The following is a 72,089-nucleotide window of genomic DNA, read 5'->3' as shown; positions in this document are numbered from 1 at the left end:
ACATGGTTTGTCTGTAAATTAGTATATTTCCACAAAATGTTTGGAAATATCGTGTTCCGATGTTCACCCATGGGGTAAAACTGGCTACTATAGCTGCAAGAAAACCTGGTATGGATAAAAATAGGACTGTTTGAAAACAAGAAATGGCGGATGTTTTAAGCAAGTTACGACATGCGCTTGGAAAGATGACAAGAGCTGACGTTGAGATCTGATACTAGATGAAATTGGATTAGTGTACACGTAAATAAACATTGTTAATCTGTAGTTTATATTTCATTTAATTTGAAAAAAAGTCATATTATTTCAGTTTCTAATTATATTTATTTACAGATATCAATGAATGCAAATTTATGTGCAAGAGTCCTCTACAGAGATGCACAAATACGGATGGATCATATAGCTGTGATTGTAAAAAGGGAAATTTTGGAGATGGGAGCATTTGTTCAGGTGCAAATATCTGTCTTGTATTGATTTTTTTTTGGGGGGGGGGGGGCTACTCTGTTTGAATATCAAGTGATAATTACTGGTATTTGTAGGTATTTCATGGAAAGTTCATTAAAAACTTGAGGGCATAAAAATGTAATATTGATAAAATCCTAATCTGTATGACGGTTATGGTGGTCCAAATTCCCTGGAGTGTTAGATTTAAAGACCATAGGAAGGAGATATATATGTATTGAAGGGGTTTTATTAGAACACTGCTAAGAATTATGTTACTCATCTAACATTCCACGACCACCATTAAGTTATCAACGCATTTTTTAAAAATAACATTTGACACCAGAGGTTGGGTCAGGTGCTTCAGATGTGTAAGCATCCCCTGTTACCCACCACACCCACCGTAAGCCATATATCAGGTATTTGGAACAATCCTTAGTCAAGATTAGTAGGTTTAATTGGCCTAGAATTTCATTCCATGTATGTCGCACAGAGTTTAAAACAACGATTGAAATAAATACTTTAACTTTAAAGCAAGCACTTTGGGTATTTGTTATTACAATGGAAACATAATTTGTCCGTCTGAATCCTCGAACAATTTTCGAATGAGGACATTCTTGAAGTACGGAATATGTGTAGGGTGTTGAAAATGTGCATGTAACAAAGACTTTGATTTTCTTCAATTCTTGAGAAAATTAAAGGTTTGTTAAACTTAGTATGTTTTTAGGAAATGTTATAAAGTGAGTAGTGGTTTGTCCTTTTAACACCTCTCACAGATTTAAAGCTAGGGCCTTTTGTAAACAACTTGAAGATGTGCATAGTGCAATGATTTTGATTTGCAACAATTTTTAATCTTTGATTTTTAAAATATTTACAGGTTGCTGAAATTGGTCTTTGGGGATATTTTATATATTTAACTCTTGGTTTGTCTATCTACCTCCTCTCACAGTTTTTAAGCCAAGAAATTATATTCATTCGATACAAAAATAATTAAACCACAGCCTGATGATGCCTGATACTACCTTAAACAAAGTTCTAAATTATGGTGTAAGACAAAAGCCCAGCATAAGCTTTCCATGGGCATACTCTGTATCGTTTCTGGTACTCTTGTTGCATTCTTACTTACGAAGCAGATTTTATTGAAAAGCTTTTTCATGGGAAGAAACATTTTGTTGTGGCCATTTAGATATATCGACTACGTTTTATCTATTAACAATATTCATCAATATATCGCAGTGAACTCGAATTCAAAGACATCATAACGTTTTCCACATCCGTTTCATGTTTGGATGTTTTACTGAACATAAACTTAAATGGCAAATTAACAATTCAACTTTATGACAAAGTGATGACTTCAGATCCTCCATTATTCATGTAGCAATATTTTATTAACACCGGAAAATATTCATTTGATTCGATATAAGACAGCATGTACTACAAATGATAAATTTATAAACCAAAACAATAGCTACTAACAAATAAGTTGTTCTTACAGGGTTTCAACAATCTTGTTTAATGACAATATTCTATTCTCGTTATAATGTTATTATTTTCATTATATTAAATGCTTTTGTACGTGTTATATACCAATTATTTTACACACTTATTTTAACTAGTCTGCGGATTCTTCCATTTAGTATGTTAAGATAAAAGTCTCACTGCGGGTAAGACAAGTCAATAGGGGAAGCTACTCCTCCTACACATCTGATCCCACCTCTGGTGTTTTCAGAAGTTCATGTTTACCCTACTCTCAATTTCGTATCGTTTATAGGATAAATATGAGATTAATCTTCAATTTCTCATCAATGAAAAGTAAATTTATATTCAAGACTCCATCCTTGCCGTTACAAATGGACTTCGTCCAATGGAAGGCACGATGATGATGTGGCGAGACAATGCATGGGGAGCGGTCTGTCAGTCATTTGATTTGTTTACAGCCATGACAGCGTGTAATACAATTTTCCCTGATATGTAAGTATGATAAGATTATGGTTAGTGCTTTCCGATGTTCACTGGTTGTAATTTTAATCCGGGTTGTTTGATCACAATGAATTAAATTTATTGTGAGGATAATCACTGCTAACCTTCAATCATGCTCATCGTGATAGATCCCAGTGCAAACAGTTCAAATGTTGATATTTCTAGCACATCGGTAAACACAAGGCCCCTTTAATTTCTTGTTGAGATTGATGAGTCGTCTGAATGTGAGATATAAAAATGTATTTTTCACAAATTCTTGAAAGGATCAACTTACGAAGAGGCTTCCCTCAACATCGAAATTTAAATGGATATAAATAGTCAATATCATTAATTTATCATTTGCATATCAGGGTAAACCTGTCATATCATATTTGAGAGATTTTCTTTTACAAAATTATGATCAGTAGAAGATCGATTCTGTTAGCTAATTTAAAGGGTATTTCAAATTTTACTTGTTTATTCGTTTGCAATGAGTACAAATTTTTCAAAACTCATTCTAAGCTTCATTACTTCCTGTGTATGTGATGTAAATGGAATAATTTATTCACTCATAACTATCATGTGATGAGATATATAATCTTGAAAAGTTTTCAAATGTAAAGTTTACCATGAAGCTTTTATTGTTGTTGTGTATATAGTAAAATAATTTTATCATTGGACCTCACACCTCAGATATGGCGTTCATCTTGCTCAGAAAGGAGGCTATAAATCGCCTGATGGTATTGCGTTCAGCTCTATATCATGTCCTCGTAAAAGAAAGGATTTTGACCTCACCAAATGCAGCGTTTCAGTTGAGCCCTGTGATACAGAGAACGATGCGATGTATCTATCATGTGGTGGTGAGTACACTGCTTAAACGTCCTGTAAATACTCCTTCAAATCAATCACCTGTACAATGTACCTATCAAATTGTATATTAAAATAACATTTATTGCATTTAAAAGCCTATATGAGTTATGAAAATTACCGAGGAATAATTGTTTGAATGATGATTGTCTGTCAACCGAGGGAGAAAGATGTCAAATGTGATACTCTATGCTATAAGACCAACTTTAAACGTTATGAAACAGAAAGTCACAGACGGTATGTGAAACTTGCAATAGATTCAAATAGATAATGGGTTATACAGAGGAAGGTAGCTGGTACAGTGTATGTTCTTTTATAGTATGCACATTGTCTCGCGATAGCTCAGTGGTAGAGCGTTCGCTTTGTAACTGGGATGTCGTGAGTTCGAGTTCCACTCGTTCCATGGCCGCGTCAAACCTAAGACGTTAACATAGACCATAGGGATTGCTCCTTCAAAAATTGCTTGGCATTTTAAAAGTGAGAATAATGGGTCTTTCCGATATGATATTAAACTCTGAGGTCCCGTGTCGTGGCAAGCGTCAGCACGTTAAAGAACACTAACTGCTACGACTCTGAGCGCTAAGCATAGGTCTAAATTTGTGGTACTTCACCCACGGTAACGTCTCAATATGAATGGAAATTTCACAACGGGACGTAAAATAAACAATCAATCAATTGAAACTCTGCAGGGAAGGATAAATAGAGTCTCCATTCCTCAATGGTAGAGCGTTCACTTTGTAACCGGGAGGTCGTGAGTTCGAACCCCGAACATGGCTTGCACCATGACCGCATCAAAACTGAGACGTAAGCATGGGTAGTGGTTGCTCCTTCGAAAAACGCTCGGCCATTTAGAGGTAAGAATCGCGGATCTTTCCGATATGACCTTAAAAATAGAAAATAGAGGTTCCGTGTCGCTGTAGGCGTTGTCACATTAAAGAACCCTCGCTGCTGTGGTTGTAAGCGCTAAGAGTAGATCTAAATTTGTGGTACTTCATCTACAACTTGTGACGTCTAAATGTGAGTGAAAAGTTTTCGATGGGACGTAATACAAATAACCAAAAACCGGTAATTTACTACTCATGAAGTTAGAAATATGTGCGAATATAGATCAAAGTATTTTATTAAATCAGAAACATTATCTGCAGATAATATATTACTTCGATTTCAAAATGAATTGATAGATATTATCAAATTGTAGAGTTACCTTTGTAATCTAGCTTAATGAGGTTCAGAATTAACAAATTCTAAATTCTATTTTCTTAGTATGTGGAGGGATATACAAATCGCAGTTTGGACTAGTGGAGCCCCCTGTAGAAGTACCAGCGAACACACTTTGTTACTTTTTATTGACACCATTCAATGCGAAATCAATAAATGCAACATTCATCTCCTTCTCAATGTATTCAAGTAACAAAACTCGAACAAAACGATATGATCAGTCATGCGATGAAACATATATTGAGGTATGGGACCTACTGTATTAGAATTTAAATGAGAATTACATTTGTCTGAAATTTCTTGGTGGCTTAAAATTTCCTGTAAACTGAAAGTTGTTCTGACATAACTGAATGCACACTCTTCCCGTGTCATTTCTTTCACTTTTTCCCCAGATATTTGATGGTCCAGATACTGAATCCCCTTTCCTAGGTCGACATTGTACTAGCCGTCCAAGATTCACCATCAACTCGAAGGGAAATTCGTTATTTCTTATTTACAGAACATCAAGAAATACTGCCAAGCACGATTTTCAGATGGTCTATCGAACAGAGAAGAGTGTTGAAGATCGTATGTATATATACACTATAGCCGTGTTTGATTTCAACAATATTGGATTCAAATTCAAATTTGTTATCCAATTATTAACATTTTTGAGTTGGATACGATGCTTTAGCTACATGAGAGGTGTAATATTCACCCAGCACCTCAGAAATAGCAATAATTAATTATTTAAATTATGATTGATTAGTTAAAACATTGAATCAGCTATCACAATTCCTGATCGACCAGTCTTTGTTTACAGTTAGAGTAAAACACGTAGTGAAAGGTAATAAAGGACACAGGTTTGTACTGGACAACCAATAATGATACCCAATTGTATGAATTTAGGAATTCCCAAACCAATTTTTGTTGTTGGAAAAATCAAATGTTACATGCACCTAGAAAGCACTTGCATGTGTTCTATTTTCTAGTTTGTTCAATTTCAGCCAATCTTGGAATTATTCAATGAATATATTCAACGATATTATGTTAAACCTCTATCTTATTTTCGATATGTAATACATGTAGTATTTCATAGATAAACAACTTCTAATTTGCCCTTAGAATGCATGTATGCATCCTACTCGTTTAACGATATTTTATGCCCCGCCACGAATACGTCTTCTGTCTGTCGGACCATCCGTCACACTTTGCATTTCGCTCAGTTTCAAAGAAACTATTCAAAATATTGTTATCAAATGTCATATGGGGGACATATATTCAACTTCATCAATATGTTTGACCTTGATATTTCCTTTGACCTTGACCTCACTTTTCAATATTTGGTGTTTCGCTCAGTTTCAAGCATTTATTAAAAATATTTTTATGAAAACTCTTACTCTGATATATATTAGTAGTAGCTATTCAACTGTAGGATTATTGTTTGACCTTGGCATCCCCTGTGACATTGACCTCACTACTCCCTATTTGGTGGTGAGCTCAGTTTCAAAGCAATTAATGACCTTTCTTGTCCCTATCTGAATATGACCGGGGCATATAGTGTTTGTATAAGTTTACTAAATGTTTAAACCCGGGTACTAACACAACAAAGTGAATTTCCTATTGAGAAAGAACAGCATTTCTCTTCTAATTCATTGATAAGGTACAAAGTAGATGTCTCCATTGAAAAGCTATATACGTTTTTCACATGAATGAGATATCCCCCATCACCCTCTATGATCACTTTTCATCTGCACAATTTGTTTTTAAATAAAAGGGAGGTTCAATTTTGTAACTTTTCCCGCAAAATGGAAAAATTCAATCCATTTTGCATTGTGAATGAGGAAGAAGATCGGGCCATGAGAAAGCACCTATAAATACCTGGCTTTTTGAATATTGCATTACTAATGTCACATTGGACAAGGCATTCATGTTCTATGGACATAGTTCTAGTTATTTCATCTCTCTGCTAGAGTTCCGGATTCTGGAATCTAGATACAATTGCAAAAATCCATCTATAATCCAACATCTCCGATTCTTAATCCGAAATCGTGGCACTGTAATGAAACATGTCTTAAATTACAATCTGCGCTTAAAGGAATAGGTTCTTTTGCGTTACTTACACAATGTACAGTAATATACTTAAGTTCGAGAAAAGAATATCTGCGTCTGATTATTTCAAATAATACATGAGTATTTGATCCTTTTTTGTGCCAAGGTAAAGTCTAGAGTCAACATCATTTAGTACAGAACTTTGAAATCTGGTACAGCGGTAATAAATAGTTTCTACTAGAACTTGATTACAAATTATGTAGTGATGTGAAATCTAAATACACATGTAGGTATTTCGAAAAGTGGTCGCGGTGCTTAATGGTTAGAGTGTTTGCTTTGTGACCAAGAGGTTATGGGTTAAAGTCTCGCTCAAACCTCCGCCACGTCAAAGTTCCTTCACGAAATCCTCGGTGTTTTGAAGTAGCGTCACGAGTCTTGTAGATGACATCAGGTGATAGCATGGTAACGAACACTAATTACCACGGCCATAAGTGCATATGTCTAGATTTGCAATACTTCCATTACAGTAGGTTAAGTCTCGATTATTAGTCCCCTACCGACGAAGTCGAAGGGGACTTTAGGTTTGCACTATGTCCGGTTGTCCGTCAGATCAGCTTTCCGCACTTTTTTTCTGTTATCGCAGATCATTATTTGATATTTGGTATATTGCTTTGTCATAACGAGTTACATATCAACTTTGAAATTCGTCTCAGTCCGTTGATTTTTCACTAAGTTATGGCCCTTGGACTTAGAAAAATAGCATGAATTATCAGCTTTCCGGAATTTTTGTTGTTGTTGTTGTTGTGCTTGCAGATATTTATTTTGTATTTGGCACATTGCTTTGTCATAACAAGTTACAGATCAGATTTGAATTTGATCTTGGTCCGTTGAGTTTTCACTAAGTTATGGCCCTTGGACTTAGAAAAATAGCATGAATTATTAGTTTACATCCAAGTTTCTTATTTCTGTAGATAAGAGTACTACACTTCTTCTAGCATAGTAATACAACAATGTAGCTAAATTATTCATGATCACCTACATTTCACAGTTCATTGACTTGGTTAAAGACTTGAGCCTAATAATGAATTGGTGTTGCTAAAACGCGGAACGGAAAACGGAACGGAAAGCAATTTAAGAATTAGAATGATTAATGTAGATAAAATTACGCCAAAAATCCGGGGGTTGGGGGGTTCAATGATTGATATGCGTAAAACAACGAGATAATTCATGATCTTCTTAAGTCAACAAGTTAAACATCTTGTGTTTGATTTATTATTTGTTAACTAACAGAGAATTAGTGACCGCAGCACTTCAATCCTAAATAGGGAGGACTTCTGGCAGTTCATTTATAAACTAAATTCTTGAATAGCTTAACATTTAGATTAATAATGAGATGAGTTTTATTTCCACCCAAGCATAGATTCTGCGTTAGCCTTTTAGCTATTTCATATATTATGCAATAAATCTGTTAATTCCTCTTACTATGGGTCGTAAACTTCACCCTAGTTTACATTGGTTCTGTTTAAAATCTGTCTTTTTCGCTGTATCTCTTCAGTTTCAACACTAATCCGCAGGATATCGGTAAATGTACGAACTTTCACATAGGTTCACCCCAAATGAGGCAAACCTTTTTTCCACACCGGACTCGTTCGCTTTAAAATTTGATGCGATACAAAAATGTATATTGTAACAGGTGCAAAACTAAATTCAAGTTCAGTTATCTTAAACATATCTAGTTCGATTAAAAGCACGTTTAATTTTAAAAGGCGTGGTTTGGGGAAAATTGTTCAAACAAATTATTTTACACGTATCTTTTACAATGTTGTTTTCGGGGGTGGGGGTAACTTTTATTCATTGCATAGGCTCATGAAATATTTTCTTAAGGTATCAGCCAAAATAAAGTAATAAAATTTAAAAGGGGTTCAATTATAATTCAAGTCTTTTTCAGTGTGTTTATCTTATTTTTCTTCATTTCTGAAACAACATACTGTCACAATCGGAGGGTGGGGGTGGGGGGTCAAAGCCCGGAGAAAAGATGGTACCAACAAGCGATTGGTAAATATTTTTATTAAACTTACTATGCAAAATATTAAGAAAATGCACATTGGTACATTCATCCAGAAAATACACCGTTTTAAAATACATGTACATAATAATGCATTAGTATGGGGTATTAATATGAAATAGTGGATTCTGAGGATGACTTCCTGTTCTCTCTGTAATTTCTGCTTCCCTTGTTCATAATAAGCCTTTTGATTTTACAAAATGCTGACCTCCTCATAATATTATTGCATAAAATATGTTGCGTTCCGTTCCGTTTTCCGTTCCGCGTTTCAGCAACATCCATAATTAATTTGGGGTTTTTTCCCTGGTCTAGTCTTTGCTCCTGAATAGTAGCTGATTTCCAACCATTCCTAAACTGGTTCCCCAATTTTCCCTTTTACCATAACCTACATAATGAACTTCGAATAGTGGTGCGGTCTAGCAATTTTTGCGACTGAGTAGGGGACTATGCAATACTCTCAGAACGCTTGTTTAAAATAAACTCTCTAAAAGATTTTTTTAAAAACAAAAACCAACCTAAAAGATATTTTTAAAACTGCAAGAAAATCTAAAAAGCACTAGCGCTTTTATGTCATAAACTTTTGATGCTTTACAGTACAATGGATAGAGGTCTGTTTTGATTATGTATGGTGATACCAACGATCGTTTGAATTCTTTTGTTTTATACTTACTGTTATTTTGACAGCTCATGCACTTGGAGAACGCTGTAGCCACTCTATGCAGTGTGTAGCAAACAACGCCTCTTGTATTAGCAACAGATGTTCATGTCACAGAGAATACTACATGTTTGATACAGTCACATGCTCGGAAAGTTAGTACCATCAGCAAAATTTTAACTCCTTTATACGGGGACATTTTCGCCCCGTTTTATTTTTGTCTTCATCGTAAATCGGAGTATTCCAAACTGGGGAACATTTAATGGACTCATTACACTATTACAATACAACTTGTTTGGAGCGAATTCAAATTAGGATGAATTCGGTTTTACACAATATACAGTATTGTTTTTCAGTAACTACCAAAAAACGCTACTAAATTTTTTATTTACTTCTATCAATTTTTAATTTATAATAGAAAAATCCTGGAATTCTTCCTGCTCAAGAAGTGACGAATGCAAAACTGGATTTTGTGATACTGAAAAATCTCTGTGTAATTGTCCAACCTATTCAGAAATTGACGTCCAGACTGACGAATGCGTGGGCAGAACAGGTAACGATGAAAGGTTTTCATCTTACTGAATACTGTCTTTGAAATTTCTTGCCAAGACTTTTATTTACTAGAAAAGGTAATCTGTGTAGTTACCTGTCAGTTTTCTATTGAAGGATCACAGCAACAGGACGATAATTCAGCAAAGTTGCTGGTACCCCTCCTTTTGATTTTCTTCTTACTTATCATAACTGTGATTGCAACTGTCATCGTCGCTAAAAAGAAGGGATATTCATGTATCATGTAAGATGCTTCTATAGTAACTTAAAAGCTAATTACATCATTTGACAAACTAATTTACTAGATATGAAAGGTAGATTTTTTTTCTAAAATCGTTATACTTTTGAGTAATCAAAGTTTTTGCACACTGGAAGAATTGCTGATAAACGAAAATAGATATTTAATGCAGAAGTTTAGTTTCTCACTTTTTTTTTTACAGCTGGCGTCCCGGAAATGATGGTATTTTCTCTTACTCCTATTCGGAACTCATGTCGGCAACAAATCCTTTATATGGGTAAGCTGTAGAACGCCACACAGCGCACGGCTACGTTGGTTCATAACAACTGATAACTGTCTTTTAAGATTACCTAGACCAATACAATTTGTTAAATGCGTTAAAGTGCACTTGTAACATATGTCTTTGTAGAAAATAAGAATATTTCTTTTCACTCTCAAGTGTAAGGGCAAAATGCAAATGATAATGTATGTCATAAAACGTCCACTGGTGTGTTTAGTGTGATATATCTATGTAGAGGAATGTACTTAAAAAAGTCAGGGGCATGGAAATGATTTTATTACAAAATATTAATTAGTTATTTAATTGACAACATGGTGGTATTTAGTCCATGTAAAAGACAGCAACGACCCCCAAAAACTGGTTGAAAGATGTATTTGAGATTTCTAAACTTTTCATTTTCAAAACAAGGTAGATTCCTGCTTATGCTACATGTCACGTAACCTAACTATCAGCGTGTCGCTAAAGTTGACGGCTTCGGTGAAAAAAACAACAACCCACTTTTATGACTAAAATTTATGTTCTTTCTTCTCTGTACTTGTTTCCTAAATCGGTGTATCATTAATGAATGTCGGCGTGCAGAATGCTTTGATATACTTTTTAGAAATCTTGGTATTCTCACCTCCCCCAAATGGCTATGACAAGTGTATTAACAAAAACAAATGTGGTAGTCTGATTTTATATAAATACAAAGTAAAGATATCTCTAATCCACTTACCGGTATGTTTTTTAGAAGATCTTTATTTCTATAAAAAAAACATCTATCAATTTCAATCGATCAAAAATTTATTCCATGCACCCTAAAGCTTACATTTTCCACTATACGGTATACGTAGGCCTATATTTTTATTTTCTCTCTTTTTCATACGCCCGGTTTTGGTTTTTTTTTTTTTTAGAAGGGACGTATTATAGTACAGTGATGTCTGTACATCCGTCCATAAACTTTAACATTTTTATCTTCTCAAGAACCACATGGCTAATTTCAGCAAAACTTGCCCGCAAAGCATGCTTGGAGAAAGGGGATTGAAGTTGTTCAAATGATGTGTCACGCCCCTTTTGAAGTGGAAATAATTTTGAATTTGTAAAAATGTTGTGACACGTTTTAAAATCTTTTCAAGAACCACTGGATCCACAAACTTGGCACAAATCGTCCTTGGGTAAATGGGATTCAGCTATATCATATCCCTAGTAGTGTATCAGCCCTGATACACCTATTTTGGCTAGGGTGAGACAGCTGCAAGTAGGTACATATTATGTAGGGCTGTCTCGCCCTAAGGGCCGAGATATCTCTGTCTCGGCCCGTTGTCAAGGGGCTGTCTCGCCCTCAAATTTCAAATGGCTATTTCTTCTTTAATCTTTTGAAATCTAACATAACTACATGAAATAATGATGTTAGACACAATTTTTTTTCAAATATAATACTTTCTTCCACGACAACATTTAATCTAAGCAGAAAAATTAAATAACGTTTTCAAAAACAGCGCTAAATTGTAGCGAGTGTCTAAGCAAAGGGGGGTAACCCAAGTAATAAGTGTTTATTTAGAACAATAACACGTTTAACTTCATTTAAAAACAATTAACGTACTAGGTGACGCGACAGAAAACAGTAGGAGGATTATGGAGGGTGATACTGAAGCATTTTGACATTTTCATAGTGACCGAATATAGAATGAAAATTTCAGAAAAATTCGGTTTCCGGATGATAACTCAGAAAGTTTAAATCCGAATAAAATGATACTTAAAGATATTGTTATGTACCAGGTAAGGAAGATCCCTACTGATTTTGGAGGAAATAGGTCCAAGGTCAAGGTCACAGTGACCGAAAATAGATTGAAAACTTCAGACAAATATGGTTTCTGGAGAGTAACTCGAAAAGTTTAAGCTGAAATTAGTTCTTCACAATTATAAATATGCCACATCGTTCCTGACTTTACAATGCATCCCATGCAACTCGGCTCATGCACCCCTGGGTGCATATATTGATTTTTTATTATTATTTAAGGAAAAAGGGTTAAAACACCAAACAACTGATGGTTAAATCTGTACCAACTTCTGTAAATAGAAATTACATATGTATATTAATGATATTAAAAGGTGAAATTGAAAAAAAAGTTTCTTTACAACTATATATAAAAAATGTTGTTTTTGAAATTCCGGATGGAAGATTTATCTTTCCTAAAAGAGCAAGATCCAAACAACCTGGTGCTTTTCGTAAGTAAATTATACAGTTGGCATATATTTTCGTCCAAAAGCCATAAAACTTTTCTCAGATAACTGAGAAACGATACAGGAAGAAAATATAAAATGTTATTGTAAGAATAAACTTTTTTGTACAGAGTTTTAGTGCACACCTGGATTAATTCATGTATACATTTGAATATGAGCAAAGCAGTAAAATAAAATGCATGTGCTGTTAATGCGTATAATATTGTCAACATAACACGCTACAACAGTAAGATAAAATAAAAATTTTAAAAATTTGAGGAAATAGAAAAATATATGCAGGCAACAAATATTTAAAACACAACTAAGACTACTTAATGGAAACTTTTAGTGACTGCAATATTCCATTTTACAGCATTTTGTATTCTATGTAACTATTTACTTTATTTAGATGTTATGCCAATAAAAATGGTTAGTCACGGTTCTTTAAGATATGACCTTAAAATCCCGTGTCACGACAGACGTTGGCATGATAAATAAAACTTAGCACTAGGCCTATGGCACTTCACGTTCTCCCTGCGCTTCTAACGGCATCGCTTTGTTTATGAACAAGTTAAGGTAGATCTATACTTGGCCTTAAATGGACTAGATCATGAAAAATTGCCTTTATAAGATAGATATATATTCCAGTAATAGATAAACATTGAAAAATATATATGTTAACTTGCTATTTTCATCGTTATTGCTTCTCAAAAGTAAGCACCCCATCTACATATAATCAGCATTAATGAAAATGTACACCTCCTTCTAATTTTCTTTATAATAATTATTTTTTCCAAACAAATGGGCTGTAATAAGCAACATCATCGTCGGAAACCCACGGTTGATTACGCTTCGTTCCTCTCTCCATCACCCGACGGCCTTTGAGTAGGGCTCTTTATCGCGCCACACCTGTTGTGACACGGGGTATCGGGTTTTTGCGGTCTCATCCGAAGGACCGCCCCATTTAGTCGCCTCTTACGACAAGCAAGGGGTACTGAGGACCTATTTTAACCCGGATCCTCTCAAAAGAAATATAATATTATTATTATGATGCTGGTGGAAATATGAATTGGTCACCCCTATCCCATCCGTCTCCCCAACTTTGTGATGCTCCCGTAATTCCAAATGTTGAACATGGACCGTTTTAAAACTTTTACATACATGAATAGTCAATGTACCTCACGGACATGTACAAAGAAATTGACACGCCCTCATCCGCCAAAATGTTGTCTTCTCCAACCGATTTTTTTCTAAAGCTGAAATAATCTTAGCGCCCCTCCCCCCTCCTTTTTAAATACAAAAGTTGACCTCAGCTGATACGAACGCCCTGGAAGGCATTCATATTGCCATGTGAAAATCAAACCAATATCGTTAAAATACCCCATTTCAGAAAACGGACGCGTGGTTCCGCATTGTGTGAGTATAGGTCTACTTTAATAGTGCCTGTATCTCTCCTTCAATAAATCGTTGAAAAAAAACTACAATTAAGTTTACCTTCATGAAAAAAGGAGTTCTGTTTGCGGTTTCCTACGCTATTTGTTACACAAGTAAATCAGGGTTTTTTTTACCGGAAGATAATGGAGTTTCACCGGAATTACCGCCATTATGACGATGGCTCATTCCCCCTTAAGAAAACAACCTAAGCAATATTTCCTGAAATATCTAAAGTAGGGCTTTCATATTGTATCTTGTGACATTATATCGTGGTTGAATCTTGACCCTATAAGACTTGATTGGGGCTACAATATGGGATCAAAATTATATAGAAATAAAGATTGCAAAATAATCTTTTTAAAAGCACAATAGCTGAACAATAATAGATCCAAGGCGACTCATGTCAGTGTTGAGACCCAAGGACATATTTGTTTTACAAAATATATATTTACCAGATCATCATTCAAAACTGAATTAGCCATGGACACAACATAATACCTGTATTTGTTTTAGGTTCAACACAGAGGAAAAGAGTTCACATCGAGGTTCTGTTATATCCATTGATTTCTCAGGAGATAGTGAAAATCACAGGTACATAAAATTTAGAAATTTATTTCAAAATCAAAGATTATCTCCCTCATGCATAGCTCTTATCCTTAGAGGAATTCGACTCCAAGGTTGTTGGGTTGGTTTTTTTTGTTGTTTTTTTTTTTGGCACTCCTTTTTTCCCTAAAATAGCTCTTGCAAGTTTATTATTTCGGATTTCAAAAATTTCGGTTGAGCATCACTGAAGAGACATTATTTGTCGATATGCGCATTTGGTGCATCAAAATTGGTACCGTATAAATTTTACGTTTATATATATATATATATGTAGATAGATATAGATATACATACATACATATATATATATATATATATATATATATATATATATATATATATATATATATATAAGAAATTAACAAATTTCATTGGTTTCTTTGATTTGTAGAATACGTCTCAGTAATTTTGTGGAAATCTATGGGAACATGCGTGATCGTGAAAGATGGGCGGAGGAAGAATTTAAGGTATTGTAACTAACAGTATCTAACAGTAAACATCTTTAACTTACCTGCACTTTGTCATCATACATCTTTCTAAGAGTATATTTCTAAACAGAATATCCTGCAGTCCAGTAAACAGGGTTCAACTGACATAGGAGCAGCCTCACAAAACAAACATAAAAACAGAAATAGAGACATCTTACCATGTGAGTAGTATTCTGTTCTACTGTGAACTACTCTGAGGATACATGTCTATCTCCCAGAAATTTTCAGCGGATTGTTGTCCAATTAGAAAGTAAAATCAAAACAGCTGTTGATCAGCATATCGAAATGCAGTGGCCAAGGTAATGTTATGTTGGGTTTTTTTTTTTCTTGACATAAAAATGCAATGCATAAATTTCAATGAATTTTCTAGCATTCTCACCTTTTACTTTCCATAAATTTGATTAAACTCGTTCAGCAAGTTACAGACCAGTAACAAACAAATCAAGATGCATTTTTACGGAAAATGTACTACGATTTTTACTACGCCGTTATTTTACAGGAAAATTAACTTATAGCATCCAATAAACGCTGTCAATTAAGAAATATAAGTTAAGTTAACAATGCAGCCTCAAATCAAATTAACATGAAGGTTTAATATTCTTCTTTTGGTGAAAATTGCTTTCATTAGACCTGAATGAAGAAAATAAACCAGATTGCACTGGCAAACACATATCTGTTCCCTTTAGCCCTGCAGAGTGGGTTCTGCCTGTTCGTCTTTCAATTCTACACGGTAATTCTGTGTCCACTGTACATCGTACTCTTTTTGTCTTCAAGCTCTTTTCTAAAGGTACGTTTCACTGTTTTCCAATTATAGTAGTAGGCGGTTCTTCATTGAGCATTCGTTTTCGAAAACAGCAGGGTGTTCCGATAACAATTGCCGCTAAAATGACAGTCAATTCGAATAAAGAAAAGTGATATTTCAAATTGTCCAGATTACAATATCATTTTACGTATTTTTAAAGTGATAAGGACTCACGAATTATAAGTGAGGTTAGTTGTGTTTAATTTTAGCTTCAAATTTACGCGTTTTATATTTCTTTGGTAATTTTAAAATCGTTTAAGATCGATTCTGCAATTGTTTGCTACATTACGGGTAGCTTTGGTAATTTTAAAATCGTTTTAGATCGATTCTGCAATTGTTTGCTACATTACGGGTAGATCTATATGGGAGGCAATCTAACTGTGGTGAGGGCCTGTCCCGAGTTAGATTATTCTAACTAGTGTATATACAGTATGTAACATGTCGGACATATTCATGATTCATGTGGAAAAACGCAATATAAATAAATTCGTCAAATATTCTAATTTTCGCAACAACAACAACAAAAAAGACACGTTCACCATTTGACCACGTTGATCAATGATTAGCGGAATCAGAACATACGAGAATTTGGTCAGATAAATTATAATTGCAAAAATGATTTCGCTAATTAAAAATTAGCAATAACGTCTATTAATTCAACAAACTTAATCATTGTAATACTACAAGCACACAGGACATATCAATATTTGAAATAAATCGGATTTTGTTCTGCAACATATACATATATATATATATATATATATATATATATATATCAACATTGCGTATTGGTTCGCTCTCTTTCTCTCTGAAATAAAACACAATTCTGACTGAGCGATGAGGTGATGTCCAGACCTCGCCTACTACATTCTGATTGGACGACTGTAAGTCAAAACAAATCACCGAAACTTTTTCTGAAATCTAAGCTCGAGAGAAGTTTACAGTAAATGCAATATGTTGTTATTGAATTTTTATATTCATCGTTTTGATAACGTTCACCGGTATGTAAAATGATAAACGCCCCTGAGCCAATTTTGAAAAAGAATACCTGCATGCTATCAGTAAAGTACATGTATATGTCATCTGAATAATGTAAAGCTAATATTTACATTCATGGACGAAACCTGAATTATGCTCATTTGTAAGACGTAGGTTACTTTGCTCCATGACGTGTGAATGAATGTACAAGTTTTCCCAGATGAGGGACATACACGCATAGTTTCAGTGTGAATTCTTCTTCCTCTTCTCATACAAAGTATGTCCGGGCCATCACGTTTTCTGACCTTTGATATTGACATTCTCAATCATCAACTTCCCATATTTATGTCGCAATATTCCATTATTTATATCTCTCAACTGTGCCGCTGTGACCTAGAGGTTAGAGGGTTCGTTCCGCTTGCGGAAAGCCGAGGTTTGAATCCCGGCCGCAACAGACCTAAGTCGTTAAAACAGGTAGGGACAGTTCCATCGCCAAACGCTCGGCATCTGGTGTGACTTATGTCACGGGTCCTCGGAGATGACCTTAAAAACGGATGTCCCGAGTCACAGTAGGTGTAACACGCTAAAGAACCTTCACTGATCAATGGCCATAAGCGCCGAGCAAAGGCTTAAATTTGAAGCCCTTCACCGATCTTGGTGATGTCTCCATGTGAGTGAAAAATTCTTAAGAGTGACGTTAAACAAGATACAATCAATCAATCGATACGTAAGAGCTTCTTCTGCGTATGGTCAGTTTTTAAATGGAGGCAAGCTACTGACAAACAAGTTGATGGTACAGGGGTTCAACAGTCTCGACTAAAGTCAGCGTTTCGCAAATTCAATGGTCGTTACAACGATCTAGTTTATCAATACAACTTACCATTGGGTCAAATGCTGTCTGATGTGTTTCATACCGATTGTTAGACCGTTCTTTGCACACTGATTTTGACTACGGATAACTATGTATACCTGATCAGGATGTTGGGCTCACAGCTGGTGTGACCGGTCGACAGGGGATGCTTACTCCTCCTAGGCACCTGATCCCACCTCTGGTGTATCCAGGGTCCGTGTTTGCCCAATTATCTATTTTTGTATTGCTTATAGGAGTGATGAGATTGATCACTGTTCGTTATGTTCACTTTTCATGTAGAGGTCAAATTATAAAAGTTTAGGGTATTTTTGTGCGGACCAAATTTTGATATTTCTTATGTGTATATTATACTATGATAAGGTAATGTGTCTTGTACCATTATTGATAATCTTTGGATTTTTGGGATATGTTTTGTCCGGACCATAACTTTTTTGTCTTTTGACATTGGCCTTTAATATTTGTATGGTGGTAAGTTTAATTTACTATGATGTGTTCATAACACAGAAAGTGAAAGTTACTGTTAATTCGGATAAGTAATAGGTGTAGGCAGGATAAAGAACTCTTAGGTTTATCGAATGGTACGTAAAACAGCATACACTATACAGACATCAAGAATCATCGCAATGACATTTTTCAATCCACTGAAATTGTAACCCAAAATACTCAAGTAATATAATGAGTTTTATGTAGTGGAATGGAATTGGCCGCCACTGGAAATATTCTGCTCACTTGAGATGTTGCCACTGAGGACATGCTCATAAGTAAATGTAATATGATCATTATTGTTCACATTCTAAGGACTACTGCATATCTTTTCGTCATATAAGTTCGGATATAGAGGAATACAATGAGTTTGTCATTTTCATTTCAGATGACTACAACCGCTTGAGAGAATCTGGAACAACCAGTGTTGCAGACTACATCAACGCAAGTGTGATAGAGGTCAGAGCAATAACATGAACGTTTTCAGACAAAAGACAAATCAAGTTGTGTATAAAATTGTGTATTTTGATATTGTCTTTAACAGGGTCTGCACAGCCATTATCCCTACTATATCGTGACACAGTATCCCCTCGTATCCACACAGAATGACTTCTGGAGAATGGTGTGGAAGCAAAGAGTCTCTTCTGTTATTGGACTTGTCTCCAGCAATGAAAAGGTTTTTTCCTTAAGCCCTGTAAACGACTGCAATAAGCAATAATCTTAGATAGATAGAGATATCTTCAGACGTTTTACAAAACAATAATATAGATGTTATTTTATTGTTTTGTAAAACGTCTTAAGATATTTTACTTTCGTGTTGCATTGTATTTGAATTTCGATATGTAAAGAGCGGACACTGAGAATTATATATATATATATATATATATATATATATAGATAGATAGATAGATAGATAGATAGATATACGACACGAACAATGTAATTATACAATTTTCGGTTCGACCTCTCCCTTCTTCAGAACGATTGAACAATTGTATAGAAATGAAAACTAAATAGGAATGCAAACTAACGCCAAAACTAAATTGCAAAATCTGATATCAAACAGACCGTCTACATATGAAAATTATGGAGTATAATTGGGGTAATAAAAAACTTCTGTTCTGAACGCTCGTTCGAATTCAAAACGTACGTGTTTTTTTCTTTTTTCTTATAAATCTAGTGTTTATAAGCCATATCACTAAGATATTTATTGCTTTATTGTATCTAAACTGTTTTTAGGAAATTTACTTTCCAACGAAAACGGGTATGATCAGGTCTTTTGGCGACATCAAGGTGCAAACATTGTCAACATTAACAGTCCATAGGTGTACGTTCCGGTGTTTGAAAATTGTAAAGGTGAGAATATATTTTTAAGTTACCTGAGTCTCTAGGCCGGGCCTTAGGGTGACCTTTTTCGACTGGTGATTGTTCGTCATCGTCCGTCAAATGTTAACATTTGCATATATTTTCTGTTTTGTAAGTCCTTAGCAATGTTCATAAAACATAGTATGGGGGATCTATGAAGGAAAGGGAATATTTTTATCAATGTCGTCACTGAAACCTTAACCTCTTAGTGGTGGCTTCCAATTTATCTTTGAATATATTTTTCTTTACTCGAGTACATCCACTGTAATATCGATGGGGCCCCGTGTTTAAAATTAGAGGTATTATTTGCTAGATTTATGAATACCAAAACTTCACAATTTATCTGCTTAGTGATATGAAATGTATCTTGATTGAAATTCCAATTCCAGGGCGCAAAGAGTCACACAGTGAATCATTTTCAGTCGGCATTCCTTTCCAATTTCACCAAAGATGAGTGTGCCGACCTAGTGAATCTTATAAATCTTGTACATTCCAATGCAGAAGATGGATACGACAGTAGACCAATGGTCATACATTGTTTGTAAGGACATTTCTATCCTTTTAATTTCACTCTTGAATTATAGACAATGTCTATCCCTTTTCTATTATGAACCTCTCACTGTAGCTCAGTGGTAAAGCAAGGGAGATCATAAGTTCGTGCCATGGCCTCGTCAAACCTATGATGTAAATATAGGTAGTGATTGCTCCCTTGTCAAATTCTCGGCGTTTAAATGTGAGAATCACGGGTCTTCAGGATATCACATTAAAACGGAGGTCCCATGTCACGGCAGGCGTCGACATGTAAACGAACCCTCACTATTTCGCCCCTGAGCGTGTAGCATAGTTTTAAAATTGTGGAGTGCGAAGCATAGGTCTAAAACTGTGGTACTTTACCTACACCTATTGACGTCTAAATATGATTGAAAAATTATCGACCAGATGTAGAACCACCAACCAGCAAAATGTAATGTGGCTATATCATTTTTGTCTATAAAGTGTTACTTCAATTCAGTTATTACTTTCCAAACTTAGATATACATGCATTGGTATACTAGTATGTGTATATATAGAGTGCATTAAAGTGAATGTTTTTTTCATAAGACATTTATTGATTTCTATAAGGAATGGAATTGGTAAATCGGGATTATTTGTCGCCATGGATTACCTCCTCCAGCTCATTAACAATGGAGATACTCATGTCGATATTTTCAAGCTGACGCAAATACTCATCAACAATCGAGAGAAATTAATAGAGAATGAGGTATATAATCATAATCCCTAATGGAAATTAATACTCAATTTTTGCAAAAGGTTGTGGTTGATTTTGATAAATTCATGATATTATGTTAATCATTATCTATCACCATTCACCAACATTGGATAATAGCAGCATTTAGTTTCAAGTAAAACATAAATTTGTGTTGTTCATCAAAAGGTATGATTTCTGTCAAAGCTTGTCTCGAGAAGATTTAAAAGATCGTTGCATATGAACTAATGGGGTGTAATTCTTAATTGATGATTGAGTTTCGGTATACGAACATGTGCAAGTGTGAACCGAAGACTCCTTGCTTCAAATGACCAAAGAAGAATACTTCAGAAACAATGTTTATAAATATATTTGTTACATCCACAGACCCAATACCAGTTCCTGCACGAGTGTGTAGAGTTTTACTTGGGGCACAGTGAACCGAAAGAACCTCAGAAAGTTTCCTCGGCCACGGTAGAAGATGATGGTGATTGCTTACTGTGTTTATCTCTTTACTTTCATTATCTGGGTGTTGTAAACATACCCACATGTTTTGTACCTATGAACAAACCGAATTTTCCTTTTCGCTATCAGTAATAAATAATTTTAAAGATAAAAATACCTTACAATTTAAGTCAATTTTTTTTTATAATATTAGCATTTGATTTGATGACATTCATGTTAATAAGTTTTTAAGAATTTCATTCTTCAAATACTCACAAACTGGGTGGTGACTGAGCATCTATGATAGATAAAGCAACAATCGAAGTATTAATTCCTGTACACCTCTTTAAATTGATTGTTTTAATCAAATGTGGTATATATAAAACATCGTCATTTTAAGTGTTGTCATTTACTGCTCTAGATAAAAGTAGAAATGTGATATTTTAAACGTTATTTTTACATAGATACTGCGCTGATAGAACTTTCACCGACAGACAAGAGGACATTTTTCTCCAGAAATTAAGGAGTGTCTTCCGTGACCAATAGACGAGACAGCTATTTCCGCATCATGTCGTCCCACAGGAAGTTGAGTTTAACTGTGGTGGATGAGGTCATCACTTAGCAATTGAGCTTATTGATAGTAATTCCGCAAACAACTAAATACATTTATGAATGGACTTAATTCTCACCTAATGTTTTTTTTTTTTTATCATTTAGGAACAAAGTTTCCTTTATTTTTATGAAAAGCATAGCAATATCTAGAAATCCATTGATGATTTAAGATTTTACCTTATTGAGTACGAATTTAAAAAAATCAACACAATAAATACATTTATTGTTCATCCATAGAAAACTAGTGTATTCATCATATTACATGCTATAGCATTCATATATACTTAGCAGCTTTTATAGCCATTGTATATGCAGATTTATGTACATCAAATATATTCACCTTATATTTTGTGTATGTTACCTTTGAGTTTAAATTTAACAATTTACCCTATGCCGATTAAAATCAAGCATTACTTGTATGTGTTTTATTTTGTAATAATTTTATTTCGGTTGTGATAAACAATTTGATTGGTTGATCGACATTCTTTACATGGTGTAAAATGCTAAGCTATTCATTTTCGCCATTATGACACTAGCAGAAAACACCACTATAGTACCAAAGAGTATATAATCTTCAATATAGGTATTTATTTAACAACATCAAATTCAAATATCATATGTAGTTAAGATGCAAGGTGAAGATAACGAACAGTGATCAATCTCATAACTCCTACAAGCAATACAAAATAGATGTAAGAGATGATCTAAACTTAAAATTGAAAAACGTAACGCATAAAGATAGTGAGGTGTAGATTTTTGAAAATGATTGGATTAATGTTTTGAAAATATTTACACACATCTCTTGTTTCTTAACAGCATAAAATACATGTATCAATTTATAAGTTGAAAGTTTTTGCTCTAGCTGTTCTCTCAACATCTAGATGAAAAGGTGAAGATAACGAACAGTGATCAACCTCACAACTATTATAAGGAATACAAAATTAAGAGTTGGGTAAACACGGGCACCAGGACATACCAGAGGTGGGATCAGGTGCCTAGGAGGAGTAAGCATCCCCTGTTAACCTGTCACATCTTTATCAGGTAAACGGAGCAAGCCTAACAAGCGGTATGAAACACGTCAGACAGCAAGCATTTGACACAATGATAGGCTGTATTGGTAAACTAGATCGTTATAACGACCATAAACTTTTGCAAAAAGCTGATTTTAAACGAGAATATTGAAACCCCTGTAGCATCAACCTGTTCGTTAATTTGACGATTGAGAAGTTGAAATAATCTCGTTCGTCATAAAGTTGAGTTATTAGTTTGCCGTTGCCATCCATGCTCAATAAATTATCCAAGTAGATATGATAGATTGTGGTGTCTTTGATTTTGAGTTCACTGGGATATATGGCATCGACATATGAATGAAAATGAATACTGTTGATAAATAAAATGTCAATATGCCATCATCGTCTGTATATGTCGTGTATGTTTCTCAACTGATTCAATACGCAAGAACATCTGTGTATGATTAATTTGAAATCAAGGCAGGCTACCGACAGCATTTCGCAAATTATATGGTTGTTAAAACGATATAATATACAGCTTGTCGTTAAGTCAAATACTATCTGGCGTTTCATATCAATTGTTATGCTGTTGGTTCTTTACATGCTGAATTTGACTACGGATTACACCGTATACCTGATCAAAATATAGGGCTAATGGAGAATGTGATCGGTCAACATGGGATGGTTACTCCTCCTAGACCATCGTAATCTTCACTTTTTCATTAGTAAATTTAAATACTGCAATATAGCAATGTGATTGACATAATTGAAGTATATGTAAGCAATTTCAAGTCCAAATAAAATTTACACACTGTATGCTAAATCAAAAGATGCGTTTTAAGGTCCCATTTCAAAATTTGAAGAGTTTTCTCGAATCGCTTTTGTTTGATGCTGCAGCATGATCAAATCGGCAAGATACAAGGTCTGGAGATTTCTGATCGCTGCTTTATCGATATTATTGTGTCACATTAAACTAGTATTTCATGAAAACGTGAAGATAATGAATAATGATCAATCTCATAAATCCAGTAAAGAATACGAAATTAAGAGTAGGGCAGACATGGAACCCCTGGATATGTCAGAGGTAGAATCAGGTGCATAAGAGGAGTGAGTATTCCCTGTTGACCAATCACACCAGCTGTAAGCTGATCAAGTGTACGGAGTATTACGTAGTCAAATCAGTATAAGTAAAGAACGGCAATTGGTATGAAACACGTCAGACAGCATTCGACTTAACAACATATAATATTTGCAAATTAAATCATTTCAATGACTATAGAATAGAACGAGACTGTCGAAACCACTGTCATATCAATTTATTTGTCAGTATCCTATCTCGATTTAAAAATGTATCATACACAGAACGTGCTCTTGCTTATCGAATCAGTTGAGAGACATACAGATCATATGAGGTGATAATGGAATATTGCTCCACAAATGTGGGAAGTTGACGATGGAGAAGCTGAAATCATCGCGTTAGTTGTTAATTTGCCGTTGACATTTTATTCAAAACTGACGAAATAAAAGTAACTCAAAGCGTATTCGATTTTACTGTGACGTTGTAAAGTTTTCAAAGTATACGTTAAGACGTCGGAGACGCAATCATCGAGGCTACCCTTTTCTACTTAATTTTACTTATCTAAAATGATCAATTTTGGGCGAGTAAAATCTTACTTTTAAGTAGAAAGTAGTTTTGCTGGATAAACGAAATATATCATATAACTGTTATTGTCTTGGAATAAGACTGTAATTTGAGCTCGGGTCTAAAACGTGAGAGGGTTCGGTAAGCATATTCTCCTACATGTATCACGTTTTATTCCCCGCGCCCAAACATCACTTGTATTTCGGGACAATATAGCCATGCATTCTATATTTTTGTGTTGATAAAAGTCATATGCATTTCATCGGGTTTTAAAGATTGGTTTAAACCAATGTTTAATTATATCATACTACATACGTAGGTTTGGAACGGATCACACATAATTATATTCCAACATGATTTTGCGTTGGGAAATATGTTATGGTTCATATGAAACAACTCACCATGGAATCATAACGCGAGGACATTTATATCGCTACATCATTATACCCATTGAACCAATTCCATTGAAGAAGGCATCTGGGACTTTTGTAATTTGTTAAAACTGATAAACATGAAGAGTTCTAAGGCACGGGATATTACATTGAGATTTTCAAAGATTTACATGATCAAACAGTGATCAATCTCACAAATCCCACATCTTAGAGGCGCACAGGCCTATCGATCACCTGAAAATCAGTTGAAAATATCACTGGCACCGCAGGCCTATCGATCACCTGAGTATCAGTTGAAAATATCACTAGCACCGCAGGCCTATCGATCACCTGAGTATCAGTTGAAAATATCACTAGCACCACGGGCCTATCGATCACCTGAGTATCAGTTGAAAATATCACTAGCACCGCAGGCCTATCGATCACCTGAGTATCAGTTGAAAATATCACTAGCACCACGGGCCTATCGATCACCTAAGTATCAGTTAAAAATATCACTAAGCGCTGCGAAATCTTTAATAGTTTTCCTGCTCTGCATATCTAAGCTAAATTCTACTATTCAGCAGTAGTGGAGCAACCATGAATTATATAAAATCCACTAAAGATAAATTTTGCATTCACGAATGCATTTGCATTCCCTAATGCAAAATTTATATCATTGATAATGCATCATCATAAATATATGATAAATCGCTAGTTAGTGATTTATTCTTTCATTAGAGGACAGACGAAATGTGCATTGATGATAAAAATTGAAAACGGAAAATATGCACCGTGCCGTCCACTAATGATAAAAAAGATAATTGCTTTGCATTAAACAATGATCGCTGCCTTCATCGCCCGATAAATAACAAAGAAAGATATTTTTTGTTTATATTTTTATGTATTTTTAAAAATAAAAACTACTAAATTTAAGTACTAAAATATCAAATCGTTGACTTATTCCTTAATGTAAACGGAACAGACAATACACCATTTCACCTTCACGATGCTCCCTCTTTGGTAATGATTATGTGGTCCTAAAAGACCGGAGCAAACTAGTTTGTAGCAAACGTGTATTCGTTGTCTAGGATGAAAGCAATGCCATGGATGTAAGGAGGGGTGGTGATATACCAAGATGGTACTGTATATTGTTTCTATTTAGTATTGATATCATTAAAGAAAATATTATTCAAGTGTTTTAAATATAAAGATTATATCCAAATATTGACCCTGCCCTAGGGTTAGAATATTTGCCCCCGTGGATCATCAAATTTACAATTTTTGTAAAGGCATTCCTGTCCTACATGACAATATATTTAATTTGTTTAATTGTAGATGTGCGGTAGCAGAGAAAATTTTTGTTTTGAAAATTGGCCATGTTTGGCAATTCTAGCCCCTCCTCTAAGGCCACAGGAATACAGGAGTCCTGAAATTTACAAACTATGTCCCTCATGTTTCAAAGATGCTTCAATCCAAATTTGAAAATAATAAGGGACAGAATCCATATCGTTTCATTGACCGGTCACAGTAGGTCAGTGGTAGAGCGTGAGTTCGAGCCCCGCGCGTGACATGGTCGCTTCAAACCCAAGGCGTTAGCACAGGCAGTGATTGCTCCTTCGCCAAATGCTCGGCATATAGAAATGAGAATCACAGGTCGTTTTAATATGACCTTAAACACGGATCAATTTAATAACTCCCACAAGGAATACAAAAAAGTGTTGGGCAAACACGAACCTCTGGACACATTCATCTGAGGTGGAATCAGGTGTCTAGAAGGAGTAAGCACCCCCTGTCGACTGATCACTCCAGCCGTGAGCCCTATGTCTAAATTTGAGGTACTTCACTTAAAAATCATGACGTCTTAATTTGAGTGAAAAATTCCCGAACATACGTAAAACTACATGTAACAAACAAATTTTGGTACCCAAAGCATTAAGAAGATATTATTCAAATGTTTTACACATAAACGCTATAAGACATGTTTGGCCCCGCCCTGGAGTCAGAATCTCTACCCCAGGGATTATGAAATTTACAGTTTTGTTAGAGGCCTCCCTGCTTGGAATGACTGTCTTCAGTTTTTCTAAAAGATGTATAGTTGTAGAGAAAGTTTTTTTAATTGATGTATTGTTGGCAATTTTAGTCCCGGCCCTAATGTCCCAGGGGTGCAGCAGTCCTAAAATTTACAATATCCTGGCCCCAAAAATGCATCATACCAAATTTGGAAAAACATTAGAATAGTAGTTATCAAGAAGAATTTTAGAATAATAAATTGCTATCGGACGACGCACCAAACAGAAGCAAACCGATAGCAATAGGATGACCGAACAATGCAAAATTCAAAGTAGCGCGAACTCGAACCCCTGGCAATTCCAGAGTGAAATCTGGATGAGTAAGCATTCCCTGTTGACCGGCCACAACCACCGTGAGCCCTCTATTTTTATCAGTCTAAATCAGTATGTAAAGAACGGACTTATATTACTATTGGTATGAAACACGCCAGACAGCACTTCACCTAATGACAGGTTGAGTTTGTAAATAAGAGAGTTATAACGACCATACAATTTGCACAATGCTGACAAGAAACGAAATTGTTCCAATTCCTGAAACATCAATATATTTGTCACTAGTCTGCCTAAATTTGAAATTGATCACACACAGCCGATACTCTCACTCATCGAATCAGATGATGGTGGAATGTTGCTACACATAACTATAGAAAATTGACGTTTTCATCTAAGTATAATTTTTCATATATATGGTTCTGATAAGATTCGTCATTGTTTGCAAATCGTTGTATTCAATCAGCACAATATAATAAATAGACCAAAACTAATCACGCCATTTTAAATCGTTACAGTATGATATGACAAGGCATATCATCAACTTTATTCCCCTCGGAGATGACCCAGGTAGTGACAGTTCCATCGCCAAACGCTCGGTATCTGGTGTGAGTGTCACGGGTCCTCGGTGATGTCCTTAAAAACGGATGTCCCGTGTCGCAGTGGGTGTAGCACGCTAAAGAACCGTCACTGCTCAGGGGCCGTAAGCGCCGAGCAAAGGCCTAAATTTGAAGATCGGTAAAGTTCGCTACTAGTAACCAGCTACTAGTAACTGGCTACTTAAAAAGAGAAAAGTTGGCTACTAGTAGCCAGCTACTTGAACCAGGAAAAGTTAGCTACTAGTAGCCAGCTACTAAAAGTAAGAACAGTTAGCTACTCGTAGCCAGCTACTACAAAATATAAAAGTTATAATCACTGATAGCTCGCTACCAGATAAAGGTTAATGAGTTTGAAAATTATTATCTATCAGATTTATTTCTAAAGAGGACGAGGAGTCGTATGAAATTTCATGCTCAATTATCCCCAATTACATAACGTTGCAATGCAAAATACGAATACACTTTTTCAACTGAGTGTTTACTTTAAAAGTGATACGGATTGAATTCAGACGTTCAATCATTTGATATACATCCATTTTGAGATATCTGCTACTTTTACAATTTGATTCGAGTTACCCTGAAATTTCAACATAAGTGTGAATACCGTAAGAAACTTTATGTTTGACTTTATGTTTGTATTAGATATCTGACGAATTTACGACTATACATATGGCAAGAAGTGATACATGCTGTTTTGGTACGCCACGAATTTTCAGATATCGCTCTTTAGGAAATCAGTTACATATACATTTTGATTATCGGTACAATGAAATTTCAAGATCCGTGTGAATACCATAAGGAACTCCGTGTTTATATCATATATTTAACTAACTTACAACGATACGTATGGCGAGTAGTGATATTGGGTATTATGACATGTCATCAATTTTCAGATATCACCCTTAAGGAAGTCAGCTACATATACCTTTTGATGGCAGGTAAACTAAAATTCCAAGTTTTTCGCAAATATCTTAAGGAACTCTGAGTTTGTATTAGATATCTGACTAATTTACAATTATCAAAGTGAAGAAGAATGATATTAAGTATTTTGACATGCCATAAATTTCCAGATATCACGCTTAAGGAAGTCAGCTACTTATACCTTTTGTTCCTGGAAAGCTGAAATTTCAAGTTTTTCATAAATATCTTAAAGACTCTGTGTTTGTATTAGATATCTGACTAGTTTACAACTATCCATGTAAAGTGGAGTGGTACTGGGTATCTTGATATGCCATCAATTTTCAGATATCACCCTTAAGGAAGTCCGCTACTTATACATTTTGATTGCAGCTAACCTGAAATTTCAAGTTTTTCATAAATATCTTAAAGAACTCCTTGTTTGTATTAGATATCTGACTAATTTACAACTATCCATGTGAAGTGGTGTCGTATTAGGTATCTTGATATGCCATCAATTTTCAGATATCACCCTTAAGGAAGTCAGCTACATCTACATTTTGATGGCAGGTAAACTGAAATTTCAAGTTTTTTGCAAATATCTTAAAGAACTCCTTGTTTGTATTAGATATCTGACTAATTTACAACTATCCATGTAAAGTGGAATGGTATTAAGTATCTTGATATGCCATCAATTTTCAGATATCACCCTTAAGGAAGTCAGCTACTTATACCTTTTGATTGCAGCTAACCTGAAATTTCAAGTTTTTCATAAATATCTTAAAGATCCCCTTGTTTGTATTAGATATCTGACTAATTTACAACTATCCATGTGAAGTGGGATGGTATTAGGTATCTTGATATGCCATCAATTTTCAGATATCACCCTTAAGGAAGACAGCTACTTATACCTTTTGATTCCAGCTGACCTGAAATTTCAAGTTTTTCATAAATATGTTAAAGAACTCTGAGTTTATATTATATATCTGACTAGTTTACAATTATACATGTGAAGTGGAGTGGTACAAGGTATCTTGATATGACATAAATTTCCAGATATCACGCTTAAGTAAGTCAGCTACTTATACCTACTGATTGTAGGTAACCTGAAATTTCAAGTTTTTTGCAAATATCTTAAAGAACTCTGAGTTTGTATTAGATATCTGACTAATTTACAACTATCAAAGTGAAGAAGAGTGATATTAGGTATCTTGACATGCCATAAATTTCCAGATATCACGCTTAAGGAAGTCAGCTACTTATACCTTTTGATTCCAGGTAACCTGAAATTTCAAGTTTTTCATAAAAATCTTAAAGAACTCCTTGTTTGTATTAGATATCTGACTAATTTACAACTATCCATGTGACGTGGAATGGTATTAGGTATCTTGATGTGCCATCAATTTTCAGATATCACGCTTAAGGAAGTCAGCTACTTATACCTTTTGATTCCAGGTAACCTGAAATTTCAAGTTTTTCATAAAAATCTTAAAGATCCCCTTGTTTGTATTAGATTTCTGACTAATTTACAACTATCTTTGTGATGTGAAGTGGTATTAGGTATCTTGATATGCCATCAATTTTCAGATATCACCCTTAAGGAAGTCAGCTACTTATACCTTTTGATTGCAAGTAACATGAAATTCCAAGTTTTCTACCAATATTTTAAGGAACTCCTTGTTTGTATTATATATCTGACTAATTTACAATTACCAAAGTGAAGAAGAGTAATATTAGGTATCTTGACATGCCATAAGTTTCCAGATATCACGCTTAAGGAAGTCAGCTACTTATACCTTTTGTTCCTGGAAAGCTGAAATTTCAAGTTTTTCATAAATATCTTAAAGAACTCTGTGTTTGTATTAAATATCTGACTAGTTTACAACTATCCATGTGAAGTGGAGTGGTACTGGGTATATTGATATGCCATCAATTTTCAGATAGATATGTTACATATCTGACTAATTTATCTTTGCCGATATTACAGGGCTTTATATGAAGTGTCTTGATATGCAATCAATTTTCAGATATCATGTTGGACGAAGTCAGCTACTGATAGCTTTTTATTCCAGACATCCTGAAATTTAATGTGTTTTGTATATAGCTTAAGGAACTCCGTGTTTCTGTTAGATATCTGACTAGTAAACTACTATCCACATGAAGAGGTATGATAATAGGTATCAAGATACCTAATATCACTCCTCTTCACGTAGATGGTTGTAAGTTAGTCAGATATCTCATACAAATGCAGAGTTCCTCAAGATATTTACGGAACACTTCAAATTTCAAGTTACTTAGAATCAAAAAGTATATAAGTAGCTGACTTCCTTAAGGGTGATATCTGAAAATCAATTGTATATAAGATACGTAATATCACTCTTCTTTATGTGGATAGTTGTAAGTTAGTCAGATATCTAATACAAAAGCAGAATTACTTAAGATATTTATGAAAAAGTTAAAATTTCAGGTGTCGAGGAATTAAAAGGTATAAGTAGCTGACTTCCTAAATTGTGATATCTGAAAATTCATGGCATATCAAGATCCCTAATATCACTCCTCTTCACGTGGATAGTTGGAACTTAGTCAGATATCGAATACAAACGCAGAGTTTCTTAAGATATTAACGAAAAACTTGAAATTGTAGGTTACTTGCAATCAAAAGGTATAAGTAGCTGACTTCCTTAAGCGTGATATCTGAAAATTGATGGCATATCAAGATACCTAATGTATCTCCTTGTCATATGTTTACTGGTATATTAATACGATATCTAATACAAACACAGACTTCCTTAGAATATTTGCTACAACCTTTAAATTTTATGCTTCTTGGAATCAAAAGGTACAAGTAGCTGACTTTCTTAAGCGTGATATTTGAAAATTGGTGGTATATTAAGATACTTAATCTCACTCCTTGTCGTATGTAAGATGGTAAATTAATGAGATTTATAAAACAAAGACAGAGTTCCTTAAGATATTGCGAAAAGCCTAAAATTTTAGGCTACACGTAATCAAAAGGTATAAGTAGCTGACTTCCTTTTGGTTGATATCTGAAAATTGATGGCATATCAATATACCTACTATTCCTATTCACGTGGATATTTGTAAATTAGTCAGATATCTAATACAAATACAGAGTTCCTTAAGATATTTATGAAAAACTTGAAATTTCAGGTTACCTGGAATCAAAAGGTATAAGTAGCTGACTTCCTTAAACGTGATATCTGAAAATTGATGGCATATTAAGATACATAATATCACTCCTTGTCATATATGAGATGGTAAATGAATGATATATTTATTACAAACGCAGAGTTCCTTAAGATATGTACGGAAAACTTGAAATTTTAGATTACTAGGATTGAAAGGGTATAAGTAGCTAACTTTGTTAACGGAGATATCTGAAAATTGATGGCATATCAAGATGTCTAATAGCACATCTTGTCATATGTGGATTGAGAAATTAATCACATATCTAAAACAAACACGGAGTTCCTTAAAATATTTGATAAAACTTGAAATTTCAGTTTACCTGCAATGAAAAGGTATAAGTAGCCAACTTCCTTAAACACGATATCTGAAAATTGATGGTATATCAAGATCCCTAATATCAGTCTTCTTCACGTGGATAATTGTAAATTAGTCCGATATCTAGTACAAACACAGAGTTCCTTGAGATATTTATCAAAAACTTGAAATTTCAGGTTACCTGGAATCATAGGGTATAAGTAGCTGACTTCTTTCAGGGTGATATCTGAAAATTGTTGGCATATAAAGATACCTAGTACCACTCCACTTCCCGTGGGTAGTTGAAAATTAGTCAGATATCTAATACAAACAAGGCGTTCTTTAAGATATTTATGAAAAACTTGAAATTTCAGGTTACCTGGAATCAAAAGGTATAAGTAGCTGACTTCGTTAAGTATGATATCCAAAAAATTGTTGGCATATTAAGATACCCAATATCATACTTCTTCACGTATATAGTTGTAAATTAGTCAGATATCTAATACAAATACAGAGTTCTTTAAGATATTTATGAAAAACTTGAAATTTCAGGTTACCAGGAATCAAAAGGTATAAGTAGCTGACTTCCTTAAGCATGATATCTAAAAATTGATGGCATATCAAGATACCTAATATCAGATTTTGTCATATGTGCATTGGTAAATTAACCAGATATTTAAACCAAAGACGGAGTTCCTTAAATATTTTCTAAAAACTTTAATTTCCAGGTTACCTGCAATCAAAAGGTATAAGTAGCTGACTTCCTTAAGCGTGATATCTGAAAATTGTTGGCATATCAAGATACCTAATATCATACTTCTTCACGTAGATAGTTGTAAATTAGTCAGATATATAATACAAATACAGAGTTCTTTAAGATATTTATGAAAAACTTGAAATTTCATGTTACCTGCAATCAAAATGTATAAGTAGCTGACTTCCTTAAGCGTGATATCTGAAAATTGATGGCATATCAAGATACCTAATACCATCCCACTTCACATGGATAGTTGTAAATTAGTCAGATATCTAATACAAACAAGGAGTTCTCTAAGATATTTATGAAAAACTTGAAATTTCAGGTTATCTGGAGTCAAATGGTATAAGTAGCTGACTTCCTTAAAGGTGATATCTGAAAATTGATGGCATAACAAGATACCTAATACCATCCTACTTCACATGGATAGTTGAAAATTAGTCAGATATCTAATACAAACAAGGAGTTCTTTAAGATTTTTTGAAAAACTTGAAATTTCAGGATACTAGGAATCAAAAGGTATAAGTAGCTGACTTCCTTAAGCGTGATATCTGGAAATTTATGACATGTCAAGATACCTAATATCACTCTTCTTCACTTTGATAATTGTATATTAGTCAGATATCTAATATAAACTCAGAGTTCCTTAAGATATTTGCGAAAAACTTGAAATTTCAGTTTACCTGCCATCAAAAGATATATGTAGCTGACTTCCTTAAGCGTGAAATCTGAAAATTGATGACATATCACGATACCCCAAATATCACTACTCGCCATACGTATCGTTGTAAGTTAGTTAAATATATGATATAAATACGGAGTTCCTTATGGTATTCACACGGATCTTGAAATTTCATTTTACCGGTAATCAAAATGTATAAGTAACTGATTTCCTAAAGAGCGATATCTGAAAATTCGTGGCGTACCAAAACAGCATGTATCACTTCTTGCCATATGTATAGTCGTAAATTCGTCAGATATCTAATACAAACATAAAGTTTCTTACGGTATTCACACTTATGTTGAAATTTCAGGGTAACTCGAATCAAATTGTAAAAGTAGCAGATATTTCAAAAAGGATGGTATATCAAATGATTGAAGGTCTGAATTCAATCCGTATCACTTTAAAGTAAACACTCAGTTGAAAAAGTGTATTCGTATTTTGCATTGCAACGTTATGTAATTGGGGATAATTGAGCATGAAATTTCATACAACTCCTCGTCCTCTTTAGAAATAAATCTGATAGATAATAATTTTCAAACTCATTAACCTTTATCTGGTAGCGAGCTATCAGTAATTATAACTTTTATATTTTGTAGTAGCTGGCTACGAGTAGCTAACTTTTCTTACTTTTAGTAGCTGGCTACTAGTAACTGGCTACTAGGAGCTAACTTTTCCTGGTTTAAGTAGCTGGCTAATAGTAGCCAACTTTTCTCTTTTTAAGTAGCCAGTTACTAGTAGCTGGTTACTAGTAGCCAACTTTACCGATCTTAAATTTGAAGCCCTTCACCGGTCTTGGTGACGTCTCTATATGAGTGAAAAATTCTCGAGAGAGACGTTAAGCAAGATACAATCAATCAATCAATATAATTTGACAAAACACGTATGAAGATTCTAACTTGATTTATAAAGAAAGATATTCTAAAAATGTAATAGTAGATGAAGATACTCATTTGTTGTGACCTTTAAGTATCTTTTATTTGAATTGTAAACATCAACAAATAACAGGGAAGTCATTTAATACGAAAACGTATGTATACACATGTAGAGCAATGTATCATCACGTGATAAAACACTAGGTAGATATCTGTACGTATATTTAACTTCCTTGTGGAATAACCTGTAGCCATCGTCTTTTTAAATAATGGCAGAGGGAGGGTCTTTTCACAGGTAAGTTTTGGTTTTCATAAAGTAAATAGAAGATTTTATTTGATATGTAGTTAGTAATTGCATCAAGATATAAATACGATGTATAGATACCTTATCATTATGGCGTGTGTTAAAGCCCAACTATTTCACTGAAGTTTGTTATTGAATTGGATGGATTTCTTTGAATTCAGATAGTTCTTATGTGAAAACATGAACCATTATAAATACGTATATTACCCGGTTAATTGTCAGCTGAATCGGAGTGTACCTATACAAATGTCTATCACACTACTTCCCAAAAATGTATTTTAACAATCCTATCAGGTTTTCTACATCCTACGAAGAAGAGTCTCTTCATGATAATCAGAGGGAAATCATGAAATACAACCATAAAGTTACTACGCTGTCGTATACAGACACAACAAAGACCTCTGATAGAATGAGGTCAAGTGAGAGGTGATTATCTAGTATGACGAATGACAAGGCACCTTCTCCTTTTTTTCCTTTTCAATAGACTAGTAAAGTTAGATAGATAGATAGATTTGTTGTTTGTTTTGCTGTTTTCCGCCACACTCAACAATTTTTCAGTTATCTAGTGGCGCCCAGTTTTTAATGGTGGAAGAGAGAACCCAGTTCAATGTATCTGGAAAGAGACCACCGACCTTCCGAAAGTAAACTGGGAAACTTTCTCACTTACCGGTGCGTTTTTATCAAGAGATATATATGCATAAGAAATATACCAGCGTCTGCATTCTTATCAGTTACGATGGTGACGAAACAGCTATGCAGTACATGTAATAATGAACAGCCACTGAAAATGAGAGGGGTGCAAAAAAGTTTCACAAGTTTAATAGCGCCATTTACACCGATGTATTAGAACTTCACACCTTGAATGAATCAGCTTATGCAGAAATGCCTGGATATTGTTCCGCCATATGAGCAATAAAGAACGATGCAAAGCGTCCAACGTAGCAGGGGGGGGGGGGGGGGGGGGGGGGGGGGGGGGGGCTCTTGGCGTAAACGTCGTTTCATTTCATCCAAAACATGTTCTATAGCACATACATCTGGTGACATCACAGGTCATTGTAGCATGTTTTGTTGCTGTAAATAGTCACTAACAATACTGATATTCACGAGAGAGAGAGAGAGAGAGAGAGAGAGAGAGAGAGAGAGAGAGAGAGAAAGAGAGAGAGAGAGATATGGCGCCATATTTTCATCTGAAAAGTATTGTGTTTGCGCGCCATATTTTCATCTGAAAAGTATTGTGTTTGCGTATACCAGTATAACGGATAAGGAAATAATTAACGCCAGTCAAAAGATTATTGAAGAATAAATTTGATAAAGAAAACAAGGAAACGCGTTGATAAGTTTTGGAATGAGCCAATTCAAATACAGCAAGGAAATATGTCTTTCAAAAATAAGTTTTGTACCTGCAGGTACAATAAGATGGAGTCATCTTTTGGATATTGATAACAGAGAATGGAAAATTTTCAATATACATGTACTACCTTTTAAAATAACTAAAAACTGCAAACTCCAATGGTTTCAATACAGAATAAATAACAGAATTTTAGCAACAAATTCGTTTCTAATCAAAATTAAAAAAGTAAATTGTAAAATGTGTACGTTTTGTCACAGAGAGGAAGAGACAATAGAACATATACTGTGGGAATGTGATTGTGTTCAAGAATTCCTAGATGAGTTTCAACTTTGCATAGAAGATAAAACAAACTTTCATATAGTTTTTACCAAAAAATATTTAATTTAGGTACTCCTGGTAAAAAGTTTTGTATGCAAAATACTCTTATCCTTTGGTTGAAATACTATATTTATACAGCAAGATGTACTGAAAAATCATTGAACATTCGTTTTGCAATATCCTACTTAAAACTCTTTTATGAAACACAAAAATTCCTATTTTACAAAAATGGTGGTAGCGAAAAATTTGATACCCAGTGGAACAGATGGAACCTGATCTTTCCTTAACTCTCTCTCTCTCTTTCTCTCTCTCTCTCTCTCTCTCTCTCTCTCTCTCTCTCTCTCTCTCTCTCTCTCTCTCTCTTTCTCTCCCTGTGTGTCTCTCTCACATATAAAAAAAAAAAACACCCTTGTCTACATGATCCTTGATAAGCATATATTGAACATTGTATTATGATATATACAGATTGTTTACCAAAAAAAAAAAAAAAAAGTTTTGGGAAGAAGCCTTTTAAAAAAGGTTATACATGTATGATAATGTCCATTGGAATTGTGAATCTTTAAGTTGTATCAGAAAAATAAACAAAGGGAAAAATTCGTTTAGGTATCTCTGTGATTTTTCGATATCTGTCGATTAAGGGAATTTAATTTTCTATTTCACAAATGCATGTCTTTCTCGTTTTCGGTCTCCCTGCAGGCTTTTGTACGTTGTCAGATCTATCTGGCACCGTTCAATGATTTGACAATTTCCGTCCATTATATTTTATATTGGCCAGTGCATGTCCTCTATCAAAAATAATGAACAGCAATTGTCAACTTATTGCACATCTACAGGTAACTTTTTGAAAACAAGTGAACTCTCGTCTATATAAAAGCCTGTAATAACAAAAGGATACATAACAAAGATGTTTTAAGTAATATGTCTTTTGATAAAGACGCGGGTTGCGTCGAAAATTGGAGATTAAAATAACTAACAGTGCTATTATTTATCTAGCTAACTAGTTAGTTGGAACTAAAAATGACCAACGACACGAACAACATGTAATTATCAGAATTTCGAGACGACCTGTCACTTCTTCAGGACGACAGAATATTCACATAGAAATGAAAACTAACTAAATAAAATAAAAATGCAAACTTGCACTAAACCTGAACTAACATAACATTTACATATTGAAATTATTGAGTGCAATGTGGGATAATTAATTATTAAATCATAAGAATATCACTGAGAACATGATTTTTACTAAATTCAATTCAATACGTGACAAAGACGAAAAAATAGCATTTTAAAATGACCTTTAAAGATATTGCACCTGAGATTTGGAGTAACGTCAATTTTGTAAGAAGTGTAATTTTTATTTCTATATTGAGGGAAAATCAGGGAATTAAAAAGAAAAAAACTGAGGTCGAAATGCTTGTTATTGAGCTACAGCGTTCTAAACATGACATTTTTGCACTTAAAATTCATTCAATTAAACTTGATATGCCTGTCGGTGTCAACGCATTACATGTATCAGCAACAGAAATCAATCATTACATAAAATAGTTACATAATCATTTCTTCTAACACTACAAAGAAAAAAAAAAGTTTAATATTGGTAATGGAAATAAATAATGACCTTTCTGCTTGATATACGAAAAAATTGATGATATCATTTTAGAGTTTAAGGAGTAATGTCAATTTCTAACATTCCATATCCTGTTCAAGGTCTTGTCTTAAAATTTAAAATGAAACTAAAAAAGTGGGGGTTCGAGACCACATTTTTAAATTATTGGCGAAAATACTGAATTTTGATACAAATTTTTGAGTAAATAAATTTTAACCTTTTTAAGAATTGGTATTCTGTTTGGGAAAATATATCAACCAAATTAATAAATTACAACATTTGAACTTGTTCCAAGTCTCAACAACTTGTATCATAAATTATGATAATGAAGTATAAAAACAGAAGATTTATTGTAAAATCACAGATATAGAACTTTTTCATTAATCAATCCTTCCGTTACAAAATATAGTCCCTGCAAAACCCTTTCAAAATTTGTATTGACACAAATTTTTTTTTACAACTGGATAGGGTTCAGTGATAGGTGTGTAATATGTTTGCACTAATGGGATCAGTATGGAACCAGTAAATACTACTTAGTTGCATCATCCTACGAAGTTGTGCTCAAAAGCTCAGGAGCTAACTTCCTTAAAGGACACATCTCGTGTTTTCAAAGTATACAGAATTATATGTATTTTGTCTTCCTTATGCTTATAGAAATTAATTGTAATAGTTCGTTCGCTGAAGTATTGCGATAATTAGCCACAATACGGACTTAAATCTAAGCCCCGATTTCAAAAAGCCTAGTTAATTAGATAGGTAGTCACGTGGTACAGTGACGTCATATGCGACCTTCGTCGATCAACTTGTTGTAAAAGTAGTGTTAGATATTTTTAAAAACTCGGGTTTTAGGGACCTAATTTATTTACCATGGATAACATTTATTTCGATGTTGACAAATTTCCCGAGTCTTATATCTTTTAGCCACCAGTGCGAGAAAAGCGAGTATGAAATCTGCATAAATTTGCGAGTAAATAATATTTACATGTATACATGGGATCACTGTCTAAACACAATTTGGTAATGCCATTTCTGTAAACAACTGTAATTAGCGTTTTTGCTTTTCTAAAATAAACAGTGCAATAATTATTAAATTTATTTTTGGAGAAGTTAGATAGGCCTAAATTATGATACGATTATGTATCATTGACAACTAGGCCTACTGTCACGGGTGCATTTCGGGGAAAAAAATATAATAATGATCAAACTTATTGTGAAAATCACAATACTTTTAAATTATTTTATTAAAGCAATTTTATTAGGCCTAATAATTATTTTTTGTTATCAACACGTTGTTACTTACGAAGTGGGAGCGCGGCGTGCTGTTGTTGTAAACACGTACGCTTTTCTTTAAAAAAAAAAATGAAAGCATTAATTATAATTCAATTCAAAAGTCGGGAAATATTATATTTTTTTTATTTATAATTGAAAGTTCAATTATCTTTTATCTTTAAATTTCCTTTTTAAAACTACCAGTTGGTAGACACTGCTAACAAAGTTCTGCCTATGTTGTTACAAGGTGAAGGTCAGTTGGTGCGAGTGTGTATTGAATTCGAGAGCAGACCGGAAAGCATATGCCGTAGGCCTATATGTAACAGTGCATAGCTTCGATAGAACAATTTTCTTGCAGTCTATCTACGTCTTTGTCCAAGTGCTTGTTTGGAAAAGTACAGGGTACAAATTCTACTGGGAGTTTTTATGGCAAAGTCGTTGTGCCGACAAAAAATATTCACGGCTTGTCCCTCATACCTTCCTTCGAAAATTGAAAAAAACACAGTCCAAATCCTCTCTACTGACAGCAAGTACACCCTTAAACGGCACAAAACACCCTAATGCAGTGTTATTTACAAGCTGTTAATGTGATAATTGTTTGTTTGTCAATTAAATCTAATCTGTTTATGAAATGGCTATCAACTGTTTTCAAATCTTCTCGCTCGAGGTCGCATATGACGTCACAGATAATGGCGCGTAAAATATCGAAGAAAATATGCATATCGCAAGATTTGAATTTCATCGCTTTCAAATTCGAAAACTACGCAAACTGTTTCATTTAAAACACATGTAAAGTAGTTTTAGGCATGAAATGAATTAATTTTGCTGAAAAAATTAAAAAGTTTAAAAACATGAGATGTGTCCTTTAATGCATATTTACAAAACATAAATAGGAAAAAAGTAAGTCTATCACAGATCAGAAAAAATAAGGCGATAAGGTGTGTATGTGGGGGTGAGTGGGGGGGGGGGGGTGATCATGATCCATGCGCAAAGTGGCTGTGGTGAACCCATGTGAAGCCTATAACAAATACACGAGAATCAATACTTTGCGCAATCTAATACGGAACTTTCGGGATATGCCGGAACGACCGATTATATTTGACGTTTATACACCACGGTCACTTGATAATAACCAATTGTAGGGCAAAGTTGACATCGATACATATGGTGTTTCGCTAACAGACGGTCCGTAAAGAGTTATGCGCAGTCCCACGATGACGATCCAAGTCATTATTGGTGCTGAGTACCTGGATGTAAATTAGATGGAAGGGAAAAGGCGCCTTTAGACGCGTACCATTGGATGCAAGGCGTGAAGTTTTCCCGATATCTTCAAGATATTTCCTAGATTTATTTCCCGCGCCGACTCGCATAATATAATCAATTGCATTTTCCTATAAAATGATTGTAGTGATTCCTTTCTTTCAAAGATAGCATTTAAATCCAGGAAATTGATAGCAATTGAAATATTCCATGTTTGTTTACTTAGTTGTTATTGTAATCCGGAAGTGACATGCCCTACAATTACGTTCAACGCGCGATAAAAGTCAAAGTGGATCCGTATCTCGAAAGTCCCGTATTAAAATTAGATGTTAGATCCGCTCGCGTACTCGCATATGTATGCGAGTACGCGAGCGGATCTAACATCTAATTTTAATTAGATTGTACTTTGCGTAATCCTAAAGTTATTTCATTCCTATTTCTTTATCTTTTAGAGAAGAACCTTCAATATGTTCCGACACATTTCAAAATATCGAGAAGGAAATGAAGTGTTTGTGCTGTGACAGACCATTTAATAATCCAGTGTACCTCCCGTGTGGTCATACAATTAATAAACAATGCATGAAAAAACAGAGACCCGTTGGAAAATGCATCATGTGCAAGGAACCGTTTAATGTAAGAGCACACGAATTTCCACGTAACCGTCTTTTCGAAAAACTAGCATCCATTGCTATGTGTAGGAAAATCCAATCAAAGCTGAAAAGAAATCCTTATTGCACCTTTGATGAGGACCACATAAAAAAAGTTTTAGCGCATATATACTGCGCAATGTGCAAATATCGACTTTGTCAAAAATGTAAATCACTGCATGATAAAGTACCCGAAAGTCGGAAACATGACGTATATTACCCTGAGAGTGATCGTCACGAAATTGATATACTAACTAGGAGTACGAGATGCGACTTTCACGAAGATCAGGAAATTGTAAAATGGTGTTCTGACTGCCATTTGACGGCATGTACAAAGTGCTGTCCATGTGAACACAATTTAAGTGATATCTCAAAAGCAGCAAAAGATGCTGAGGACAAACTCAGACTTATTCAGAGGAATTTCTCAGAAACTCTTTCTACTGTAGAAACGCAACAGGGATGTTTAAAGCGAAATGGGATCCACTTCCAATTTGAGGTCAAAGAAAATAAGATTTCGGATACAAGATTAGTACTGAGATACAATGTCATCAAAAACTCTATTGAAGACGTTCATGTTCAAACTTACTACCTTCTCTATGAAATAGATTTACTCCTGTCACACGGTGGGAACATAGATAAACTGTCAGCATTGCTATTTATATTGAAACAACAAAAATCAATACAGAAATCGTCAGAAAACATCGAACCTAGGTCGGACTCCTCTTCTTCATCCAGCACTCGATCCTCATTGTCGGATTCGGGATCGTCTGGGAATGTCAGTCTCACCGATACCATCCAGTCTACACCGGGAACGGAAACACATTTCCGGTATCAAAATGAATTAGTTTATCAAAATCAAAGATTCGTGGATAGAAGAAGAGCTATAAATCCAAGAGAATTTGAAGTTTCAGCAGAAAATATCTACAGCAATGAGGTATGGAAAGTATTAATTAAAGAATGAGATTTGCCGTAGATTGGCAGCTTCGTGAAGGTCACACGAATACTTTGTAAAATTGTATAATGCTAAAATGTATTATGTTGCCAAAATATTTACCAATATCAAAATTTTGTTTAGTAACATGAATCGAAGAATACTTAGTATGTTACCTGCAATGGGATCCCCCTTTTAGTGATATAATTATATCGATCACGTGACTAGATATATATCAAGTCCCTGTGCTAAAGTGCACAATATAATTAAATGTTAATATTAATTACACAGAGAAAGTTTCATCAAGTACAGATGAGAAGTACTGGGGGAAGTCACAAACAATTCATAGCATGACATTTACCGAAAATATCAAATACGTCATAAAACTTTAGGCTTTTATTTTTACAAATAAGGATTAATTATGATCAACAAACCAATACCCCCCCCCCCCCCCCCCCAATTTCCTGAATTTAGATTTCTATCTGACATCAATATCTTGATCTCGTCCCTTACCGCAGATCAAAGATTAAAACCAAGAGAAATATGCAGTATCAAATAAAGAATACCAGTAAATGAATATCGATTTTTGATCAGCAAATCTGTTGATATAAAGGGCAGCTCTAGTGAATGATGTTAGACTATTAGTGAGCGCAGCGAGCTCAAAAGGTCACGCGTATGAATGAAAACAAATTAGACAAAAGAAAATGCATGATCTCTACACACTACCACTAAAAATTCTGTGAGTCGAAAGGACCGCCATTTTATTCAACAATCAGTATTCTCGGATATCTACGTTTTAATTCGTAGAAAGCCACACAAGGACGTTCGAATTGTTGGTTCATTAGTTGCTTCAAAAGTTCGAGATCCGAATTTGATAGTCAAAAAGTTATCGGGCAATTTGTAATTTAAACAATCAACTTGTTCAAAATGAATTGTATAATCATTACTGTAACAGTTTTTAGAAATCATTATATATACGTGTTTGTTCAACTTTTAATTTTGTATCCCTTACAGGACTTTTAATTTTGTATCCCTAATACAGGACTTTTAATTTTGTATCCCTTACAGGACTTTTAATTTTGTATCCCTAATACAGGACTTTTAATTTTGTATCCCTTACAGGACTTGATCAATGCTCGTCATCTTCACCTTTTCATAGAAAACGGTAACACGACTGAATAAATCAACGTGTTGTTCAGTTTCTATGAATGAAAATGTAAGATATATGTACGCTTAAAAATGACGAGGATGACCCAAAATGATCTTGGAAAATGTCGCCGCCATTACCGTGATCACGGTACTCTATCTTTTAGATAAAATAAATAATTTCTTAGAAATGTACCACAAACATTTTCAATAACCAGACAGGTTTTCTCATACTTTCGTTTGTATTGTGTTTGGTGATAATTACTTCGTTTGAGAGTTCTAAGCTAAATACGACATCACAGAGCACTGTTTCCGGTCACTGCGTTGACTGCGTAATACTTCCTCCTTTAAATGGATAGGCAGATCAAATGTCTGAAGTCGTGCTGCAAGATAATTATTTCTTTGTTTTATTCCTTGGATAGTTTCCCCTCGTATTGAGAAGTTATCACCAACTGTAGGTGAAGTACTACGAAAGTAGACCTATGCTTAACGCTCATTGCCGTTAAAGTGAGGGTCCTTTAACGTGCACAACGCACTTCACGACATGGAACCTCCGTATTTATGATAATTTCCGAAAGATCCGTGACTCTCACTTCTAAATGTCGAGCGTATAGCAAATGAGCAATCACTACCTATTTTAACGTCTTAGGTTTGACGGGGCTATGGCACGAACGGGGCTCAAACTCATGACTTTCTGGGCACGACGCGAACGCCCGACCACTGAGCTACTGCGACCGGTGGTATTAGAAGTATATAATATCAGATAAACAGGTGTATGATGATTGTTTGAGATGCATGTGCAGTATTTAGCTGCGCTCGTTCAATGGTAGCACCATCAATATATTATGACAATTTCCCCGCGTCTTGATTGTGAGGTAGTTCAATTATGACGTTTTATAGTGTGAAATGCACTGAGGTGCTATTTATGCTTAACTGTTTACATTTTGTTGAAGGAGAACTACGGGGACATTCAGGTGCAGCTAAGGAACCCGTACAACACGAAAATGAAAGAAATAACTGAAAAATGTTGTCAATTCGATACAGAAACAAGACTAACAGGTAAATTTTAAAGAAATCTTCATAACACTGTTGAGAATGTTAATGGTTGAACAATCGATATATCCACCAAGCGATAACAAACCTTTGATGTGGCTTAGTCAACTAGTAGCCAACACTATGGAAAATACACTCAAAACTCTACCAGGATATGTTGTTTATGAACTATTACCTAGCAGGGGAAAAAACCAAAACACCAGCATGATTTACCTATTTATCAAAATCATGGAATTAGCTATTACAAGCAAAACAGTATGAAAATGTAACATGACATTGGGGATAATTGACCGCATTGCTTACAAAATTCACGGGTCTCGGGGGATCACCGAAAAACCAAGACACGGGGTGCATAACGGGCAAGACGGATGCCTTATATATGTTGAGCACAGTGTAGCCTCAATGTTTTGCAACATGTGAGCAGGGGATGGCTCGGGATGTAAATGTTACACTGTTTCAAATGTCTTTCTCCCTGGTTGATAGTACTTGCTAGCACTGAGTGCTCCAAGGTGAGCCTCCTCGCTTTTTAAAAGAGGTGGAGGGGGACCCAAGTCTGTCTTGCACTCATGGAACTGCAATTTTACACTACTTGAGGGGTTATATTTTCCCTTATTAACAACACATGCCCTCCTTCTTGCTTGACAGATGGGGAAAACAATGACCAAAACTGTCCCAAAATGCCCCGAAAATACACGAAACCCGCAAAAATTGATATAATGTTCCGCCATCACCCAATACAAAAACCTCCATATTTAGGTTATCCCCATACGGATTTATTTGAAGAGTTTAAGGGAATTGTGTAGTGGAACTAGTCAACAAGGATGGAATCCTCTATGTTGTTCCCCCTGCTTCTGAGAGATTCATCCCATTGAACCTGAAGACGTCGATGATTCGTCCAGCTATATTGTTGACAGACAAATACACACACCCCAAATTCTGTGACAAATGATTTGATATTTATTTCGATCTTCCTGAGTTTCTTGTAAATTTTTCTGCCAAACTTAAGCGGTGTCCCATGCCAATACAGACATGGTAATATGGAAGATCAGACCAGCTTAGTGTTGTGTAGTAATGCATTGTATAGAAAGGTGAAGATGACGAACAGTGATCAATCTCATAACTCCTATGAGCAATACAGAATAGATAGTTGGGTAAACTCGGACCCCTGGACACACCAGAGTTTGGATCAGTTGCCTAGGAGGAGTAATAATCCCCTGTCGATCGGTCACACCCGCCGTGAGCCTTATATCTTGACCAGGTGAACGGGGTTATCCGTAGCAAAAATTAGTGTGCCAAGAACAATATAACAATCGGTATGAAATACGTCAGATAGAATTTGACCCAATTGAGTTGTTAGTTTGTCGTTTATATATCCTTTCAATAAAATATCTAAGTATGAAGCAGAAGTGTACGACTCTGTGGTGTCTTCTATTTTGAGTTCAAGGAAATATATCAAATCGACATATGAATGAAACTTATTATTGTTAATAGATAAAAGGTCGTCGATACATCTAAATGTCGAATTGAAGGCCACAGCAAGAGGTTTTTCTTCTCATGTAAAAGTTTTTGAATAAATTCTGCTTCATAGAATATAAAAACATGTCAGCTAACAAGGGATAACTATTCGCGCCCATGATAATTCCAATACACTGTTGGAAGACCTGATCACCAAAGACCACGAAGATATTGTCAATGAGGAACTCTAGCATCTTTTTTATTTCAACTTCAGAGTACTTGTACGTGGAATCATAGTGGTGTTTAAGAAAAAAAATTTTGGATGACTGACCACTAGATATGAATAGTTTCGTTTTACATTTTTGTTGAAGAAGCTACTGTCTATGATGTCAAAACGTCTGGTCTTAAATTGATCGTGAGGAATGGTCGTGTAAAGTGATGAAAAGTCATACGTTTTGATGATGTTAATTTGGGAAAAGTTCTTTAGAATTTTTTAGAATCCTCATTTGATTTACACCTCCTCTGGCATATGTAGTGGCACAGTATGTTTGAAGTTTCTCCTTCACAGCTGTTAATATTTTCATGAGGAGCAAATATAGGGGTTTGGTAGAGCACTTATTGGATCCAGCGATGTATCTTTGTAAGGGGTTTTATGTAGTTTAGGAAACCAGAATAGGTACGGTAACTCATATTTATTCAACACATTGACTGGGATATTAAATGTGTCTAAAACTGAAGCATGGTTTTGAAGAATTTCATCTTTTGTAAGGGCAGCTGGAGTACATTGTATGTATAAGTACGATTACCAAAAGTCGAATTAATGCCAAATTCGTTTAAAATACAGTTGTATTTATTTTGTATTGCTTGTGGGAGTTGTGAGATTGATCACTGTTCGTTGTCCTCACCTTGCTTGTAATAATGAGCCTTACAAACAAAGACAATGTTGTTACAAGCTTTGTCAGCTAGAAGCAAAACATATTCCTCATGTAACCTATCTATTTCTTTTATCATTTCTGGTTTACTAAACACAGAAGGATAGATGATACATGTGCGTACTTTTGTTTGAATATGTCTAATGCGGTATTTTAATATTTCTCTTATATCGAAGTACACTGAATTTCTTCAATGAGTTTTTTGCTTGTCAAACCTTCTGTTTTAAGTCAGTTGAACCTAAGATCCGCAAAAGAGGATTGATGATCCCACAATCCAAACGGTTTTCAAGTTACCTGGAAAACTGTGCTTGAGATATTAGAAGTAGCTTTTTTCATTGACGGGTAGCCTGCACAAGATGTGGTTCAAATGAGGGGAAGGAGGAAAAAACCACTTGATTGCCCGCTGAAAATATTTTCTCAAGAACCGCAGGGCCAGACAACTTCAAATTCACATGGCATCCTTCTTACGTAATACAAATTCAAGTTTGTTAAAATCAGGACACGTTGGAGCCACAATAGGTTATCAAATCTTTACATGCGAATATATATGGAAAATCTTTGAAATATTTCTTCTCAAGAACCACTGGTTCTGACATGTTGAAATCTACATGGCAGCTGCCTGTTATGGTGCAGATTCAAGTTTTTTTAAATCATGGCCCAGGGGGTAGGGTAGGCCATAATAGGGGATCGAAGTTTTACATGCAAAGGTGTAGGGAAAATCTTTAAAATTCTTCTTCTCAAGAACTACTGGGTTAGAAAATTTTTAATTTACATGGTAGCTTCGTGACATAGTGCGGATGTAAGTTTGTTTAAACCATGGTCCCCTGGGGTAGGGTGATGCCACAATATTGAATCAAATTTTCATATGCGAATAAATATGGGAAAACTTTAAATATGGGACAAGGTGACTCAGGTGAGCAATGTAACCAATGAGCTTCTTGTGGGGGAACTAGGACTAATTGGTAGACAATAGCTGGGTGTTGGTGTACACCTTGTTAGCTTGTCGGGGTATTCTAAGACCTGTACACTGTAATTCAAAGTTATGTTTAAAAGCATTGATCAAAATTCTTTTTCTTTATAAGTTTCTAACAAATTATGAAGCCGGGTTACTTTGATTGGCGTGTTGCCGAAAGTGTACTGGTTAAGTTGCATTGTAGCATTGGTGTTTAAACTGCTGCCTTTTGCAATTCACTGCTGGGGGAGTCCCATTGTACAACTTGCAGGAGTGACTGAACCTACAATTTGGGAAAAACTAACATTTTTACCAAGGTTAAAATGATTTCAAAATTGGGTGGGCATTGAGATATCTTTTCTAATTTGATATTGTGGGGCAAGTAACTCTGGGATATACATTAGTGATGAACAATTGCCATAGTTTGCTGTTGATACATGTATGGCCCCCGTGGAATGTGATTCAAGGGCTGTCTCAAACAAAATTAGTTTACATATTTAAACCATCCACCTGACCTTGATGCAGCGAGACGGATGTCTCACATGCACCGAACGTAAGGAGTCCTTGTGATCTTGTCCTTTATTTTTCCAGCATTTCGCTCGAGAAGATTAGGACGGCTGATGTCCAGTTTTCAATACTAAGAAATGTGCTGAATTTTTGCTTGACCAGGCATATTTTTTCATCCTTAAGATGTAGTTCCCCCTGTCATTAGATAGGTCTTTTGTTGATTTGAATAGTATGTCCAAGTTCATATAGTTAACCTCCCATATTATTTGTTTAATGTCCAAATAACGTGAACGTTTATTGGATTAAATGTGCTGAAAGTTTGAAGTGGTTGGTAATGATCTAAATATTCTACAGGCCCCAGGGTCAATTGGCTATTTTCTGGGATATTAAAGTTGGAGTCACCTTGCATTTGACTTGTGATCTCTACAGTAGCTATCCCTGGGATTTGTGGTGCTGCTACATTAAGAATGGCAGCGGCGTGGTTGTGGCAATTTATGTTGTTTATGGGGAAATCTTAGCATGATTACGTGTTCTTCCTCTGCCCCTAGAAGAGAATATGCGTTACCTAGAATGCTTGCTCTCTGTGATAGGCGCCTCCTGGTGAATCTAATCGGGGACATGATGAAGGATGTTGTTGGAGTTTTCAAAATTTACTGGCTATTGCAATAAGCTTTATTAGGGGGATGTAAAAGGAAGTAGAAATGTTTTATTAACTTGTACCGCTGATGACTTCCGGTGAAGGACTTAAGACGAGTCGTTTAACGAATGTTTCCCAACTTGTACTCACACTGGATAGACGTATCACTAGATCAATTAAGTGTGATTATTTGTATATAACGTAAACTAATCTCAATTGTATTGACACGTATTCTTAATATACCTTTGGAACAAATTGTAGGAATGACGATATCAGGTGATGTCATCATTGTTGCCAGCCAAAGTGCTGGAATGTGTTCTGGATTTGGAACTCAGGGGGAGCGCATGTGGAACATCACAGAGAAACTGGATGGTCCTTTTGATTTGGATGCATATAAAACTAATGATGGCAAACAACTGTTGTTCGTATCTGATCCTGGAAAAAGAGGTATAATATGAAAATCCGTCGTGTTCTAAGTGTAAGATGGGTTTAAAATATCTATTAAATTCTATTATGATGAACCTCGTACATTTTTTTTCAGTACAGAAACTTTAGGATATTCAAAATGTTGTTGATTTGGCAACTTTCAAGACATTTTCATTTTTGAAAATACATTAGGGTATGGAATAAAGTCTGCATACTTTATGATTTATGTAAAATATGTCGATCTGAACTGTTGCAGATCACACTCTCATGTATTTTCAAAAATGAAATTTACTTCTTGCATAAAAGATTATACTTTCATTTCTTTCGGAATTCCAGTCGTTAAAACAGACGTACTACATTCATCTGTACAATTAATGAATCAGTATTTATACGTGTATTGTTTAAAACTATAGCGCTATATGAGGAAATGACTATTATTACAAATTGTAGAGACATTAAACGTAAAAAAAAAATTGGAAATGCAAATATATAGAAGTATTCTAAAAATAAATGCATGTTGATTCGGAATATATACACTGTAGCATGTTATCATTTTAACCACATATACCATAACTCGATCCTCTTACTGTGCCATTCATCAATTGAAGATCAAAAGTCATTATGACACACTATGAGTAGAAAACATGCATTCCATAGGAACCCACTTCATAGGACTTCAATCATGCCATGTTTCATCTAAGATTTGATCTATTTATTAGATCACCATCGTTCTTGTGTTTACTATATGCAACAATTGTCAGGTTCTGTCGTGAATACTTTTTGTACGTGTATGCTTCGTCCTGTTGTACAAAATTCAAATATTTGAGAAGCAAACTTCTTTTCAAATCCCGGGAATATTTGGTATATATTTTGTATCTCAGAGGAAGGGTGGGCACACTTAGAAGATATTTAAGCTGTGTGATCTTTTGACAAAGGTTTCCACGTGATAAATACACTTGTTGTGTGTATGGTTGCATGTGCATTTGTATTTATAAGGATATCCGACATGACATATATTATTTCCATTGTTTTAAATATATACTGTTTAAGTTTGATGTTCATAAACAACTCCTGTACATCTCACTTGGCCTTGTGAAACGGATATTCAGTGATAGTTATGTGACGATTTCAGACGTCAACTAACATGGATACTAAAGTTGGGGAACATCTGCGTTCATTTCAAAAATTGAAAAATCACATCATGCAATCGATTCTCATATAAATCCCTTATACGTTATTGTGTAGAATAATGGCTTCACAATTGTCCTGTACACCAGAGCATGTTAATGTCTTTGTCTTTGGATTGAATCAATATTGGTTACATGTAGGTATGTTGAACTAGAATATGATTCAAATTCGTTATTGAATAGTGTTATAGTATGAGTCAAAGCATTCTATATGGCCACTTGCCGTTACGTTCTATTCTGATTTGGGATTAAGCTCTACAATTCATTCCAAAGAGGTCCACTGGTAATGTTCTTTAAATCAACATGTTTTTGCAGAAGAGTATAAAAGCACAGTCAGAGTTTTCGAACGAAGAGCAAACAACCGATACACTCATCTGAAATGTTTCACAATGGAGTGTGTTCGCCCTAAAGGAATTTGTGCCTTTGCTGGAAGGGTTTACTTGTGTGAACCTCAGCACAAAGAAATCACAGAATATCAAATATGTGACGATTTTTCGGGAAAAATTATGAAAAGATACAATGAAGAAGGTGTGCTGAAGGAGCCATTGTACGTAACGGCACAAGTTGTCCGAGATAAAATGTTTCTACTGGTGTCCGATAAACACATGGGGTTGAAGCGATTAATCAAAGGAGACGCTGGTAAAACACACCCGGGGTGGGCAGTCACCAAAGAAAAAACCTTCACCCCATCGAAATGTTTTGTTACCGAAAGTAAAGACAAAAAAGAAGTGTTTTTAGGCAATACCACCGGACGAAAGTTACATCTGATAAACTTTGAACCTCGCCAGATTAGCCACACCGAATACTCGTTAGACGATTGCAGTGGTCCTGTGGCAGTGTTAGAGAATGGACAAGGGCAAATTGTTGTAGGCTGCAAAGACGGCTCTGTTATTCTATTTCAGATCAAAGAAGTAACGGAAATGGAAAGAATAGGGCCCTCAACTGTGGAAGAAGAGGAAAATGCATATGATTTGTAAATGTTTTGAGCTGTAAATATTTTTATCAGGAAGCTACAATGTTCATACGAGCTGAAAATATTAAAGGCAGCTAGAAAACACAATGTATTATATTAGCTGCCAATTTTTAAGCTAACAGCAATTGAGATGTTCCTGTATATGAATGTTTAGGACAGACAATATGCCTTGGATATTAAAACAACACTTAATTTTTGTGATACCGACAAAAGATCGGAGGGGACATCGGCCCGTCCGCGAAGCAAGGCTTCAAAGGTAAAAAAAAAAAAGACAAAATTAGCAAAACAATATAGTTAATCTCTACTTACATTCACTGAAAAGTTTCTTTCAACCAGACGCTTGGATGTCTTTGCAAATCTTCGACGAGCAGAGAGTCTGGTAAAGACTCGTGAAAGTAGCTGTTGCCGCTAGGAAGCGTTAATTCACATGTAGTTTAGAATAGTATAAATAAAGTCAATTCCAAACGATTTGAAGTTAATATATCTTCACTTAGGGCAGTATGTTCATTTAAGAGTTCATTTCTATGTCCGTGCTTTATATAAATATTTCGAATGCAATGTGTATCATGTAGGATCCTCTTAAATGCACGTTAAATAACTGAATCCCATTTCCATTCTCAATGACCGTGAAGCGTGTGACAGCGTGGCGAGAATTTCATCGTCATCGAAAGCAAGTTTTTTGACTTGCCTAGATGGTCGAGCTGTCTAGTGCGCTGGTTACATGCTACTAGGAGATTTGGGTCCGCAGGTCGTGAGTTCAACCCCAGGTAGGGACGGAAGTGGGTATCCAAATAAAGTGGAATTTTCTGTGCTTTATATATATATATATATATATATATATATATGGATATTTATTATAAGCCCACAGATACACATCAATACCTGCAGTTCGGATCGCGCCATCCCCACCATACTAAAACAACTATACCATATAATCTCGCAAGAAGGATTTGTACCATTGTTAGCAAAATCGATACGAGGGATATCCCCTTGGAGAAATTAAAATTGTATTTATTAAGCCAAAAATACCCCGAACAACTTGTAGATGATGGAAAAATGAAGGTTAAAGACTGCGATAGGATACAGCCATTTTCAAACACACGATGTGCTAATGACGGAGAAATAATACCATTTGTACATACTTATAATCCGAGAAATCAAAACATCAATTCAATTGTTTATGAATTAAACAGGCTACTTAGAGAAGATGAACAAACAAAAGGCATATACAAGAACTCTCGTTTTATTAGCAGTAAACGCCAGCCCAAAAATCTTAAGATTAGATGACCGTACTTATACAGTGTCAAAGTGTACGGACCCCCATGCGATACAAATGCTGTCATATATATATATATATATATATATATATATATATATATATATGTGTGTGTGTGTGTGTGTGTGTGTGTGTGTGTGTGTGTGTGTGTAGTAGTAGTAGTAGTAGTAGTAGTAGTTACCCCATATGATATTGTTGGCTATGTGCAGATACATTTAAGCTACTGACAAACAAGTTGATGGTACAGGGGTTTCAACAGTCTCGATTGAAGTCAGCATTTCGCAAATTCTATGGTCGTTATAACGATCTAGTTCGTCAATACAACCTCGCATTGGGTCAGGTGCTGTCTGACGTGTTTCATACCGATTGTTGAGCCGTTCTTGGAACACTGATTTTGACTACGGATAACTCCGTTTTCCTGACCAAGATATAGGGCTCACGGCGGGTGTGACCGGTCAACAGGGGATGCTTATTCCTCCTAGGCACCTGATCCCACCTCTGGTGTGTCCAGGGGTCCATGTTTGCCCAACTATCTATTTTGTATTGCTTATAGGAGTTATGAGATTGATCACTGTTCGTTATCTTCACCTTGCATATACAAATTATTCATTCCACCTGGACGGAATGATTTCACAGAAAAATCCTGGATGTACCATTTGAAATCATTCCGTCCAGGTGGAATGAAGAATTTGAATGATTTCACGCGCATGAATCCAGAATAAACCCTTAGTTAAAATCAGTTTCCACAGCCTAATCGCCAAAATTCACCCGATAAGATATCTTATTTTGTATAATTAATATAAATACAATTCGTTTCCCCCGTTTCAAGGCTCTGACCTTGAGTTCCTTTATTAAGCCATGATGACGAGGATTCCCAAAATTGCGATTATTCTTTGACCTTCAATACTTCCTTATTATGTTAGAACATCATAAGAAATCATTACAATTATGAATTTATATAGCTCTCTCTCCCTTTCATTTTCTAGTCTCGACATTGCGATTTTTTTCTAAAATAAGGGGGGTGGGTGGGTGATAATAAGAAAAAAATATATTGACCTTGAAGACGAGCATTTTATTAATATATCATCTTAAGACCTCTAAACTATGGTAAACATTATTCTAAATCAACATAAGTTCGGATTCGCATAGCTCTTTATGTTGAGATATCAAAATTTCTAGAATGCGGCTCTAATTTGTCTGACCTTGAAAAATATATTACCTTGAAAAATAATACCGAATCTTTTTCCTTAGACTTCTCTCCCATTCACTTCTTCGATTGTTGATTTTAATGCCAGATCTGTGTCTTTTAATTGACCTTGGTTGTTGTTTAATCGTGTTCTTCTGGCAATCATATTATTTTTCGCTGTTTACCATATCCAAATCATTATGGTACGGTCTACCAAATATTGTTTTGAACTTAATCACTCCATATCATTATCTTCCCACCATTTTATTCCATAATCACGGTTGAAGCCCAGTATTCCGACGGTCCGATAGTCCGACGGGCCGGTAGTCCGACGGTTCAATATTCCGACGGTCCGATAGTCCGACATGTTGACCATCACCAAAAATGTTAATTAATAGAGTTCAAATATATTCATGTCAGGCATTATTTTAAGGAAATTACCAGAAACCGCCAAAATCGACACAGCCTGATTATAAATCAGACAATCAATTTCTGACCAAAATCATTCAAGTGTGAACTTACGGCGGCGTAGAAAGGCCATATATAAATATATTATTCGTTCGGACGAATTAGCTATTCGCACGAAATAGAAAATCGTTCGGACAAATTAGCAATTTGTTCGGACGAATTAGCTATTTGTTCGGACAAATTAGCAATTTGTTCCGACGAAATAGCTATTTGTTCGGACATATTAGTAATTCGTTCGGACAAATTAGTAATTCGTTCGGACGAATTACCGATTTGTTCGGGCGAAATAGACATTCGTTCGGACAAATTAGCCATTTGTTCGGACGAATTAGCTATTTGTTCGGACAAATTTGTAATTCGTTCGGACGAATTAGCTATTTGTTCGGACGAATTAGCAATTTGTTCGGACGAATTTGTTATTAGCTATAAGGCAACGCCAATGCCGTAGTCAAATACCGTAAAGTGTTGGTAGGAGAGCACAAAACTTAGATTGGGACACATGCTAAAATGGGATTCAATTCCAAAATTTTCCACATAAACGTCATGAAGATGGCGACGGTAACCTACATAATCACCCCCAACCCCTGAAATAACAAGCTAAAAATGGTAGGAATCCCTACATCCTGCTCAGTCTTAAAAGTTTGAAGTAGGCCTCAAGTCAGAACGGAGAGTTACAGTCTCAGAGGTCTGGCGAAACACACTAAACAAGGGGTGGGGTCGCTGGCGTTGGATCCGCTTTTGGGTATAGATACATTGTTTTAAGAAACTGGTGTCTGAGAAATTTGAAAGCAGGAAGAGCTCTTAACCTTTTATTTTATCTCTAACTGCTGAAGTGCGAGTACTTTCAATAATGAAAAAAGTTAGATAGTATACCATATTATATGAATGCAATTCGGTAAAATATATATATGTGTGTTATTAAAAATTATTATTGATATGTAGTGAGTCTAAATATAACTCTATACATTTGTTTTGTTGCTAGGACGGGGAATTGAAAACGGGACGGAAAACAGAATTTTTTATGTAATAATATCAGGAGGAGGTCAGCATTTTGTAAACTCAAAAGGCTTATGAACAAGGGAAGCAGAAATTGCAAAGAGAACGGGAAGACACACTCAGAATCCACCGTTTGATATACTACATACAAATACACAATATCCACATGTATACATAGATTTGACTTTAGAGCAAAAAATACTGAAACGTGTATTTATGCCGAACTGTAACCCTCTGTTCTGAAATTTATGGATCCGAAACTAATTGCACAGGGTATTCAATCAACTTCGGATATGAACTTTGTGCTTACTCACCCTCTTCCATTTTTTGAAACTTTGTATCTGTCAAGCCGCAAGCTTACCACAATGGGGAGGCAAATTTTATTTATATGTGGTAACTTTAACAGGGGCTTAAGATACCATTTTTAATTATTATAATTAATAGAGTTCGGTTATACACCATTTTTAATTATTATAATTAATAGAATTTGGTTATACAATCTGTTTCGTTTCGTTTCGGTGGGTTTCGGTGGGTTACGTTTCGGTAGATTTCGTTTCGTTTCGTTTCGTTTCGCACATTACAGGTACCCGATGTAGGTCGAACCCGTTCAAAGTTTTCCCACTGTGCGATGTTTTGCTCTTGTGACGTAAAAAATCGCTCTGGCACACGGCACTTAATCCTGTTTTCTGCTGCCTATTACATAGCGATCTCTTATATATGTGGCCACAAATTATCGGAGTTTCGGACTCTCAGACCGTCGGACTACCGTACCGTCGGACTATCGGAGTGTCGGACTATCGGACCGTCGGACTACCGAACCGTCGGAATACTGGGCGGTCACCCAGTAGACACGCTTTACAACGAAACCACCACCAATTTTATCACTCAGTACAACAGTGTATCACTCTTGTCGCCAATGTAGTTTATCGATACTTGTCGCTATTACGTGTTACATGTATTTGTTTATGTAATATATGTCTCTTGATAAAGACGCGGGTTGCGTCGAAAATTTGAGTTTTGACGCTTTAAACTTTAAGAAAGTAGGGTGTTGTTGGGGTTTTGTGCGCTTATATATATATATATATATATATATATATATATATATATGTATAACATTTCAAATGAACGATGTTTTCATTTAGATATGACGCAACGTTTCATCGCAAGGCCATTTTCATCCTCAATATGATTTTTTTTTAATTTCCCCTATGAATGCAGTATTTTAAAGGCATTTTGAAAAGCATATATACTCTGCTCTCAACATATATACAATTATTTTCAATTTCATTGCAATGTTATCAAGAAAAAGCAGAGTCTTACATATGTACGTTTTCCTGCGCTTTTGTTCTATTGTTTTAAATAGATGGGTGTTTTACCTATTTTCCTATTTGGAAACAAAAAAAAGTAAAATCACCTTGTAAAAGAAGAATGTCGATTTCTAATAAGCTGTTATTTGTGTTATGATTCTTGGTAGTATCTGTCTAACGATGAATTGGAACTGAGACTTGCTCTACGATTTGTTTTAAATCTAGTGACAAAATGTCGCTGAAACCGATCAACACTCGTTGCACAGTAACGTAATAAAATCTAAGTGTATTGGACTCTATTGGAAAACATATTCCTTAATACATAACAACAATTAATCGATCTCGTATTCTCTGCATTTTTCATACATTAAATTGAGAGAAAAAGCAAATGATCCCATAACTAGGCTTTCGTGTTGGGAAGGCTGTATCTGTAGACAAAATTTCAAACAGACATAAAATGAATAAAAACGATAAAATATTTCAAAGCTAAATAAAGTTGTTAAGTAATGTTTGCTTGGAATAGTAATTTTCCTCTACCAATATACTTTTGTTCCGTGTTCCAGAGCGCGTGGTTTTGTGGAAATGGACAGGGGCATTACATGTTTCCGTTTCAATAAAAACGCAACGGAGGCTTGAATTTACATCTTGAAAACGACCGGTCTATGCTCTTGATCCCCTGTTGCAGAATACATCTGAAGATGACCCCGCGATCCAGCATTCGGTATGAATGACGTGGAAGTTGGTGTACTGTAGCCGTATATGCTGACTAGGATAAATATGCCGGAAAATCGATTGTGGTTTTGCCATGCTATGAAAACATGACGATTGTATGTCATAATTTTTTGTTTCAGAAAGAAAGAAAAGACCTATATGTAAAACTTGTACGGTACCAATTTTGATGCACCAGATGCGCATTTCGACAAATAATGTCTCTTCAGTGATGCTCAAGCCGAAATTTTGGAAATTCAAAATAACAATAAACTTGTAAGAGTTAAAAGAAAAACTACAGTGCCAAAAACTGGAGCTAATTCGTCCAAGGATCAGAGCTATGCATGGGGGAGATGTAATCCTTAATTTTGAAATGAATTTCTAAATTTTATCCCAGCAATTAAATATACATCCGTATTTTCAAGCTAGTAACAAAGTACTTAGCTAATAGACTGTAGAGTCCCTCGGGGAATAACAATCCACCAGCAGAGGCCTCGACCCAGGGGTCGTAATGTAAAACTTCTACGGTACCAATTTTGATGCAACAGATGCACATTTCGACACATAATGTCTCTTCAGTGACAATTTGGGATATTCGAAATAACAATAAACTTGTAAGAGTTAAAAAGAAAACTAGAATGCCAAAAACTGGAGCCAAATTCGTCCAAAGATCAGGAACCACAAATGGTTAGGTGGGATCAGGTGCCTAGGATGAATACAAAATATGAAGCAGGGCAAACGCTAGTCCCCTGGACATAGCAGAGGCGGTATTAGGTCCCTAGGAGGATAAACGTCCCCTGTTGACCGGTCACACCCGCCGTAATCCATGTATCTTGATAAAGTATACGGAACAATCTGTAGTCAAAATCAGTGTGTACAGAACATAAAACACAAACAGAACGATGATATTTGTATTGAGGTAATACAAGACGTTCCTCAGTAATATATGATTAGTCGGTAAAGGCGAAGATAACGAACATTGATCAATCTCATAGCGACATTTCATACTTTATCTTGTTTCTATCAAAAATTAACATAGAAAGAAAACAAAACACTGGGGTAAATTTCCAGGTCTTTTTGAGAGTGACTATATTTTTATAATTCGTAGTGACAGTTTGTGGCATGTAAAAACAATCTGTATTTTTTACAAAAGACTACGATATATAATGTTAGCCTGGAATTTTTCATAGAATTGGGTAGGTAGAACCACAATGATGGATAAGTTTTACGTGATGATGTATAAGGATCAATGTTTTAAGATCTGCTTCTCAAGAAGAATAGGGCCTGAATAGGTATTATTTGTATTAAGGAATGGAACTTATAATTCTTTATTTGAAGCATATATCAAACGAAAAATTGGAGAGAAAACTTTATCAATGCGTGTAGCGCGTTGTTGAAAAAAGTTTTCCGTCCAATTTATTTCTTATCATTTAATTATGTTCTTGAAATAAAGAAACAAATGTTTCTTTCATCAAAAAGCTTAAATTAACATTTTTGAAATGGCGCGTAGGAATAACTATACGTACCAATGAAAACAACAACAAAGCTGGCTGTGCGTTCAGGCCAGGTAGAGTTACTGTACAGAATTAAATTAATTATATGGCAAATTAAAGGTGCAATGATTAGAAACTGAATTAGATATAAAGGAAGAGAACAAGTGGTGACTGGATGTCTGTTGCATTGCGTTCGGGGAGACGTTGTACATTGGATGTGTCGTAGGAACGTTGGAATGTTACTTGACCTCATCTCATCATCAAGTAAAGAGCTTAACACCTTTAAATCTAAATTGTGGTCATTGACGAGCCCCATATAACGCAGTTCAATTTCATTAATATCTCGCAGATCAAAAATCCCTGCCTGTTCCGTCATGTTATCGAACTCATAAAGCAGATACATACCGGGAAGTCGTGTTTACAATTTTTCTATTTAGAACTGCCAGTCAGTGTTCAGCTACGTCATCAAGTTAACAATTCTGCCACGTCATCACTAGACCTCTCTGTGTGTGTTATTTCTTTAAATCAATTTGTATTTTATTCATATCTTTGATTGTGTTTATTTTTGGTAGCGTCAAACGAATACATTTCGTTTACAATGCCTATGTGGAAATTTTCGTGCTATGAATAGAATTAGAACGGGGAAGATTCCAGAGAAAAGTAGTCCCTCGTGCTTAGTGCAGATGAAATACGGATTAATTTTTTTAACTAAAAAATCAGGTAGTGTAGATTCAAATTTGTTGAAATAAATGTTCCAGACGTAGTGATGGGATACATTGGGGGCTACACTGGAAGTGTTTAATGAGAAAAAAGTAGAAAGGATATTCTTCCGAAGAATAGTCGGATCATAATTAGCAATATCAGTATGCAAGTATCCTCAGGTAATTCAGATTCAAATTCACTAAACTTAAACTTAATAGTCTATTTTACCCTTTTCATGTCATTTGTGTGATTTCGATTTATCTGTCTTCCACCACTTACTGGTTTTGCTGTAGTTAAAGAGGTTCGCACTTGAGATTTGGAGAATTGTTTTTTATGGGGGTGTATTTTCTATTTTTACATTGAAAGAGCATTAGGAAATTAAAAAGAAAAACAGGGGTCGCAACGCTTGTTATTGAGTTACGGTGTTCTAAACACGACCTTTTTTGCACTTAAACTTTGCTCAAGATTTATTTAATGAAACTTGATTTGTCTGTTGGTGTCAACACAACGTAAGCAACAAAAACTAGCCCATACATAAAATAGATACACAATTCTCAAGGTCCTGTCTTGAAATTTGAAATGGAAGAAAAAAAAAACGGGGGTTAGAGATCAAATTCTTAAATTAATGCCGGGAATACTAAATTCTTATACAAATTGTCAAGTAAATTTATTTATACTTTTGAAGAATCGATGTTCTGTTTGGAAACATATATCCAAAAAAGTTAAACTCTCGGAGTATTTACAGTACATCACCCCTGCTTAATATAATATCGGGCACATTTATGAGATATTTTCTTATGAAAGGTGAAGATAACGAACAGTGATTAATCTCATAACTCCTACAAGCAATACAAAATAGATAGTTGGGCAAACACGGACCCCTGGACACACTAGAGGTGGGATCGGGTGCCAAGGAGGAGTAAGCATCCCCTATTGACCGATTACACCCGCCGTGAGCCTTATATCCTGATCAGGTAAACGGAGTTATCCGCTGTCAAAATCAGTGTGCCAAGAACGGCTTAACAATCGGTATGAAACACGTCAGACAGCATATGACCCAATGATAGGTTATACTGACGAACTAGATCGTTATAACGACCATAGAATTTGCGAAATGCTGACTTCAATTGAGACTGTTGAAACCCCTGTACCATCAACTTGTTTGTCAGTAGCTTACCTCGATTTAAAAACTGACTATACGCAGAACAAGCGACTATACGCAGAACAAGCTCTTGCATATGGAATCAGTTGTGATATATAAACACCATATACAGGTGATAATGGAATATTGCTACATAAATATGGGAAGTTGACGATGGAGAAGCTGAAATCATCCCGTTTGTCATACAGTTGAGTTGTCAGTATGCCGTTAATGTCTACTTTTAATAGAATATCTAAGTATGAAGCAGATGTGGACGACTCTGTGGTGTCCTTTATTTTGAGCTCACAGGGATATATTAAATCGACATATGAATGAAAGTTATTATTTTTAATAGACAAAACGTCATCGATATATCGAAATGTCGAATTGAAGGCCACAGCGAGAGATTTTTTCTTCTCACGTAGAAGTTCTTGAATAAAGTCTGCTCATATGAATATAGAAACAGGTCAGCTAACAAAGGGGCACAATTCGTACACATGGGAATTCCAACAGACTTGATCACCAAAGACCACGAAGATATTGTCAATGAGGAACTCTAGCATATTTTTAATTTCGACTTCAGAGTACTTGTGCGTGGAATCAGAGTGGTGTTTAAGAAAGTAAGTTTTTGAATGACTTATCACTAGATATGAAGATTTCCTTTTTTCATTTTTGTTGAAGAAGCAACTGTATATGATGTCAAAAAGTCTAGTCTTTAATTTATCGTGAGGAATGGTCGTGTATAGTATTGAAAAGTCTTAGGTTTTAATGTATGTTTTCAATCCACAATAGATAGCAATATCTGAGTCAAACTAAAAAATCAACTAGGTATGACAAACGGGTTGTTGGTGTATAGGGGTATATTACATCCAATGTCTTTGGTATATCAGGGTACATTACAGCCAATGTCTTTGGTATATAGAAATATATTATAGCCAATGTCTTTGGTATATAGAGATATATTATAGCCACTGTGTTTTGTATATAGAGATATATTATAGCCACTGTCTTTTGTATATAGAGATATATTATAGCCACTGCCTTTTGTATATAGAGAAATATTATAGCCACTGTCTTTTGTATATAGAGATATATTATAGCCACTGTCTTTTGTATATAGGGGTATATTACAACCACGATTTTTACGTTCTCGGGTGTGTTTTGGTTTAACCGTCATTGAGTTATCAAACAGTGATAACAGTACACGATTCTACGTTAACGTAAATAATTGTAAGTATTGAAGTCAACAACTCTGTACACATTATTGCTTTATTACGATTTTTATCCTTCTATTCCTTCTCTTGATTTTTTATCTGAAATGAGATACAAATGTCATTGTTAGGATATATACATATTTTACAGCCATTCACAGCCATTCGCCTTTCAGATTTTCCTAATGATACAAGTGTAATAATAAAGTACCTCATTAATCTACAAATACGATCAACAGGATGTCTGTCGTAGGTGTCAGTTTTCTACATTCATGAGACACAATAAAACACAGATTTACCCCACGGAGTACTTGGTTTCCTGATCAAGATATAAGGCTCACGGCGGGTGTGAATGGTCAACAGGAGATGCTTACTCATCCCAGACACCCGATCCCACTTCTGGTATGTCTTCAGATTTGTATGTGTCCTACTCTTAATATTGTTTACTTTGCAAGAGGTATGCGATTGGTCACTGCTCGTTATCTTTACCATTTCCTCGGTATTAATCTGAATGGTTGGACTAACTTTCATCAGAAAGAATCTGTTTATTATTTCATTAAGGGGTCATCACTGGAGTGTATATGTTTAATTGGTTTCCGTCATCACCTGTAGGTGAAGTACCGTGAATGTTACGCAGGCCGTAGCAGTGAGATTCCCGGGGCCTGAGGACGGGTATTCAATTAACCGGATCCCCTTGTTGCTAAGCACTAGATACTGTGTAATTGATTAAACCATCTTTAACTTAAAAGCATTTTCAATATCAACAAATGATTAAAATTGTTATTGCATTCATTTACAGTAGGTATCATCGTCACATTGATTGCTCTTTAATACTCTTGATATTCATAATTTTAAAAAAAAATTGTCATCATCATTGTCGTTGTCCTTACATAGAGTATGCTGCTCGATACATTTGTTATTTTAGATTCAAAGATCGGAAATAAACATTCATAGAAAGCATATTACTCATTGCCTTTGCATTACATGAAAGGTGAAGATAACGAACAGTGATCAATCTCAAAACTCTCACAAGGAATACAAAATGGCAAACACAGACCCTTGAACACACAAGAAGTAGGGTTACGTGCCATGGAAGAGTAAGCACCCCCTGTCGACCGGTACACCCGCTGTGAGTCCTGTCTTGATCAGGTATACGCACATAGAATACATTGCAAAAATAATTTAGTACACATGTGCATGTGATGCTAAATAGCAAATCGTTCCAATGTGATTTTCAGGTTAACAATCGTATGAAAGCAATTTATCTAAAATAAACAAAATTTCAAATGGTCCAAACCTTAGCTCGCAGATGCTTAATACATTACTCATTTAACTAGTATAGAATGTAAAATAATCTTTTTAAGTCATGTAAGTAAATACAGTTGACCTATTGCAATTTGTCTTAAACTGACGACGTCCGCAGTGCGTTAAGAATTTCACATTTTTAACTTCTTTATAACTAGCATTCTTATTATTTTCAAATCTGGTGTAAATGATATTTGGTACAAGGGGGCATAATTTGTACATCCTCCTCCACCCAGGGCTCTATGGGCGGAGCAAAAGTGGCAAATCAAAAATAAATCTTCTCTACAATAATATTTGTGTAACTAACAGTAAATGCACAGTGAAGTAAAGAAGGGAGGTCTTTACGAAATTTCATGGTCTCCGGGGTAGAGGTTTTGATTCCAGGGCAGGGCAAGACTTCTTATATTTAGTATATATCTTCTTTAATGCTATTCATACTATATTGAAACGAAATGGATATCTGGAAGGAGGTAGTTTGTTCCCAGAATTGTAAATTTCATTATCCTAGGGGGTAAGTGTTTAATGGTTTCAGGTTAGAGCCAAAATAATCATGGTGAATACTGTCTCTATCATTTGAGAAATGTCTAAGTTTGCTGATGCAGTATAAAAACTAAAAGTATACGTACGAGAAGTAGAAATGAAGGTATCAAAATTGTGAATTTTACAACCCCGGAATTTGATTTCAGGAGGAATCCGAATTAGGCATATCGTGTTAAAGTGACAATAACTTATATCATGTAAGTTATCAGTTTATCATCATATTAAGCACATTTCGATGACATTTACTTTGTAAGGATACGTTTTCTTTTATACTGTTGCTGAATATTAGAATTTTGACTAAATATTCAGAACAGGAAGTCCTTTTAGATTTCAAAACCATTGGGACTAGTGATATTTTAAACTAATACTAAGATGACCGATATAGATTGTGAGCCCCTTATTATCGAAAGTATATTAAACTATGACTCAATAAATTACATATTATTGTGGTTATTCAACGGTTAATGAGATAAAGAGTGTATGAAATCCACGAACATTAAATTTCCTGAATAGTGTTGTGTTTTAATCGGTGTAGATTGAGAGAAAACAATACTTACCTTGGCATCGATCCCCAGTAAAATACCCACGGCACCATCAGGTGAAAGTGTACTTTGTATTGGAACAAATCCCCCCATTAAGACACGGAGAAGAAGCACAGTGATCGTCTGAAAGGGACAGCACTACATGTAATAACAATTGATTAAAATACACTCCACTAATTCAGAAGTCACCTATACCGAAGACACTTATACTGAAGTCACTTATACTGTGTCACTTATACAGAAGTCATTTATACTGAAGTCACTTATACTACAGCCAAGTAGCTAAGTATTTCGTTACTAGCTTGAAAATACGGATGTATATTTAATTGCTGGGATAAAATTTAGAAATTCATTTCAAAATTAAGGATTATCTCCCTCATGCATAGCTCTTATCCTTGGACGAATTTGGCTCCACCTTTTTGGCACGCTGTTTTTGGGTATATTTAGCTCTAAAACTTCATTGTTATTTCGGATTTCAAACATTTCGGTTGAGCATCACTGAAGAGACATTATTTGTCGAAATGCGCATCTGGTGCATCAAAATTGGTACCGTATAAGTTTTACATTATACAGAAGTCATTTATACAAAAGTCACTTATACAAAAGTCACTTATACTGAAGTCACTTATACAGAAGTCACTTATACAAAAGTCACTGATACAGACGTCACTTATACAGAAATCACTTATACTGAAATTACTTATACAGAAGTCACTTATACAGTGTCACTTATACGGAAGTCATTTATACCATAGTCGTTTATACAAAAGTCACCTCTACTGAAGTCACTTATACAGAAGTCACTTATACTGAAGTCACTTATACAGAAGACACTTATACAGAAGTCACTTATACTGAAGTCACTCATACTGAAGTCACTCATACTGAAGTCACTTATACAGAAGTCACTTATTCAGAAGTAATTTATACTGAACTACCTATCATGTTGATTGTTTGATTGTTTTTGTTTTACGTCCCGCCAAAAAAATTCCATTCATATTAGGACGACACGAGTTTTTAAGTCAAGTAGCACACATATACACCTATGCGTAGCGCTTACAGAAGTAGCAGTGAGGATTCATGAACATGACAACGACTACCGCCATTCGTGAGCTCCGTTTTTAATGTGGTATCCGAAAGACCCATGATTTTCATTTCTAAATGGCGAGTGTTTTACGAAGGAGCCATCACTACCTATGTTTACGTCTTACGTATAGTTTAAACGTGACCCTAGCACAAGCGGGGTCAAATTCACGACTTCCTGGTTATGAAGTGAATGATCTACTGTAGAGATGTTGTGACCGGTATATATGATGATGAAGGAAAATAAATTTCCTATAATATGGTTTTATAGTTAGATATCGGGTATATTGATCTTTGGATATAATAAAGAATTCAATTGGTCATTGCTCTGAGTTTCAGTAAATCGGGCGTGGATTTAATATAGTGATAACTCAAATATCATACACCGGATGTTTGGTCGGTATATAATTTTGATTCAATAAAATGATAGATAGTGCAAAAGAAAGGGTTGTTTATTCATTATCATTGTTTTATTGTAATGTGTGTGGTTGACAATTGGTATATAGCGATAAGCAGGGGAAGGGACAAAAATATTAGTGCATTCTTTGTTGTCGCGGAATGTTCCGTTTCTGAATCTACAAACCATTATTGGCGGTACAAGGTGATCATTTGTTAGCTACAATACTTGATTCTTTGACATCAGCTATACATATTTCGCGTTAGCTTAGTGGTAGAGCGTTCGCTTCGTAACCTGGAGGTTGTGAGATCGAGTTCCGCTTGTGTCATGACCGCGATAACCTAAGACTAATGGTCTAAATTTGCGGTACTTCACCTGCATTTGGCGATGTCACAATTTGAGTGAAAAATTTGCAAACACACAAACAACACTACTTGTACCATTGTAGTGTACACATATAAACAATATCACTAGTATTATTGTAGTGTACACACAAACACCATAATTCTATTGTGGTATACAGACAAAAACACCATTAGTACTATTATAATGTACATACAAAACAACATCACTATTACTATTGTAGTATATACACACAAATAATATCACTAGTACTATTATAGTGTACACACAAACAACATCACTATTACTATTGTAGTATATACACATAAATAATATCACTAGTACTATTATAGTGTACACACAAACAACATCACTATTACTATTGTAGTATATACACATAAATAATATCACTAGTACTATTATAGTGTACACACAAACAACATCACTAATACTATTGTAATATATACACACAAAGTATATCACTAGTACTATTATAGTGTACACACAAACAACATCACTATTACTATTGTAGTATATACACGCAAATAATATCACTAGTACTATTATAGTGTACACACAAACAACATCACTATTACTATTGTAGTATATACACGCAAATAATATCACTAGTACTATTATAGTGTACACACAAACAACACAACTAGTACTATAGTAGTGTACAAATAAACAACACCACTAGTATTATCATAGTATACACACAAAGAACATCACTAGTACAATTGCGGTGTACACAAAACAACATCATTAGTATTGTTTTAGTGTATACATAAAACAACATCACTAGTACAATTGCGGTGTACACAAAACAACATCAATAGTATTATTTTAGTGTATACATAAAACAACATCACTAGTACAATTGCGGTGTACAAAAAACAACATCATTAGTATTATTTTAGTGTATATATAAAACAACACCAGTACTATCGTAATGTACAACCAAGAACATGACTACTACTATCATGGTGTACACAAAAACAACATCACTAGTACTATTTTAGCGTACACACCAAAACAACATCACTAGTACTTTTGTAGCGTACACACCAAAACAACATCACTAGTACTATTGTAGCGTACATACTCAAACAACATCACTAGTACTATTGTAGCGTACACACCAAAACAACATCACTAGTACTATTGTAGCGTACATACTCAAACAACATCACTAGTACTATTGTAGCATACATGGTCAAACAACATCACTATAGTATTTACAACTCCTTTCAGATAAATCTTTCTAAGATCTATCTCCTGTACCCTACTGTATCCTTCTCTCGTGTTTATGCAAAGTACTTTACCGTCATTGCAGTTTTCATAATACCTCCACTCGTCATCAGTGGTAATGCTTGCATAAACCATGACACTCACAATACAAATCTAATAAAAAACATAAAAAAGGATTACTAGTTATATGTAACACGGCTAATGAATAATGTTGATATAAGCATATACTGATAATATGTACCATACATGTAGTTACTTATTAAGGTAATTAGAATTTGGTTTTGATGTTATTGATTTGGGAAAAGTTTTGCGATTTCAGGTTTGCTTAAAGTTCTTTAGAATTTTTTAAAATCACATTTGATTAACACCACTTCTGGTACATGTAGTCGCACAGTACGTTTGAAGTTTTTCCTCCACCGCTGTTAAAATTTTCGCGAGGAGCAAAAGACAGGGGCTTGGTAGAGCACTTACTGGATCCAGCAATGTATCTTTATGAAGGTTTTTATGTAGTTTAGGAATCCAGTATAGGTACGATAACTCATATTCATTTATCCCATTAACTGGCATATTGAATGTGTCTACAGCTGAAGCATGATTTTGAAAAATTTCATCTTTTGAAAAAGCAGTTGGAGTATAAGTACGAATACCAAAAGTGGAATTAATGCCAAGTTCGTTTAATATTCATTTGTAATAATGAGCCTTACAGACAAAGATAATGTTTAGTAGCTTTGTCAGCTGAAACCAAAACATATTCCTCGTGTAACCTAATTCTTTTATCAATTCTGGTCTACTGAACACAGAAGGATAAACGGTACGTACTTTTGTTATTATATGTCTAATGCGGGATTTTAATATTCCTCTTATGCGTTTAACCTATTCTGACAATGTATCGAAATCTTTTTTTCCCCTCATATTTAGCCCATCGTCTGGTATAGTCTTCGACATAATTCATAATAGAAATGAAATTCTGTCGCCAATCAAAATACCGATGTTCTCTGTATTTAGGACCTTTTAGAATAAGTGATTTGAGGTCCTAATTTTCAACTATATCAACATCACCAGTAATGACATGTCCAGCTGGACTAGAGTTGAAAGAAGATGAAGAACAAGAACACTTTGGTGGATTACTTATTAGATGATCTATATCTAGGCACTACAAAGTTTGTTTATGATCAAAAAGTTTGGATGCAATAGTAGAAGTATAGCTGTAGGAAATACAGGGTGTAGACTTGAACTTGAAATACACGACTGAACCTTTTTATGACGAAGAATGTTGCTTATGTTGACCTCATATATTCCTTTGTTTGTAAATTTGAGCTTAAGGAACTGTGATATGATTTTATACGTGGATCTTGTAGTTGAGCTGAGTAACTTAGAATGAATGAATATTGTCCTCAGAACAAAGTCTGTTACCCAGAGATACAGTTCCACCTGACTGCATTTTGTGTGCAGGGAATTTAAAATTTGTTTTCACTCAAATTCCTTTTCAATGAAGAATGGACATGCATTTCACCTAGAATATTGGAGGAAAATATCTACGTTTCTATTCAAAGTATATCAAAAAGAATACTGAAAAGGCGAAATGAAAGCAAATATGTATGTTAAAGTGTGGAGTGAAATGGATTCAAACCATGACAAAACAAAATTTGCACACAGTAACATATCGTACTGAGGAACAGTAATAAAATAATTTGCACACAGTAACATATCGTACTGAGGAACAGTAATAAAATAATTTGCACACAGTAACATATCGTACTGAGGAACAGTAATAAAAGAATTTAAAGGTATGAATATGAACCAGTCTGTCAGAATGTAGGTTCCTTGCTTTTTGTATTTCTAGATACTTTAAAAAAACAATGAAAGTTGAAAAAAGAATACGTTTTCTCTTTTAGAAGTTGTTTTCCCATATAAGTATTTTTTTCTTTTGTTATCCCGATTTGTTCCTTTCCAAAAAATTCCGAATTCCCTCATTTGGGAGGAAAATGATATATTATAGGAGTTGTGAGATTGATCACTGTTCACCTTTCATTTGGAGAAATAATCTATTGTGACTGATTCAGAAATAGATCACTACAAATTTCCCCACCTTTCAACTTACATATTTTTACACCCGATTGAACTGGTGTTTTATTCTGCAAGAAATAATCTTACTAACATTCATATAGCAGCTTTAATGTCGGGACGAAAATGACACACAGGCAACAATGTGGTTTCTATTTTCCAAAATAAAACTATGAAACCAAAATTTCTTCAAAAGTCTTAGATTTGTTCAAATCTGTGAAACATACTATAAGAGTTTACTTTGACAAAAGTTCATGCTAGTTTTTATGGCATTTGGTGTATTTTGAAATAATAAAAACTAGGCTCGCATGTGCCTCTTCACCTACTTATCCTTGGAAAAATAGTTATTTCCTTTTGAGTTTGAATGTTTTAATTCATTTTGGTAACAATAAAATGTTGTCATGAGCAACTTTGACGATAGGTAGGACATTGTTCATGGAAGACGAAGATAATACACAGTGATCAATCACATGGCTCCTTTAATGAATACAAAATAGAAAGTTGGACAAACATTTTCTCTTTAAAATACCGGCGGTGGGAATCGGGTGCCTAAGAGTAGTAAGCAGTTACTGTGGACCGATCACACCTGCCACGAGCCCTATATCTTGATCAGGTATATGGAGTAATTCGTAGTCAAAACCAGTGCACCCAGAACAGACTAACAATCGGTATGAAACACGTCATACAACATTTGGCCCAATGATAGGTTGCACTGGTAAACCAGATCATTTTAACGACCATAGAATTTGCTAAATGTTGACTTTAAACCAGACTAAGATTCAAATATCTTAAGTCAGAGATTCCATGTTCATAATAGTATTTGTCTTTTCATCAGTAGCTATGACGCGAAAGTCTATTAAACTACATGCATATCGTATCTTGTAGTAGGCGGTGGTGTTCTAGTTATTGAATACATTGTAATACCCCCGGTCTCAAACCCGAGCTATTTAAAAGAGCAATGGGGTGGGACGTTAACAGGTTTTTTTCTATTTTTCTTTACAAATTTCTTTGCCATTTCAGCCTTGATTTAAATCAAATATTCAGAAAAAAAAGATCATCTGTATACTTGATGAACATGGTGTAATGCTAATAGATTCTGTCAAGGGGGTCGCCCTTCAGAGCCATTAACTTCCTAGAATGACATAAACATTTCATTAGTTTGTTAGCATTGTTGAAGACTCATCAGATCATAGAGGTTGTTCATGACAACTAATTCTTTTGCGATAATAACCTACCTACCGTTACAAGTTCATTCTTCATTAAAAGTTGACTTACCTTTAGCAAGAGCATGATGTATTGATAACAAAACACACTGTAAAGCAGCCTAGTGTCTCTTTCTTATTTAAACTCTTTAGCTGGAATTGAAGATCTCTGATTGGATGAAGCGATTAATACCTTATCACGTATGGTATATACATATCTCGCCTACTTTTAAGTGACAACTCACTATTGGAAAAATTAATTTTATTTTATTGGTATCGTTCCGCTATCATATATCTATGGATTGTACCATAGTTTGGCGTGCTTTCTTTTGTTAAAAGTGTGGGTTATCTGTACAGAACTCACACTTTTCTTCAACGCCCGCCCACATTCTCGAGAAAAAATCACTGTCCACTGTATGAAGTTCCTCTTGATCAAAATTGCACATATCAGACACGGATAACTGAATCAGACTAAGTTCTCTAAATAATTTATTGATATTCGCACTGAATCTCACTTAAACCTTGATACAAGATAATATCGTCAATGGTTTCGTCCCAAAGACTTTCTATTTCCATATTTTCCTCTCATGTTTCACCATTTTTTTTTAAATCAGGGGCCTCCGTGGCTGAGTGGTTAGAGCATCGCGATCAAAATCACACGGCCTCTCACCTCTGTCGGCACGGGTTCGAATCCTGCTCGCACCGGTAAGTGAGAAAGTTTCCCAGTTTACTTTCGGATGGTCGGTGGTTTCTTCCCAGGTGCATTGTATATGGGTTCTCTCTTCCACCAACAAAAACTGGGATAACTGAAAAATTGTTGAGTGTGGCGGAAAACATCAAATCAAATTTTTTTAAAATCTATTGTATATACATGCAAATGATTTTCCTGCCAATTTAGTCAAAATATGTATTAGAATGAAGGATATCAAAGAGGATTTTCAAAAGAGTAACCACCATCATCACTTCCATATATTGCTAAATTTCTTAAACAGAAAATTGTACGAATATGGGTTCTTGGAATTTTATTTGAATTTTTAAATTTCAATTCTTTAAAGCCAATACCGGTACTAAAAGTCGGAGAATGCGTAAATGTTAAATAAAAATATCAAAACCAACAGTTCACACATTTATATGCACTTTAAAAACGGCTTTTTAAAAACAGTTAATAAACATACATTTTTCGGTGATAGAAAGTCTTTATGGTGTACAAAGTGTAATCTAAAGACACAACAATTGGCATCATATTGTAAACAGGCGACCACGCTTCCGAAAGCTATAATAAAATATAATGAATAATAGTAAACTATGGTACAAGTCACTTACCCCATATAATATTGTTCATTATGTTCAGATACCTGATGGGCGTGGTCAT

The 72,089-nt window shown here is 35.0% G+C and overlaps 2 protein-coding genes across 5 annotated transcripts in view; both read left to right on the top strand.

The window, feature by feature from the left end:
- The window catches only part of LOC125645465 (uncharacterized), a 131,159-nt gene extending 108,916 nt beyond the window's left edge, over window positions 1-22,243 (top strand). For 2 of the 4 annotated variants that reach the window (XM_056140156.1, XM_056140157.1), the window contains exons 51-68: window positions 331-447; window positions 2,268-2,409; window positions 3,091-3,257; window positions 4,528-4,727; window positions 4,875-5,049; window positions 9,263-9,388; window positions 9,652-9,786; window positions 9,900-10,026; window positions 10,223-10,297; window positions 14,450-14,527; window positions 14,931-15,006; window positions 15,098-15,188; window positions 18,550-18,620; window positions 18,706-18,837; window positions 19,401-19,517; window positions 19,916-20,067; window positions 20,649-20,787; window positions 21,160-22,243. In XM_056140156.1, the coding sequence (XP_055996131.1) occupies window positions 331-447; window positions 2,268-2,409; window positions 3,091-3,257; window positions 4,528-4,727; window positions 4,875-5,049; window positions 9,263-9,388; window positions 9,652-9,786; window positions 9,900-10,026; window positions 10,223-10,297; window positions 14,450-14,527; window positions 14,931-15,006; window positions 15,098-15,188; window positions 18,550-18,620; window positions 18,706-18,837; window positions 19,401-19,517; window positions 19,916-20,067; window positions 20,649-20,787; window positions 21,160-21,369 (2,330 nt within the window). In that variant the 3' untranslated portion in view covers window positions 21,370-22,243. Of the gene's footprint in view, window positions 1-330; window positions 448-2,267; window positions 2,410-3,090; window positions 3,258-4,527; window positions 4,728-4,874; window positions 5,050-9,262; window positions 9,389-9,651; window positions 9,787-9,899; window positions 10,027-10,222; window positions 10,298-14,449; window positions 14,528-14,930; window positions 15,007-15,097; window positions 15,189-18,549; window positions 18,621-18,705; window positions 18,838-19,400; window positions 19,518-19,915; window positions 20,068-20,648; window positions 20,788-21,159 lie in introns of those variants that run through there. The other 2 variants (XM_048871005.2, XM_056140158.1) reach the window with 2 other exon arrangements.
- A 12,497-nt stretch (window positions 22,244-34,740) lies between these two features.
- LOC125648119 (uncharacterized) lies at window positions 34,741-51,971 on the top strand. The gene is made up of 5 exons (XM_048875041.2): window positions 34,741-34,841; window positions 41,110-42,238; window positions 44,335-44,440; window positions 49,179-49,364; window positions 50,846-51,971. The coding sequence occupies exons 1-5, from the start codon at window positions 34,816-34,818 to the stop codon at window positions 51,505-51,507; spliced, it is 2,109 nt and encodes a 702-aa protein (XP_048730998.2). The 5' UTR covers window positions 34,741-34,815; the 3' UTR covers window positions 51,508-51,971.
- Window positions 51,972-72,089: the final 20,118 nt, after the last annotated feature.

Source organism: Ostrea edulis, chromosome 6, assembly GCF_947568905.1.
Source record: "Ostrea edulis chromosome 6, xbOstEdul1.1, whole genome shotgun sequence".
Lineage (NCBI taxonomy): Eukaryota > Metazoa > Mollusca > Bivalvia > Ostreida > Ostreidae > Ostrea > Ostrea edulis.
This window is presented reverse-complemented; position numbering and strand designations above follow the sequence as displayed.

What these genes read in the sequence shown, in the direction of transcription:
- LOC125648119 (XM_048875041.2), top strand. Translation starts at nt 34,816, where the DNA reads ATGGCAGAGGGAGGGTCTTTTCACAG. An exon ending in GAGGGAGGGTCTTTTCACAG is followed by an intron (nt 34,842 to 41,109) that starts GTAAGTTTTGGT and finishes TTTATCTTTTAG; the next exon opens with AGAAGAACCTTCAATATGTT. An exon ending in AAAATATCTACAGCAATGAG is followed by an intron (nt 42,239 to 44,334) that starts GTATGGAAAGTA and finishes ATTTTGTTGAAG; the next exon opens with GAGAACTACGGGGACATTCA.